We start from the raw sequence: 70622 nt of genomic DNA on the forward strand, positions 1-70622 counted from the left end.
GTTCACATACCTCTTCTGGGCTCCCCTGCTCGTGCCAGCCATGTGCGGTCCTCCAGAGATGGTGGATATCTCTCCCTCGACCACGGGAGGAGGGACGTTCTGATCTACCCGAGGCCCGGGCTGACTGGCTGGGACTTCTGGAGCGGGTCGACCCGCTGGGACCCTGTTTCGTGAATATTGCGCCAAGGGGCCTGCTCGGATGAGAGTCTCTATCTCATCTTTTAGGTGCCTGCAATCGTCGGTATTGTGGCCGACGTCGTTATGAAAACGGCAGAATTTTGAAGTGTCTCTCTTTCCTTTGTGGTGTTTCAATGGCTCCGGCCTCTTCCAGGGGACCCGAGCAGCGTTGGCCAGGAAGATACTTTCCCTGGACTGGGTGAGCTCGGTATATGTTGTGAACACGGGCTTGAATTTATCCACAAACTTATTCTTCTTTTGACCGTGCTGGCTATTTTCACCATTTCCCTTCCTTTTGCCACCACCGGGCTGGTTATTCTGCGCGATCTCGGGGATCGCCACCACGATCTCTGTCCCCGTTCCAGCGGGCTTCTCGGGAACCTGGTTGGTCCCCGCGGCTGAAGCTTCAGCTTCTTCTAAGTTTATCCACTCTTGGGCTCTGTTAAGGAATTCGTTAACCGAGCTGACTCCTTTCCTTTGGATGTCTTTCCACAGGTCTCCCCCGACCAGGATTCCGGTTCTCATGGCCATGAGCTTGGAGCTATCATCTGCGTCCCTGGCTCGAGCAGCGACATTCGCGAATCTTCTCAAGTAGGCTTTCAGCGTCTCACCGGGCTGCTGTCTCACGTTAGCTAGGGAATCGGCTTGGACTCGGGCGGCCTGGGAGGCGCGGAACGCCCTTTTGAAGTCAGCTGAGAAAGTCTTCCAGGAGCTGATTGACTGCCTTTTACTCTGCTTGAACCACTGCCTGGCAGGTCCGATCAGTGTGGAAGGGAAGATCAAGCAACGCAGCTCCGGGCCAATGTTATGGGCCATCATTAGGGTGTTGAACATCCCTAAATGGTCCGACGGGTCCCCGTCCCCGTTGAACTTTGACAAGTGGGGCATACGGAAACCAGATGGGTATGCCGTCGCTGCTATATTGGGGGCGAAGAGTTCCATTTCGTCACCCGAATCATATTCGTCTTTTTCTTTTTCTGATAGGAGCTTTCTCATCAGTTCCTCCATCTGAGTTAGGCGCTCGAGGGTTTGGTCCTGAGATCCTGGGTTATTCCGGGGCTGTTCAACAGCTCCGGACCCATTGTACATATTAGGTGGGTTGTTGCCCCTCCTATCTTGAGATAGGTTATTTGGGGCATTCCCTCCGTTACGTACTTCGGATCGGACTCCCGCCGAGCGGGCCGGGCTACCATCTCTAACTCGATCCTCTCTGTGAGAGTTGAGGCGATCTCGAAGGTCGCCTCCCTGGGTGGTCTGGTGGCTCTGTGTCGAACTCAGTCGCTGACGTAGGTCTCCTCCGGAGAGATCACTCCGGCGGCTGTCGGTCCAATGACTCCTGTCGGACAGGCTTGGAGTCCGCCTTTGGTGGTGAGGACCTGAGCTTTCTTCAGGCGCCCTGCTACGCCGAGAAGGTCCCGCTGATGATGGGTCTCTCCTACTACTCCCGTAAGCCGGGATGTCTCGGAAGGGCCGAGGAGACGGATATCTGATTGGAGAAGGAGGATGCCTGACTGGGGAGGCGATCCTAGTTCCGTCTGGACGGATCAAATTTGGTGGGGGCCTTTCGGCCCTGCCAGCTTGCTGGTCCCGCCCTGGGCGAGCTGGATGAGGCGCAGGACGGTCTTCTGGGACGGGCTGACGTCGCTGGCCCTCCCCGGATCTCCTTCGGGAATTTCCTCGAGCTCTCCTGGGCGTTCTCGAGGAAGGTTGAGAACTAGGAGTTGACGTCCTGACCGAACGACTGTATTGCTGTTGTCCGACCCCAGGCATTTCCCTGAAGTTTGCCTCTTGATGGTGCGATGAAGGGGTGGAGTTGGCTGCATGAGGCCTATCCGACCGACTATGCCTGGGCCGATTACCCCGGTGAGACTTAGGAGCCTCACCTTGCCTCTCTCCAACGTTAACGTTGGTTGTGAGAGGGGGTAGTCGGGCCAGAATATCCTGGATTTGCCGACCGGCTGCTGCTAATTGGCTCCTCAGTTGAGCATTCTCCATCTCCACCGCAGTATAATAACACGGGTTCGGATTAGGTGGCCGGGGCGCTGAGCTACCAGTGTCGTCTTGGCCCGCCGGCTGCTTTCCTGGCCTCTGTTGGACTTCAGGAATTTGTTCATCAGGGATGGCAATATGGTGGGCCTCCTGCCCCTCCTGCTGCTCTGTTTCGTTGCCATGCCTGGATCGAGTGGTCACCATAGTTGGATGTTTGGGGCAGCACTAATTGAACTTGCTCTCAACGAAAGCACCAAACTGTTGACGCGGTTCTTCGCCAACAGGTAATTAAGAGAAGAAGAGAAAGGGATTAGTGCTGAAAGTAGAACCGTCACAGATATGAAATCTTAGAGGATGAACTTGGTGACTCAAGACACGTTTTTAAGTGGTTCAAAGGTTAAAATCCTTCTACTCCACTAGTCAATATTATTGATATATTCTGAGTATTTGGTTACAAAGTATATCTCTCCAGAGACTATTTGCTCCAACCCTTATCAACTCCCAGGGTCTCCATATTTATAGGAGAAGGCACCTGGAAGTTGGTAAGGAGGTCATCCCGTGACCTTCTTATTTGTCATATCAACTATGTGACATTCATGATTAATTCCTAAACCTGACACATAAGTATGGTCAAATCGATAGGTAAAAAGATAATGGGCCGCACGGCCCAACCCAGCCGTGGGTGTCTGAATGCGCACGTTCCTGCTGCGTGTCCGAAAAGTCAGGGAGATATCGGTCACGTGATGTCAGATATAGGCACGTTTATCTTGCATGTGTTGACTTTACAAAGGGTCAGAGATCCAGGAGTAGCTCGTATCACGAGCTTCTCCCCTGACCCGACCTTCGACCTTCAGACTCCTTCCCCCAGTCTTGGGCAACCTTGGCGAGTCCTTGAGGATACCTCGAGCTAATAGAGTACGACCTCGAAAACAGGAGCTCCGGCCTGGGGAAATTTACGGACTAACCATGATTAGTCCGAGACTCGACCTGCTAATCAGCCCGTGGGAAAACCAGGGCGTACATAGACCTTTAAATTATATTTTTGGGATCCCAATGTATACAGTAAACGTTCTAATGAAACGTTATATCTTAACCAAAAATTTTAATCCCTAAACCGCTAATCATACTTAGTTACACGATTTTGGCCAAATGACACGATTAGAGAGTTTAGCACTATTTATAAGGCACACCATAACGGTCTCTAGAGTTTAGGGTGTTACAAAATCTCTCTAAATCGTAGTTAGCAAAAACCAAGGCATCAACAATACTAATTTGTATCTTAAAATACTATTGTGCATTGGAGCACAATTATTCCCTTTTTGTGTCAAATTTAGCACTATATTTTGATTATAAGTTGAAGATAATCTTATTCATAACTGATAATAACTATTAATATTATTGTAGCTTGTGAATTTTACAATTAGAGAGAATCGAGATAGTAGGTATTGACAATGGAAATAATAAGGGAAAAAGAATTAGAAGAGATAATTTCACCAATTGAATCAGTAAATAATAGAATGATAAGTAATAGAATGAAAAACAAAGTAGTAAATGCCATCTATTTATTGTAGAGCGATAATGTGTGACTAATTTAGGATAACGGTTGAAGGATAGAGAAATAAGTAAGAGAGTGATAGATTATATTATATAGTAATGCTAGATATACACAAAAGTCATAATAAATATGAGTAATTGGTAAAAATGAACTATTATTTTAAGTTATGTTGCATTCTTGCCTAGTTTTGATAATTTTTTTGTAAAATGACATTTGTCTAAAATTTCGACCAGCTGTCTGAATTTTTTGACCAATTGTCTAATAAATTTTGACTAGTAGTTTGAGGTGTTAGAGGTTATTTTGTAAAAAAATTATCAAAAACTATGTGAAAGTACAAAATGACTTCAAAAAAAATAAGTAAAGGTCCCTAATAATATAGATTTTAGTCAACTATTTTTTAGTGGCATGGGACCCCATTACTTCTCTAATTACGTAGATCAAATTAATCACACATTATAGGGGGTGGCATATTTTTTTAATTATGAGTATCCACTAAAACTCAAATTTCCTTATTAAGTAAAAGCATTGTTCATATCCATTCAATTAATAATATATTATAGGTGGTTGGCCAGTGGTAGAACTAGAAGGATCCAAAACTAGAGATGACTTTTGAGACCTATTACCAACTCATAAATGGAAGTTTAATTTGTGCACGTACTTGGTTTATTTGCCTATAAATATATCCCACAATATATCTCTTACTATAACCAAGAGAGTGAGAGTGAGAAAGAGAGGTATATCATCATCAAATAAATTGTTAATTATTAGTATGGAGCACTTGGTATTGGTCTCCCTATTGCAAGGATTCATGGCATTAGTTTTCATGGCCATGTTTGTATTATTCTACAAGCACACATCTCCCTTCGTCGGCAACCTGCCGCCAGGCAAAATTGGATACCCAATATTCGGTGAGACCATGGAGTTCCTCTCCACCGGATGGAAAGGCCATCCTGAAAAGTTCATCTTCGACCGCATGGCCAACTTCTGCTCCAACATCTTCAAGACCTCACTCCTCGGAGAGCCGGTTGCTGTTTTCTGTGGCCCCACAGGCAATAAGTTCCTATTCTCTAATGAGAACAAGCTTGTCACTGCTTGGTGGCCAAGCTCCATCGAGAAACTCTTCCCCAGTACCACTGAGCAGGCCACCGCATCTCAGGAGGCCAAGAAGGTCCGCAAGATCGTCCATCCGTTCATGATGCCCGACGCTCTCCGAGGCTACATCGGCATCATGGACACCGTAGTCCAGCGCCACTTCGCCGACAACTTGGAAAGTAGCGGTGGCGAAGTTGTTGCCTTCTCTCTGGCCAAACAATTAACCTTCTGGATAGCTGCCAGGGTGTTCCTCAGCCTCGACGACCCCAAGGAGATACGTAAGTTTGAGGAGCCCCTCAAGCTATTGTCCTCCGGATTGTTCTCCATCCCCATCAACCTCCCAGGGACCACCTTCCACCGCGCCCTTAAGGCGTCTTCTTACCTCAGGAAAGAGCTTGTTAAGATAATCAAGCAGAGAAAGGTTGAGTTGGCGGAGGGCAAGGCCAACCCCTCGCAGGACATCTTGTCCCACATGCTTGTCACCTGCACCGACGATGGCCAATGCATGACCGACCTGGACATTGCTAGCAAGATTATCGGACTCATCATCGGCGGCTACGAAACCACCAGTTCCGTCTGTACCATTATTGTCAAGTATTTGGCCGAGCTTCCCCATGTGTACGAGGCCGTCTACACAGGTTAATTAATATAGTGTAATATAATCAAACAGTATTACTTATATATATATATATGTGTGTGTTATGATGATATTAATTGGTGATCCAACAGAACAAATGGAGATAAAAAAGGCAAAGAGGAGAGGCGCAGGAGAGCTGTTGAACTGGGATGAGTTGCAGAAGATGAAGTACTCATGGAATGTGGCACAGGAAGTGCTCCGAGTGGCTCCTACGTTGCCGGGGACTTTCCGTGAAGCCCTGGACGACTTCGTGTTCAACGGCTACACCATTCCAAAGGGGTGGAAGCTGTACTGGAGCGCCAGCTCCACCCACAAGAACCCTGACTACTTCCCCCAACCGGACAAGTTTGACCCCACCCGGTTCGAGGGGAATGGCCCTGCACCGTATACGTTCGTGCCGTTCGGAGGTGGACCCAGGATTTGCCCGGGGAAAGAGTATGCGCGGCTAGTGATCCTGGTGTTCATACACCACTTGGTCACGCGCTACAGGTGGGAGAAGATCGTTCCCGACGAGGACACCGTCGTCGATACCTTGCCCATCCCCGCCAATGGCCTTCCCATCCGCCTCATTCCCCACCACCATGCACTGATCGATTAATCACATCATCTTCCATCCATCCATGCATGGACACCACTACCTTTCACTTTGCTATGCCTTTTTTCCCTTAATAAATATCATGAGCATGGCTAACTAAGCAAGTAGTATTCGACAACTTAAGTTGCTAAATAACAACACTCGTATATTATTATCTTTGTAATTTGTACCTGACTTTACCTCATGTAATGTGTATTTGTCTTTGTAATTTTACTATAATGGCACCGTGGCTTTCCTTATTTTGGGTGGCTTGTATGGAAGTACCCATTTTTACTTGAGAAAGTTTACTAAGATATTATAGTTGTTATTGACAATTTAGTCATATTTTGGAGCTTTATTTCCTCTTCATTGTGCATTTTTGCAGTCATGAAATATCAGTTTCCCAAGGTCTCATATCTAATTTTGTCTCTTAGTCATAAATGAGTTGTTATCATTAATTTGACTTGTGGAGCTATATGAATGTGTTATTATTAACTTGGTACATTTAGATGCAACTTGATCAATGTGATTTTTTTTTATCTTTTTGATTCAACTCTTCTTGTGTGAGCTTGTTTATTACAACAACAGCCAGATATGATATAGAAACGTACTCTCATAACTTTTGCTATTATACATTACTTGAAGACAAAATCCAGATGAAAATGGTGGACCAAATGGCGAGTGCTGGAGCTGCTACCAAGTAGGTCCATAGGAAGAGCACTGAGCATTCTTCTTGCCCAACGTTGAACAGTTGTGTCATAGTACCTGCACTTGTACTTGTCAGCACACACACACACACACACTACCATACCATGATTCTTTCTCTTAAGAAAATGACACTTACTTACCAATATTCATGGCCGGAGGAAGTGTGAATTGGAGCATTAAGAGGTAGAGGAACAAGGGCTCTGATGGCAGAAATCCAAGATGGTTTGCTCCTCTAACTATCAAAATCCCAATGCCAGGAAGTAGTATGTAGCGGCAGAAAATCACTCCTCCCAGTAGGGATGGTTTGATATTTGAGGAGCGTAGGCCTGTTGACATGTTGTTTTGTTCATCTTTCTATTGCTTCAAATTCACTTATGAGTGATACAAATTCAGCTATGGTTAATCGTGTTACCTTGAGTGAGGTTCCCTCCTAGTAAAAGGGTGATGCACGGTAGTGTTCCACCACTGCACACACACATCCAACTAGGTCAGACTAGCATAACAGAACAGAGTTAGAGTTAGAACTTAGAAGAGAAGACACCTCCGTACGTACCCCACCAATTGAGCCGAGTCTTGGATCACACGCAGTGGTGCACTCGGACCAATTATCAGATTTTTGAGCCACTTGGTCGCCCCAAACACTAGTCCCACAAACTACTGACCACCATTTGAACAAGAATAAACAAATGACTTAAAGCAACAACTCTGCTGCGTACATGGCAAAATGGCTTGAAAAATGACTCACCACAGCTATGGTTGGGGGAGCCAATAGCTCCTCTCTTATCTTGTGAAGAAGTTGACTAACTCTACTCCATAATGATGTGTGTTCCAATTCCTGTAGCGAATGTCAGGACTTTTGACTAATTGTGTTTACAGTAAAAAAGAAGATAAGAGTCACTTACAGCAGCTTGGTTTTGCTGAGTGGTACTAGTAGTAGTGAATTTGTGTTCAACAGAGTTGATTTCTGATACTACAAGATCAAGATGGTCGTACTCATGATGATGATCATCATCATCACATTGAGCCTTATCCTTGGTAAGAAGGCAGGTTTGGGAATCCCCTTCTAGATCTTTGTTTGGTGTCTTTGTAATCTCCTGCTGAGCTTGAGCTTGAGCTTGAGCTTGAGCTTGGGCTACTTCGAGTGCTTTAAATTTCATAGATGATGTTCGAACAAGGTGATAAGTGTAAGTCCATATGAAAAAACCACCTAGCTGCAATGCAAAGCAAACCCCATATAGAATAACAATAACAGTTATATGTCTAGGTACTTACTAGTGCTAGGTAGGAAGGAAGGAGTTGAAATTACATACTGCCATAGAGAGTGATGCATAGGAGAGCGCAGCAGAGCGACATGCCTTGGTGTCACCAAATGGGGTTCCACTTTCGTTGCAGATAGCAGGAACAATTATGATGACCAGGTTACCCAAGTTACCTATTATGATGATACATATAAGAGTATTGAGAAGGCAATGCAGCCAAGTAGGTAAGGGGTTTGGTTTGGTTTGGTTAGTACCTGAGGAGCAAGTGGCTATGATGAGGCCTTCGAGATGAGGTTTAGGCCTTAAAATCTTCACCACCAACCATCCAAGTAACCCTCCCACTACAAAGGTGAGCAAGATATTGAGAGGCATAAACCACCTGCAACAGCCACAGCATAAGACTTTCTCTTACAAATACTTAGAATTGACTGAGTAAAATATGTTATGTTATGTTATGTTATGTTATGCATACCATGAAATAAGATCCTCAAGTGTGAGGGTCTGAACTAGACTGGCAAAAATGTAACAAGGAGAGAAAACCACAAACACAAGCTGTACGCACACACATCATAAATTGGTTATAGTTTGGTTTGGTTGGTTCAAAGAAATGAAAATGAAAGAAAGAAAGAAAAACAGAGATTTGGGTATTTTTGTTTTACCTTGTTCAAGGCAGCTAGTGTATCCAGGGGAAGAAGATTAGAGTAGTTAGAAGCCAAGAAGGCTCCCATCAAACTCACAATGAGAACTTGTAAAATGGGCATGGATGCCACTTCTAAGAGTGTCCAGAACCCCATTTTCACTACCCACTTCTGAGCTCTGAGCTCTGTGGTTTTAGATTTGTTGTTGATTTTCTTCCTTCTTCAATGCTAAGGAGATCTCCAACCAAGCTGTGTTTTTGTCTTCATTATAAAGATATGTATGCAATCTCTATTATTGAAGGCCTAAACCACTCTTAATAATTTTGTTTAAATACATTTATATCCTTTTATATTATTTATTTTTATAATTATATTTCTGTTTTATTTTTTATTTTTAGAGTTGTGTCGTACTAATAAATTAAATAAATAAAAATAATAAATAACAAAAATAAAAAAACAATAACATATCAAATTTAAAGTTACAAAAATTAAAATACGAAATGAAATTAAACATAATTAAACACCACCAACAACAACAAAAAATTTAAAAGAAAAACAACAATAATAACAACAAAATAGTTCTAATACCAACGTAAACTAGAAACATCACTTAATAATCTCGAAGATCATTATTAGATCCTCCAATACTATTAGAAGTATGTTGAGATGTTTGGCTTTGTTGAGATCTTTTCAACAAAATCTTGATCGGTTCATTTTGAAAATGGTCACGTAGGATCAGATTACTAATCAAATGTAATATTTTGGAATGACCTTGTTGTAGTTTTCGCTTTTTTATATTAGATGTAATGCTTAAAAAGAAATTTTAAAAATGTAATATTTTATTTTCATAATGTAGCAATTTAAGTTAACTCTATTAATATTGTTTTTACTTGATATAAAATTTATTATCACTTAATTATATATTAGTGTTAATGTATAAATTATTTATTGATGATTAAAATGAATAAAAAAAATGAAGTAAAATTTGAAATAATAATTGGAGATGAAGTATTAATTTAAAGTGAAAATGGTAAAAAATAAAAATAAAATAAATTTATGGTTGAAGCAAAAGATAAAACAAAGGTATGAGGATGCATAGGAAATAACCATGAAACTAGTGCCCTTTTGTCGTCATCTCATGTACCTTATGTTGTGTGTTTTTTCTTTTTAAGATTTTTGTTGCTTAGTAATCTGTACTTTTGAGTTTTTTTTTCCTTTTGTATAATTAAAATAGCAATTAAGTTTGAATCTTTCCATACATTATAATTTCTAAAATTTAAGAATGTATATACATACTATAATAAGTAAATACAGATTTTGCTCCTCTGTCTTAGTACATACTATAATAGTTTTTTTAGAGTGTACAATTTTGTCTATTTGTTCTTTTGGAAACTTAGGCCAAATAAAATATATAAATTGTCTATATGTTGAGAAACCATAAAATAATAAGTTCCACGTGCTATTTTTCTTCACTTTATTTTGTAATATTTACATTTTTCTTCCCTATCAAATATTAGGGTCAGAACTATCTCAACATAGATGTTAGGCAAACTTATAAATTTTAATTCTAAATTAAAAATTTAGATTAGTTATTTATTAAAATAGTAATTTCGGGATTATAATCTCATAAATACTTTTATATTAATTATACTATTTTAATTGTGTATTAAATTATTCTTTAACTTTTTTGGTGCCCATAGAGAATTGCTAAGGGTCGCTATCGGTGCCTAACACTACAAGTAGGTGGCATACCGTTATTAGTGCAATCTAATATCGAGTCTCACTTATTTAAATTTAATAAGTATTATGGGGTATCGTTAATCAATCATAGAGTGTCACCTCATGTAGTGTTGAACACTTTGAGGTGTCAAATAGCAACACTCAATTAATTAAGAGTAATGATATGTGCACTCAAAATATGCATTCAAACATTACACACAGTGATGTGTCACAGTTTTTTAAAACAGTGGGTCCCAACTTTAATAAATGTGATTGGTTAGGCTAAACTATCACATCACTGTGTGTAATGTTTTGGTGTATATTTTGAGTGCACATATCATTACTCATTAATTAATAAGAGGAGTTAAGCAATTGGGATCTAATTACCACTATAAGGATCTAAATGCAAAAAAAAATAATCTCAAGGACTAAAGTGACAATTCATATATAACTCAGGGATCAATAATGCTAAAACCCATTCTTTGAATTGTACTGGTTTCCTTTCATATTGAAAAAGCTAGAGAAGCCTATTCTAATCGAGACCCATAAAAAGTAATCAGTAATTATGAAGAAAATTAAATTTTAATATAATATATATATTTTTTTAAATAAGGTTCAATCTTGACCAAGATTCTTCTTAAAAAAAATAATATAATTTAATTCAATTCAATACCATATCAACGGGTAAATATCAGATTATCTACCATTAATTTAAGGCCTATTAAATTATTTTGGCAATTATCAAATTAATCAATATTTAATGATTATAGTTAATGTATAAATATTGATATAATTATTGAGTTTATAGAAACGAGAATAAACAGGTGCATGTGATCTTCTTTTTTTTTTTTGGTTTTATTCCTTGTGTCATCTCTAATTGACACCTTAATTTTAAAGCCACTTGATTATTTTTATTACTTAACTTTTCATTTAATTTTGACTTTTTTTTAGACTTATCTGGCGATGGATAAGCTAGTGGTTTTGTCTTTTTGTATACATATAAATAATTAATTTTTGGGTTTCCCTTAGTTACAAGTTGACACATGTGCCTAACTACTTTAACAATATATTTGAAGTGAATTACTTTTCTACCACTTTTAATCATTATGAATTTTTGCGTATGTATGTGCGAATTGGATTGGATTAAAAATAATTAATCAAATTGGCATTTTATTTATATAAATAATTTTTTTAAAATGTATATGTGTATAATAATAATATTAATTTTTTTATATAGTTGATATAAGCATCAATAGTGATATAACAACAATTAGGATAAATAGGAAATTTTTGCCCCCTTAACCTTTTTTTATGGCAAAAATTCTTTGTCAACTATAGTGATTATTGTAAATTTGTCACTTCTGATATGATATATTTTTATGTAGCATTGTTTTGCACTAATATGGTAGAATTTGAGAGTTCAAACATGAAATACATACATAAATAGTAATATAATAACAAATTTTAAGAAAATATATTTGCATTCTTAAAACTAATTTTTGTATGTTTACCGTTAATAAACTAAAATTAGACTACTTTAAGTATATAACTAAACAAACCTCAACCTAATGAGCTTTCAATATATTTTTCATTTAAAAACAAAGCCAAAACTACCTAGTACATACATTGTTATTCAAATTTAAACTTTAAATGTGAAAAGAAATTAAAAAAAACACACAAAAATATGGATAACAGCCGCCGTCTGTGGGAATCGAACCCACGACCACGTGGTTAAAAGCCACGCGCTCTACCGGCTGAGCTAAGACGGCTCATGTGTATACCTATTATGTTTATAACATTTATTCCCTTGTAAAATTGTACAACAATTTCATCTCAGTCCAAATGCAAGGACATGACTAAATAAATTTTGGATGGAGGGTATGATTTGCTTTAACAGGATTTATTCTTTTTCAAAGGAAAAAAAGCACACCAAAAAAAGTACCATTGCAATTATCCGGTTTGGTATAGATGAATACTATAAAGAAAAAAGGTGAGATATTCAAACACTAACTAGTAAGAAAAGAAGCTTAGGTTGCAGAAGAAAAATAAATCCAAGTAATAGTAGATTCAAATTCCCTTTCCAATTCCAATTCCAATTCCAATACATTATGAGTGTAAAGTAAGCTAAAATTTGCTTCTAGTGGAGGAGAAGCTCTTCTTGGATAGCATAGGCATAGGCATAGGCACCTCCATAGGTAGTACTACTAGTCAGTCTTGGGATCCAATCTCTTGCAAGTAATGCTCTGCTTCCAGCGCTGCCATGCACCCTGCAATGCCAAACTCCAATCTCATTACATTATCTAAACTCCATTTGCTTAACTTAAATAGACTTTGTTTGCTATCCTCCTAATCCTATTATTCTTAATCTCCATAGCAAATTGAATAAGAAAGTTGTGTTTTTTGTTGTTTGTTGTTAGTAAAATATGTTCACAAAACTTAAATAAACATATTAAACAAGTTTGGCCAAGTAATTACCAGTTCCGGCAGCTGTAACAGCCTGCCTGTACTTCTTGTCCTGGACATCCCCGGCGGCGAAAACTCCACGCACACTGGTCACCGTGCTCCCTGCCTTGGTCGCAACGTACCCATCTGAGTCCAGCTCCAGCTGCCCATCCAGAAACTTGGTGGCCGGCTCGTGCCCAATCGCGAAGAACAGCCCAGACACCTTCAAATCACTCACTTCACCCGTCACTGAGTTCTTGATCTTCAGCCCTCCCAGAGACTTCTTCCCTCCCTCTCCGTACGCCTCCACCACCGCCGAGTTCCACACCACTCGGATCTTCGGGTTGCTCAGAGCCCGATTCTGCATAATCTTCGAAGCCCTGAAGCTGTCCCTCCTGTGGATTATGTACACCTCCGATCCGTACTTGGTCAAGAAGTTCGCTTCCTCCATCGCCGAGTCTCCCCCGCCTATCACCGCCAGCGGCTTGTTACGGAAGATTGGGGCGGCACCGTCGCACACAGCGCAAGCCGAAATCCCACGGTTCCAGAACCCGCCTGCCCCGTCGTCCGATCCGGGGAACGAGAGGCGCTTTGCGACCGCGCCGGTGGCGACGATGACGGAGTCGGCGATAACGGTTCTGGAATCGGTGAAGATCTTAAAGGGAGAGGTGGAGAAGTCTACGCGAGAGACGGTTTCGGAGAAGATTTGGGTGCCGAATCGGAGGGATTGGCTCCTGCAGCGATCCATGAGTTCGATTCCAAGGATGCCATCTGGAAAGCCTGGGAAGTTCTCGACGTCGGTGGTGGTGGTGAGCTGGCCACCGGCGGCGATGTCGTTAGCCATCCAACCCTCGAAAAGAATCGGCTTGAGCTCGGCACGAGCAGCATAGATGGCGGCAGTGTGGGCGGCGGGGCCACTTCCGATGATGCAAACCTTAGTCTGGAGAGTGGTGGGAGCATCCATGGCGGAGGAGGAAGAAGTAGCAGCGACGGTGGCGGTGGCGGCGGCGGTTGAGGTTGAAGCGAGTCCAACAAAGGAGCGAGCTTTTTTGAGGAGAGTAAAGAGAGTGTTTTGATTTGGGCGGAAACTCATACCTAAGCTCCTCTGGCTCTGATATTGCCCTTCACAATAATATTTTTATTTTTATTTTTATTTTTAAATAAAATGAAAGAAAAATAGAATTTGGAAACGACCCTTTTCTTTTTTTTTTTTCTTGATTCTATATTATGTTTCACATTTCAGGTTTCATTTTCATAATTTATATCCTAAACTTTTTTTTGGAGTTATTATATCCTAACAATATTACCACATACATACCAATAGTAACAGTACAAGTTTGTATTTTATTTTGTTGTAATATAAAAAAATGGCGCCAAAGATGAAAACAAATTTGGTAGAATCGTAGTAGTGTTAGTGTGTGTACCAAATCAAACCAAATCAATTGAAATGTGAACAAAACCAAAAACATACTTACTGTTGTTGTTGTTGTGTTTGGAGGAAGAACCGGTTCTTTTAGTTGGCTTTGGGCCATGATTGAGGCCCATACTAGAGGAGGATTGTTCCATTGTTTTTTGTTGTTGTAGTCTTAGAAGAAAGACAATGAGTTGTGTTAGTTAGAATAGGGTTTGGTTTGGTTTGGTTTGGCTTGGTGTTCCTGTTTCAGAGATTATGAATTTGGGGTCTAAGGAAGGAGAAGAAGGAGAATGGATGAAGATTAAGATGAGGCATTCACAAGTTAATGTTATTCCATGATTGGCTAAGCTAAAGACTTGTAACAAAGTATCTCTACTACTCTCATTGCTCCTATCCTTAACTTCACCTTCTTCTTCCTTGGTTCACCACACAACACACATTCTCAAGCCCAGCCCAGCCCAGCCCAGCCCAGCCCATTTCCTTTTCCTTCTTTGCAAATAGGGGTTTACAATTTGTGAAAATTATATATTATATGGGAATTTTAATAGATTGTGCAAAAATATGACTTTTTTTCAAGAAAAGTTAATCTATGGCTTTTTTGTTTTAATTTCACTTTTATGGGTTTAGTTTCCCATATTTTTGCAATAAAAGTTTGTTTATGCCATATTTTCACTCTTAATCAAGTTTTATGAATTCGGAAGGGTATGTTTGTAATTTGATTATTTTTTTTAGCTTATTTGATTATTTTTTTATATTAATTTTATATAACTATTTTTATATTAAATTTTTTCATGGTTGTTTTGCAAATTTTTTTTTTTTTTTTTTGTAATATGAATTGTGTTTATTATTATTTTTGTTTATTGTAAATATTTTTTTTCCTTTTTTTTAGGTTGTACATTTTTTTTTTCAAATTCTGGGTAGGGTAACCAGTTACTTGATTGATCTTAAAAAAAAATCTTAGAGCTAGGTTAAATAACATGCACTAAGAGGGGTAACCAGTTATTCTGAGATGGGTAACTTTCTGCCATAAGAGAGGTAACCAGTTACCTAAGAGGGGTGACGAGTTACTTATATTAAATATGAAAAGAAACATCAAATTTGAAGGAAAAAAAATGAAAGAACACTTCATTAAAAAATGAAGAATAAATAACTATGATTTTAGTAACATAAGTAACTAGATACCATAAAGAAACCATAAATATACACACACAAGAACGTGAAAGTAACCAGTTACCCTCATAACTATACACACAAAGAATGTGAAGGTAACCAGTTACTCATTCACGTTTTCAGATTTTTATTAGTTTTCTTTCCAAATTTTGGTATTCCTATAAGTGTTACAGTAAAAAGAAAATGCTGAAAAAATTGATTTGAATTTTTTTTTACATATAGTGGAAAAACTATAAAAAAAAAATTACAATAATAAAAGATAATAAATAAAAAAAATAGTAGAATAATTATGTAATGTTAAATAATGTGTGTGAAAAAAAAGAAAAAAAAAAAGAAATAGAATGAGAAAAGAATAAGTACAAAAATGAAAAAAAAATATGAAAAAAAACAAAAGAAATGATGAATGAAAAAAAATAGATGAATAAATAAGAATGAAAAGAAGAAGAAGAAAAATAATGGAAAAATGAAAAGAAAAAAAATATGAATGAAAAAATTAGTAGAAAAAAATGAAAAAAAATGGAAGAAGAAAAAAAAGCTAATGTGTGTGAAAAAAGAAAAAAAAATTAAAGGAGAAAATAATAAATACAAAAATGAAGAAAAAATAAAATAAAATAAAAAAACTGAAAAAATATGAAAAAAAAAACAAAACAATACAAATGAAAGAAAAAAATAGTACCCCTCCTTTTGCTCATTTGTTTTGATTAATTTTGATTTCTAATATGGGATTAGTTTTCCCATAAACTAAGTTTTCTTAATTAAATTTTCCCATACAAATTAAAGAAAGTTAAACTCCCATATTTTTGCACATTGATAGCTAAAAAACCATATTTTTGAAAAATCCCCTTACAATTTTGTTAAGTCTTCTAAACAAATGGTCCTAAACTTGCCACGTAGCCTGTAATATTTTAGTATAGATTGTGTATGCAAATAATATTACTCTTAGTACAAAGGGTTTATACATTTTTTGACCCTATGTTTTGTCTCATTACCTATTTGGACCCTGTATTTTGACAAATTATTTTTTGGACCCTATGTTATATAAAATGATTAAAATAGAACCCTAAACTCAATTTTGATGAAGAAAAAATTAAATATAATAATACAGTTTTTAAGCAGAATGATTTTATTTTTGTTCTGAATTATTAGTTTGGTAAATTATTTGTGATTTTAGTTGAAAAAACATTGACCAAAATCGGGTTTAGGGTTCTATTTTAACTATTTTATAAAATACAAGGTCCAAAAAATAATTTATCAAAACACAGGGTCCAAATAGGTAATGGGAAAAAACACAGGGTCTAAAAAAGAATAAATGCTATTTAATAGATAATTTTTTTTGGCAATAAAATCTTTGAGTAAAAATATAATAGCACTCAAATTTTTTCAATTAAATTTGAATAGATGATTTTGGTACTTTTTTTTATATATTATAAACCTCCAAATTTTTTACATATCTCCTAACTAGATTTTTCGTCAACTAATATAATAATAATAATAATAAGTGTTGAGTGTTTTGTGGGTACATCTCAAAGTGGAGTGTGAAATTAAATGAAGATGTAAAGTAATAAAGGCGGTAATAAATAAAAGAGACACAAATTTATAGTGGTTCAGTCATTCATGAAACTTACGTCTACTTAGTCAATATTATTGAGATTTTATTCGGAACCACAAGAACAATTATACTTAGTGAATTCTTTGTTCTTGAGATAGTTGGAAGTTTAATTACAGAGTAAATGCTTTGAAGATGATTAACAGTCTCTAACCCTTTCCATCAATTACATTATGATATTTATAGTTAAAAATGTGGGTGGAAATGACAATAGAAAGTAATAACTTGATCTGGCTAATTCCCAAAAGTTTCAGAGACGCTTCGGGCCTCTGTATCCTCTAAATGAGGTAATGGAGATCGTCTGCGTTTATTTCAACCAAGTGTACCAAAAGTGGCAACCCTGCTGAAGCTTCAAGCTAGCAACGATCCTCATCTTGTGAGTCTCAACTTGGCGAGGGCTACCTTGAACGAGGTAGGCGAGGGCATCTCTTGAACAAGGTGGGTGAGGGCCACCATTGTTGGATCTGGCGATGACCCCATTTGATGAATGTCTCATCTTGGTGACGACTCTATTTGGTGAGTGGTGGCTTTTAGTGGAGGCGTGCACGAATTAGGTGAGGGTCATAAGAGGAGAGAACGACGAGTTATCACCCAAGATGGGCTAGGGCTCTTCATTGTCGTGATGGGCAGGGGACCCCCTAGCCGAAATGGGCAAGGATCCAGTCGCCAAAGTGGGCGAGGCCCCCTTTTTGGGGGTCGATGACGTCCACCAATAAAAACAAGCTTCGTCTGTTTTGACCCATACTGTACATTTTTCACCATGTGCTCGCCACATTATCATGCTAAAATTTGGTATAACATTTGCTCCCTAAGTCAAGCTTATTAGGAGCACAAGACTAACTTACAATAAACCTCACCTAATAAAGGATATTTAGAAATTTTTTGAATGAAACATTTGGTTCTTCCCTAAGAACCAACACTTAGAATTTTGTGAATGAAACATTTTGACCTTCCCCAAGAACCAACACTTGAAATTTTTTGAAATATTTGGACCTATTAGAATTTTTTGAAATATTTGGACCTACTTTCTCTTTGGCTCCACTTAATGAGTTGTGGAAGGTTGCTCCCATAAAACCCTAGCTGGCGCCTCCTTCTTCTTGGGTTACATTCGACCGTGCCACATTATCATGTTCGTGCGTGGTACACCAAAATCGGCACCATACTCTAATCTCGACTATTCTTCTTTCGACCCGATATAATATCCACTCTCTTCATTTTTTATTATTTTAAGTGATTATTAATTAATATCACACATTTGAATTGCTCTCACAAATATGCTCATGAATATTTTTTAGGTGTTTGAGGAGAAAAAAGTCAACAATATCATATTATATAAAAATAAAATAATTTTCCACACTAAAAATAATTGTGAAGAAAAAAAAAACTTTATTGTTACTATTTATAGAACCTAAGGATTTAATCATCAATTCTTATTTGTTAAAGACTAAATTTTCAAGCAGTAAAAAAGCTCAAATAGTATTCATCTAAAATCTTCAAAAATATTGACAATATAAAAACATTTATTTATATTCCCGCGTTTTCATATTTCAATGGAAAAGACAGCCAATCCGTTTTTATGAGGTCATACAAGAAATTTAGTTGATAAAGTGTTGGCTAATATTCAACAGCCATTTTTCTTTTTTAAAATTTTCTGTGATTGATGTTTAATTAGTCAAAGTATTAAAAGCGTGTTAGGTTGTTAATAATATTATTAATAAGAACAGTAACAATAGATTATTCAACTCTCATCCCAATGTTCACACCTACTACGAACCTTCCCTTTCCCCCAAAGTCTCTAATTGTGATAATATAACAAAACCAAACCATTTCATTTCATTTAATACTAAAATAAACAAAATCAACTCATTGTCATTCTCCAAAATTGCATTCATCAAATTTAAAAATGAGAAACAAGATAATGTACAAAAATTAGAACCACTGACTCAAGTGATGATGACCTGAGGACTTAGTGTTTGATTATACACAAAGAGAGAAGAATAAGAGGCTAAACAATATATGAATATCTGTGATTAAGATGAAGAATCAACAGAAATGGAAGAACGCTTGATGAACTCCAAGCAATCAGCAATGGCTTCGGCATAGAATGAGTTAGAGCGCCCCAGGCCTTGGTGTTTTCTGTAGTTGTAGCTGTAGTTGACATGGTTATGGAGGTCCTCAGATGAAGATGAATGAGAGGTCTTGCTATGACTGTTATTACTTCTCTTCTTCTTCTTTTTGTTGAGAGAAAGAGAAAGAGAGAGCGATGACCAGCGCCACTTGCTCAGCAACCTGAAGAAGCACATGAATCTGGCTCCCAGTCTTGACACTGTTAATCTCTTCATGTGTAGCCTGAACCCTCTGCCACTGCAACATCTCATTCTCATCTTCCCATTCCCCACTACTCTATTGTACCTCATCTTCTCCACCACACAACAGATATACAAACAAAACCAATAATAATATCTCTTTCTTTCTTTCTTTCTTAACTTTCTCTTCTCTTCTCCTCTCTTCTCCTCTCTTCTCTTCTTATATATATATATATATATATGTGTGTGTGTGTGAATGAATAATACAATGAGAGGTGAGGACTGAAGACCTGTGTTTTGGGATGTTACTAATACTATGGAATTGGTGGTGTGGTGGGCCCCACCCCACATTTCAAATTAGGTGACTTTCCAAAGCAGCCTATTTTTTTAGACCAACTTGATTATATATATATATTTATATATGCTCATGCTGTGTGGTGTGAGACAGCACAACACATACATACCTACATACATACCTACATACATAAACACAGACAATTAGCATTATATATGGATTGGTGATTGCATGCATTGCCTTTGCCAATCTTGATTTTAACCAACCAACATAGATATTCTGTTGGTCCAACAAAGATTGACTTTTTTTTTATGTCTTCTTTTTGGTAGAGTGGCTAACCTTCCACCTTCCAAACACTATTAACACCTCACTCACTTGCTCACTCACTCACTCACTCACTAAACTTCTTGTGATGTGTTGTGTTGTATTCCAATATACATATTATAAGTATAAAATATGGGAACAACAACAACACTAGAAGCCTATTTTGGCAAAAAAACTAAACCCAATGTGAGCCTATCAAAACCCAATTCTCAGTCACCATCTATTCCATTTCGTAACATACACACAAACAATAACTAAATATAAGATTGAAACGACATGTGTGGTCTGTTTTACTGCTCTTGAGATAAGAGCAAGACAAACGTGTCGTTAGTCAAAGACCTCCAAGTGGCTCTTTTGAATTCATAATTCGTTCGTTTGAAAAGATGTGGCACGTAATTTAATTACCTAAACTTTTGGTAGTTGACCACAGTGCCATTCTCGTTTGCTGAAAAATCGTCCAAAATTAACATCTTCAACACAATGGACACAATCCCATATCATCAAATAGTGTTCCAGAAGAAAGGCATTTTCTCACTTGTAAACATCTATACGAATCTAGTGAAAAACAAAATAATGTACAAGTTTCAAAAACTAAGTTAAAATGTGAACAAGTACATGATTGAAGTTGAACTACATAGTACAGTTAAGGCCTACACTAAACTACACCTGGGTCGAGGTTTAGGTTTACTACAGCAACATGCTCAACCTCCTCCTGTTTCTACTTTAGACTTTGGTATTAGCGGCGGAGAGAAGGAACAAAAAAATGGAGAGCAGTGAGAAGGCACTGGTGAGGAACAATCCATTCTTGTACATTGTTACTCTGACAGCTCAAACGGAACGCGAACAAACAACTGCCCGTGCAGAGTGACCACTGCTGATGTTTGGTGCGGGTCGATTCTTGATGGCAGGCTCACAACCTGACAGCACAAAACAAAACCATGTTTCTCGAATAAAAATTCATAATTATTCGAAACCAATCGTTCTATTTTAGCAATAAAGTTTCCGAAGCCTCAGCCTCAGCCTCAGCCATCCATTTGGCCCTCTCAAACAAATAAAAATGAAACACGTCAAAGCAAAAGAGAAGACAAACATTATACCTTCTTGAAAGGTGTCACACCCCACGGATTGTCAGGATGCTCGGGTTCACCGCTTATAACCAATCGTCCAGCAGGATCAGATTGGACTCGCACCTGAGGTTGAGTAGCGAACAGATAAGTTAAGAAAATTGATCGCTGACTAGATGTGTGACATCTCACAAGCAAGATGACATATTATGGTGTACTGGTATCAATTTTGGAAGACGAGGTTATCATTGCTCCATATCATTCATTAAAAACCTTATGTGAAAAAAGTCAAACTTTAAAGAAGAAAAGTGCAATTGCAAGTCTCAATTAAATTTAAAACCATATGGAAACACATTAACAGGCTTCTTAGTAAACTGCTTTTTGGCTTCCACATTTCCAATCCTCCCAAAAGAGTCCAACAATTTGAAGCAAAGAAATTTAAAGACAATCACCCAATGCAAAAGTCAAAACTATGTTCAAGGTGCACAAGTAACTGCCTAGAAAAAGTTGTATGCCTAAAGCGAAAGGAAGGGGAAGTTTGCCACGTAAGGCAACTTGCTGACATTGCATTTAACAGAATACAATCAAATATCAAACAAAATCTGTTAGGAGAAGAACTGGAAATTTATTAAAATGTAAACTTACCTCCTCACGTAGAAGTCCTGGAACTAATGCATACACCTCGTAGCAATCTTTCTGTATACATCACAAATCCCATTCTAATCAGCTCTTAGTTGTCGGAAAAATAATAATTTCATCCATAAAAAAAGTATTTGGAACTTACAGTTCTTTGCACATTGATCTTCACCCATTCAGCTGGAGGTCCAACATCAACCACTGCAATGTCCAACCTAATCATACAGAATCACAAAAACAATAAATTCAATGCAACCCTGCCATAATTGTCAACACAGCAAATTCTTGATTTACTTAGTGAAATGTAACATGAATCTTAACTGTGACTTTGATGCTTTAGTGCGCGCTGCTTTTACCACATCGGTGTAAGGAGGTTTCTTACGTTTAAGTAAACCTGGTGCCAATGTACAAATGATTTCAATTATTGAGAAATCATTATCAGTCATAATATAAACACTGTTTTAGGTAGGCAGTTCTGTTGAGTGGTCATACCTATATTTTTAAGTTGTTTTTCACGCTTCTGCATGGACATAGAACTTTTATCCTACATAAAGTTGCAAATGTGCCATTATGTCATTGAAAACTTATGAAGGAAAAAAAGAAGTTAAAGAAAATAAGCACAATAACTCAAATATTCACCATACTTTAATAATGGGGTCACTGACTTCACCATTACCAAGAAGACGCTGTGAGTGCCAACCTTGCATAGCACGGGCCGCAGCATCCCTTCGTGCTCTACCTGAACCTGAAGCCTAATAGCAAGGGAGTAAGACACACGCACGCACAAAGATATATATATACATATAAATAGAGAGAGAGAGAGAGTTTAATTCAACTAAAGTATTAGAGGTTAGTAACAGATGTAGACCGGGAAATCTTTAGCGGGAAAACATCACTAAGAATCTTAGTACTAGAAAATCAGAAGTCAAAATTAGAACTTACCTGAGTATCAACAATGATAGGCTCTGTGTGGGAAGAAACAGGTACACTAAGCTCACCTCCACGTGTTTTATGCCTTTCATAATCCAGAAGTGCCTGAAAAAACACAAATAGCAACATATCGAACAAATAAATATAAACTCAAATAGGTACTAAACTATTTTTTAGAAGATCAAAGATAAGCGAGGGTTCACAAAATAGAGTAATAATAAATGACTAAATAAAAGTCAAAAACAAGGGTTCAAGGTTTTAAGTGTACTTATGAACATGTTCCAATACATATATGTCAAGCACCAAAAAATGGCAGTATGACAATCTTCAGGAATTCGGGCATCAGATTTCTGCAATATGTTCTTTGATACAATAGCAATTATAGGTTCATTGAACACATCGAAGAAAACAACTAATATTAGTTTCTCTTCATCAGTTTGTGTCCATATTTGTCCCATTAAGAAAGAACCCTTGACGACTAACACTGATAAAGAAGAATGATCACCATGGATTTTATTTTTGCTTTCTAAGAAACAGTTAGCCTAGCAAGAGTTTAAACCCCAAACCTCTTACACACAATACACACACCCAACCACATGGAAACAAAAATATGCCGGATAAAGTATAGTAATGTTACATTTATTCTTCCTTCTACTTTTTTCAATAAGTTCACGTATGGGAAATATCATTAACATGGACTTGACATTGTTGAAGACAATGTAAAAGATGTGAAATTTCTAGTGAATACCATGTTTCAAGTCTTTTGACCAACACACCATTTAGGTGGAGTAGACTAAATGCAAGCACTTCCAAAGTTCCAATAAGTAACATAAATGTATCTGCATGTCTGTTAGGCATGCAGTAACATGCATCAGACCAATATTTTTAATCCGATAAAAATAAAATAACAAAGTAATCCCTCCAAACCGAGTTCAACCAATCTAAACTCACCTTTTCATAAAAACCTCGAAATGTCCAAGAAACTGTTGTGCATGTCCTGCAGAAAGAGAGATTATCTAATTAAAAAGAGCAAGTAGGAATTTAATTACATATTACAAACAAGAATATACATTCTTTCTTACTTTGGGGGTTTAAAGGACTCCCCCACTTGCCGCCACAACTTACATGTAGTCACCTATCAATATTTAGAAACCAAATATATTATCCGGGGGAAAAAGAGACTAAAGTAAGTACAGAGGTTAAATACTTCTATTGATAAAGCCAAATTAATTTATTAATTCAAATGTAATTCCGATATGATCCATACAACATTATCATAATATGATCCATAAGTTTAAAGTTCCAAAACTCTCCACCACATACTCACATGTAATCCTAATGAATTATTTAATGTTCATAAAAGAGTGATTGTGAAAAAATTGGAAATAGATCAAACATTTTAAAATTTTAAGAAGAAAACTAATAAGCAGAGAATTGTGACATACCTTGTCATAACCACCCAATCTAGTCACAGCTCTCCAAAGCCTATCTCGATAAGAAATAAATGCGCATTTAGAAAGGAAAAAAAAACACAATTAAGAGATGCATAATCACAGAAAAGGACGAGCACAGACTCACTTGAGGCAGTTTAGACCCTCTCCATAGAACTTGGGAGGTTTGAATTCCATGGCCCTCTCTCTAAAGAAATTTTCTAGCTCCTTCATAAAATTTGACTGGTCCTCTTCTGTCCCTGATTCGTTTCCTTCATACATGTGGTCGTCTAAAAGAAAAGAGTGTTTTGAGGTTGGGTTTCCATTATCAGTGGCTTCAGCTATAATATCCTTTTCATCGACATTAGTCTTCTTCTCTTCTCCATCTCCACCATTTCCACCTTCAAGTTTCATATCTCCAGAAAGAGAAAAGACAGGCTCATCCTGAATTGCAGTTCCAGGTTGGTGAAAGACATCAGTGGTTTCAGTATGAGGCACTTCAGAAGCTTCAGTTTTGGGTGGAAGTGGAACATGGGAGTGAGTGATTGGGAGAGTGTTTTCTTCATCCTGTGGTTGCTTATTGGGTTGGGTACGTTGGTTTTGATCTCTGGTTGAAGTTGGATTGAGCAAAATGAAGTCTGGGTTGGTTGTAACATTGTTAACAGTATCAGTCTGAGTTTCATTTTCCAAAACTTCTTGTCCAGCGTCGTCTTTCTCCTTGGAATCAGTCATTTTTACTTTTGGGACAATACATAAAATAAATTAACAAGGTTGAACTGAAATTTCATCTCAGAACAAAGGGAAACTGAAATTGAAAATTCACCACACTTAAACCTCAGCACTCATCTAAGCCTGTAAACCCTAGCGACTGCCCATTTTTTTTAATCAGAGTAGCTTCATGTGCAGGTGGGTGCTTAGTTCCCTCTCTTATTAAATTGTTAAGGAAAATTGGAATTTGAAAGAGGGAGTAACGTACCTGGTTGAGGTTAATTTTCGGAGGAGAATCACAAGCATAAACCAGAAGCAGAGCCGGTGAGGTAGTTGATAGTATAAACCCTAATTTTCTTTTTTGGTTGTAAATTACAAATTAAAGAAGAAGAAGAAGAAGAAAAATTGTGTGATTGTATGGAAATTGTGTTTGAATTTAGAATTTTGTGCAGGTGTGGTGTTCATACATAATCATCAGAAATAGTGATTTTTTTTTTGGATTTACATAACAAATTATTAATTACAACATCGCCACATGACGACGACGTCGGCATCTCTATCTCTCTCTCTCCCTCCCCCATACCCACAAGATATTAAGCAAAATATGCATTTTACCTTCTAACCCCTCAACTTATAATTTGTTTGCAAGTAGGTGCTTATACTACAAAAAGTTTCAATAAAGTCCTCCAGTCACATTACATGAGACAACACCAAGTCCATCTACTCTGTATGGTCATTTGTTCTATATAGAATTATAGGTGACTCATGCATTGTATTATTATTATTATTATTATTATTATTATTATTATTATTATTATTATAGGAAAGCCTACAACGTATTACATTTTTTTGCAATATCTGTGCATTTTTTTTCTATTTTCGGCACCTAAATAGATATAATCTCAAATTTTTTTATATGACGATGTACATTGTAGATATTTAGAATATCCTACAAATTTTTAAAAAATTCTGAATAGTTTACGAAGCCAAAAACAGAGTTATTATTTTGAATAGTATTGTATTATTATTATTATTATTATTATTATAGGGAAAGCCTACAACGTATTACATTTTTTTGCAATATCTGTGCATTTTTTTTCTATTTTCGATACCTGAATAGATATAATCTCAAATTTTTTTATATGACGGTGTACATTATAGATATTTAGAATATACTACAAATTTTTTAAAAATTCTGAATAATTTACAAAGCCAAAAACAGAGTTCAAACTGTTAAATTTTACACGAGTATACAAAAAAACAGACGCGCGTGCAACAGATAGTTTAGACTCTGTTTCAGTACTATAATTTATTCAGAATTTCTTGAAAATTTGTAGAATGTTCTAGATAGCTATAATGCACACCATCATATAATTTTTTTTGGGATTATAACTATTCAGGTGCCGAAATAAAAAGAAGATGCACCGATATTGCAAAAAAAAGATGCGTTCCTTGAATTAGAAATCCAAGTTAAGACTTTGGCTCGGTCCCTACTACCCTATTGCTAAATGTTAACAACACCATTATCAACACCTTACCTAATAGTATTTTGCTATGACTTTGTATCATCACACTTTGTATTTTGCTGTGCTGTGAGGACTAAGGAGACCTATACAATGGCTATGCATTGATTTGTACACTGTTTTCTTGCAGACCAACTGGCAACTATATTTGAGAATGAAGATTATAATAATACATTATCTAATCTAGTCTAGATCAGGAGCTTTGACTTTAATTAGTTAATACCTGTACCAACTACCAAATACAAGCACCAGCCAGTGTGACTCTGTGTGTGAGCTTTCATGTCCTTTTTCTCTCCTACATTTCCAACCTTGCTATTACTATCAAAGAAACTTAGAAATTTAAGCCATTCCAAAGACAAAAACAACTCTTGATGCAAAACAAAATGCAACAGTTGAGAAAGTGTATACTTCATTTTTTTTTTCTTTCAATTCATCGGTTGAGTTTTATACAACTTCTTAAACGACTTGAACAGATGAAACTAATAAATATGTAAGTGGGGCATTTTCCACAATCAGATTCAAATAAAGCCAGCAGCAATGGCTTGTGAGCTTTTTTATTCCTTTCTTTGTATTTCCATGTTCACGAAAACAGCATCTTGATTCTTGCCATGTGTTGTTAACTTTAACCAACAAAACACAGACACAAACTTTCCCGTGAAACTGACTTTAGAACAAATGAAAAGTTTAGCAGAGCAACAATAAATTATGATGGAATCAAAGGACTTTCAACTCGAGGTCTGGATGCCCAACCCGACTTTTGTGCCTTTCAAAGAGCTGTTGGAGTTGTTCAACGAACTGGGCATGCACTTCAGAGACCTGAAAATTTAGAAAGCCAAAGAAAAAAGAACACCTTTAGCTTTAGCTTTCATGTAGGGCTATAATATAATAAATAGCATTCATACTTCTTCCATGGTCGGTTGTGGAGTTTTCTTCAGTTCAATTGGTTTGCCCACAACCACATGCATTGGCTGTCTGAAGGGTAAAGGAGATCTGCAAAAGAATAACCAGGATATGGTGGAGCTTATAAATTTAACTTTCGAAAACCGCCTTTTAATAATTTTATGAATCATACACATTGAAACACATTCTTTGATACCAAAAGTAAGCTTGAATTATGCATAAACAGCTTTCTAACTAACTTGCCATTTCCTACTGAAGATTACCATACTAATCTCACCAAGAATATATTTCTGGGGAACATTGTGAACAAACTACAGATTCTAAATTCAGACAAATATCCCAAGACCCAAAGGAATCTGTGTATCTCTTTGCATATTGCATCAAAAGTTCAAGTGAATGGCTCAACTTCCAAAAAGTGATACTTCAATTGATGTTGAATGCATAGACAGATTTAGTTACCAAATTAATACACTAAATGAGAATGAGACTGAAAATGGAGAAAACTTTTGGGGAAAGCAAGGAATGGAAAAAGTAAACAAAAGGAGAATAACACACACAATTATGCAATAGCAAGTTGAAACACATGAATGTTGATGATACATACCCGAAAATTCCCCAGAAGAAAATAGGGGTGAACTTGATAGCTCTAGAAAACTTCAGAAATAACTTCCCACCAGGCTTCCACCACTTGTAGACATTTGACTGAACCACATTTTGGAAAATTCAGAAAAGAAAAAAAAAAAGCTTGACGAACATGAACTGAAGCCAAATCATCCCTCTGGTCCTTGATATATGTCTAAGACAATTTACCTGGCCAAAACAGAAAACCGGAACCAGGGGTAGCCCCATCTCCATTGCTATGCGAACAAATCCTCTTCTAGACTTCAAGAAGGCGATCTACACATTAAGAAACTCACTATATTGGCAATGGAACCACAAAACAAAAGGGAAGACATTTTTAATTAGAAAGGGCAAAAAAATTGTTCATTTTAATAAGATCTAAAGAGGCAGTTGATTACATTACCTCAGAACCATGTTCCATGTGAAATGTCTCTTGCACTCCACCAGGGACTAAGATGCAACTATAACCAGCAGCTAAGAGTGATATAAAGTTTTTCCTTGTCGCTGGAGTTAGACCCAACCATGTCCAGATATGTCTCAAGAACGGTGTGTAGAACACCTAAGCATGAATACGAATATGAATATGAATTGGTCAGTGCAGATAGCAATACCAATAAGTTATAATAGTAATAAGGGTCTCTTAGAAAGGGAATGAATGAATTTCACAAACTCTTACAGCACTGCTTGCGAGGACCTTTATTTTTGGGAGAGGCATGAAGCCGGTAAGGTCAGCAAGTGCAACCACACCAATGGGCAAAACTGAATGCGGTTCATAACCAAACACTGAAACAAGGCAGCTCAAGTCAATCAAACACTTGAATGAATTTTACTTTACTTAGAAAAGAAAAGAAAAGAAAAGAGACTTAATTGGAGTGAGTGAGTTACTACTTACCATAAGCACGGTTGGGATCAAAGGCGTGTATGTCCTCTACGTGAAGATTTAGGGGAAAGTAATCGCAAGCGTGTTTACAAATGAATCTGCCAATTTTGAATTTTGATTATTGAAACAGTAGCAAAAACCATATGAAGAAGAGAAGAGAAAATAGAGCGTTGCCTTGAGAGTTTTCGGCCATATTTGCTTCTATCATCGATGGGAATGATGATGAAGAGAAGGAGCAAAGCCAAGACCCTGAAAAGGAACAGAAAGCACAATGAATGCAATGCAAATATAAACATGAATAGAATAGAACAGAATAGAAATAGAGATTAAAGGAGAACGAACAAACGAACAGGAGAGAGTAGGAAAGAGGAAGGAAGAAGAAGGAGAAGAGGATGAGAGCCACGTTGAAATGAATGGCGCCAAGCCACAGAGCCATGGCTACCACTGTTTTCAATTCACTGAAGAACGACACTCCAGCTCCCTTCTCACCACACAACCCTCCAAAAATCGTAACTTGTTCCCTTTCCTCCTTACCATTCTGATACCCAACTCCATCACCATCACCATCACCATCAACCTCCTTCCTCTTCTCCAACATCATCATCTACTACTATTTGTTTCTACTGCTATGTCTATCTATGTTTGATTTGATTAAATCTTTTACAACAAAAACTCAAAATTTGGTTTAGATTATCGGAATTGGACTCTCCGTCCTCTGGTGCTCTCTCTCTCTCTCTGAGCTATAACTCTTCTTCTTGTTTGGTTTGGTTTGGTTTGGTTTGTTTTGTTTTGTCCCAAAATGCCCTTTTCTTTTCTGCAAAAACTAACGTGTGATTTAATTATATTATTTATTAAATGAATAAATAAATACACACCTGTCAATCAATCACGATGAATTCTAGTTCTACTTTTTTTATTATTATTATCAGAAAAAAAGAAAACCACAAATTAATAAAATATTTCCATTGTAGTGAATTTTACGAAACACTCCATCAATTAAATTAATCAACTGCTTGGTGCTTACACTACTTAATTCGAAAATAAATAAGTAATTTATTTTTGTGAGCCAAATGAAATAATTTCAATTAAATTAAATTAGACAATTAATCAAGTAGTGTAATTAAAATTTGATAAGAAAATTGATTTAATACATCAACATCACACATCTCGAATTGGGAAATAATAGTAATGAAATTGATAAGGTTGACCAACCAACCATACATGACATGTACGTCTTTTTACTTCATCACGTGACGGCACGTGTGCAGTGTGCTGTGCTATCTTAGCCTTAGCTGTTGTAATATTTAATAATTAATTAATGATAATAATAAATACAGGATGGGCTTCATTCAAGTTCAAGCATTCAACCATGACACACTTCACTTGTCTCATAAAATCATGATGAAAGAAGGTAAACATTTGGTAATTGTAATTTAAGATTGGATATATTTTATCTGGTATCTGTAATTTAAAATTGTATATATTTGGTATCATGGATTCTAATTGGATCGATAAAATTTTTTTAATATGACAAAACTGTCATTAGTTATATATAATTAAGTAATTAAATTTGAATTTAAAACACGTATAATGAATGATAATTTGGTCATATTGATAAAATTTTATCGAACAAATTTGGGTCAAAACACTAAATATATATTGTTTACCGAGTTTTTTGGAAACTAGAATTATAAAAGATAAGCTTAGAAATAAAGGATTAGAAATAATCACACAATGAATTTTGTGTGGTTGGGGCGTTAAAGAGTCTTAGTCTACGAGTCGGTTGTATTAGAGCTCGATAAGGGTATAAATATTATTTGTTCACTGATGGAGGCTTAATACAAAAAAGTTAAATAAATAAAATGTACTAACCAAGGCCCATTGGCCCGGTCGAAGCGTAACCACGCTATAAGACTGGCAACAGTACGCAGCGTCAGTATGGCTCGCGTGGGCTTCTAAGGAGATCCAGAGGACAGGATTCGTCAAAGTGGTGGCATTACGGTTCTGAAATAACGACGTGCATTCCGTATGTAACCTCTTATGCAGGTTAGTTATGGGGACAAAACTCCGTGTTTCTCAAGGTGATGTCAGTATCGGGGACAACTTATCATGCCCAACCTGGTCTCTTGGTCCGGGTTCGTTTACTAACATCCATCTTCATTTACCAAGACCCTAGTTCGTTTACTAGGATCCAGGTTCGTCTGCTGTCGTCCCGGTCCATTTTTAGATTTGAGGAAACAATATCCTTATTGCACCCCGGACAACACCATACGAGGGGTCTAGGAAGATGAAACATGCCAACCTCACGGTCCCGGCTTTCATTCCGGGATAACGCTTGGGCTTTACCGATATTTGGGTCGTCAGGACTCACTCATTTCTCGTCTATTGGGCCTGATCTGGGCCTTAACTCCCTTCAGGGTGGCCCACAAACTAAATGTGCGGATCTGCGAATGGAGGGAGGAAACAAGGATACATATACAATTTTAAATTACATGATACTAAATAAACATTATTAAATAACTAAGATACCAAGTTTGTATTTTGAGAAAACATAGAATACGAAATGAGTATTATCACTTAAAAAAAGAATGGAATCTATAATGAGCTCTTTCTTATATTTCTGGCCCATTCATAAAACAATTGTGAGACCCTTCCCAAGGTGGGATCCGCAGACAAATACCACTTTTAACTAAATGAGGAATTTTCAAGCTTTTTTTATATAAAAATAAAACTTTTTAATATCATGTTTTTCTTAGTACCAGAAACAGGATAGATAACACTATATTGACACTTTAACGCATTTGAAAATTATAGCTTTTTTAAAAAAAAAATAGTGCTTACAAAATCATTATAATAAGCACAAATTACTATTTCCAATTATAGTTGATATTTGTGGTAATTTTAATCGTTTTTATTAAAAAAGTCTCACTTACTAACAATTACATTAAGAGCTAATTTTTTTAATTGTAGTATTTTTTATTGGTTAGTTAATTAATTTTATAAGATTTTCTTCTAAGCTAGAGAATTAATAAGAAAAAAAATCTACAATAGATTACTGGTAAAAATGATTAGAAAAATTGTTAAAATCAAATTTTCAAGTTTAAGAAATTGATAGATTTCAAAAAAGTAAGAATTGGGGGCCGTACTAGTTGAACTTAGGCCAGCCCAGGCCAGCCCAGCCCAGCCCAGTCTCTAATTGAATATCCACGTGTCAGGATACGAAGACAAGCAGAAAATGGTCTAAAAATGGCATTTTTCCAAATTTATCTACTCTATAACTTTTATTTGAGTTTTAATTATGGTTGTTTTGGTGGATTAATTGTAAAATATAATATTTGTAGTAGTCTTAACATTATCTTTACTATTTAAATATGTTATTTACTAAAGAAATTTTTTAAAAAAACTTTGATCTTCCATTTTATATCTCATATCATATAAAAATTGATCATGAAGAAATTTGCTCATTCTTTCTTTCTATGAATGTGTAAAATTTGATTAAGAAGAGCAAACTAAACAATATTAGAAAATTATATTTGTTTACACATGCACCGAAATTCATCTAAAGAAATATCAAATTTTGAAGTAGGAGTGAACATTTGACCCGAAAAACCTGCAAACCCACCCGACCCACAACTCGAAAACACGTTTTTTGGGAAAACTCGTCGGATTCGGGTTAAATCCAACCCGAACCTAACAAAAGTCGGGTCGTTATCGGGTTTGAAATTTGTTAAACTCGGGTTTGGGTTCAAACCCGAAATCCAAAAAATGGTATTTTTGAAAAAAAAGTGTAAAAATGGTATTTTTGCAAAATTTGTCTTTCGGCCCAAAACCCAATTGGCCCAGCCCAACCCAAAATCCGAAAAAATAGTATTTTTGAAAAAAAATGGTATTTTTGCAAAATTTGGCTTTTCAGCCCAGAACAAAAATGGCCCAACCCAACCCGAAACCCGAAAATTTCGGATCAGTTTTGGTACCATTTTTCTTAACCCGAAACTCATAAAACCCGAACCCGAAACCGAAACCCGAAAATCCGACCCATGTACACCCCTATTTTGAAGATTACTAAATATGCATTAATTGTCAACTTTTTTTTTCTTTTATTGAAAGGACAATATAACACAACAATAATTATTTGAATGTATTAGTTTCGTTTAGGGTTGAACATTTGACTCGAAAAACTCGCAAACTTGACCAAATCTGACCCGACCAAACCCGAAATTTTGCAAATCCATCAAATCCGGATGAAACCCGATCTGAACCCGACATGGTTTGGGTCGAGTTCGGATTTTGAAATTAAGGGTACATGTAACCCGAACCCGAACATAAATAAAAAAATTACCATGACCCAATTTATAAAAAATCAACATTACAAAACTAACAACAAAGTTAAAAAAAACATATGAAAAGAAAAAAAAAATTCAAAAAGTATAAAAAAAAATAGTAATTTTGAAATTTTGTTACCAATGCTCATTTTTGGCTCAAAGCCCATTTTCAGACCAATCCTAACCGAAACCCGAAATCTTCTCAAAATCCAAAAAATTTGCACCAGATTCGGAACCCAAAATCCCAATCAGCGTGCACCGCTAGTTTCGTTACACTACCACTATGAAGTGTTATACATGTAATTTAATATAGACTGCATATTTTAATTTTAATATTATAAAAAATTATTAATCACTGTGAGGCGCGCCACCTCATGAGCATTTATTAAATTATAAGTTGGAATTAATGCAAAATTTGCTTGTTTATGCAAAGTGGACATCGCAACGATTAAATTTCATAATAAAAAAACAAAACAAACATCTCATAGTTTATTTATTTAACATAAGATAAAGTAGTTACGACCGTACACATATTGTGCAAGTTTCGAAACATAGAAAAGAAAAAAGAGCCGGATTCGAAGGGTATGCGTAATAGACCACCGCCCACGTATGGCAAGCAATCGATCGTACCCATTATTATACCAAAAACAGAAACACAAAACTCATAACTCAAAACTCAAAACACCGTTCCCGTCGACAGAGAAAGAGAGAGAGCCATAGATATTATCTCAATGATGAGGTCCATCGACATGGCAACACTTGTAACTGGCGTAGGTCTCCATAACCCGAGGGCACTCCGGGCATTTCATGGTATCCGGCGCTTTTCCGGCGACCGTAGGGACATCAAGGCGGCTACAGTGGCGAACAGTTTCAGTAACCTTAGCGTAATACTCTTTGAAAGCCACCTCGAAGCCCTTCACCTTAATGGCTGCCTTCCACGAGTCAAACTCCTCAACCACCTTCAGGAGGGCCGAGCCATGGCCGGTGGTCACCACCGAAGACCCTTTGCTCAGAACAGCCCAAGCACTCTCGTTCTTGTAAGAAAGAAGCTTCTGGATCTCCAGTCTTACCGGGTCAGCAACGTCCTTGTGAGCCTTGGAGAAGAACAGGCTCTCTATTCCAGTCCAGAACCGCCTTAGAATGCCGTGGTCCTCTCCTCCTTCGGCATTCTTTCCCACACAGAACAGCTCGATCTTGACCTTTGCTTCCTTGATAAAGGGGTCGTTCACAAGAGCAGTGACTTTCTTGGTGAACGTTTGGATCAATTCGTTGTCGTTTCCTCCATAGAAGAAGATATACTTCTCCTCTTTGACCCAAGTCTCGATGGTCGGGTGGATGTTGTTGACGACGGAGCCAATCCAGTGATGCTCTCTGTCTATCTTTTCCTCGACTTGCTTGTTGAAAGGAAAGGCCTTGAGACCCCAAACGCGAATGAGATGAAAGGCATTGAGGTTCTCCACCTTTCCTTGTGGGTTGATCACCACCAGAATAGGCTTGCCCTGGAATCGCCACTCTTCCTTGACGAACTTGATCCCTGCAATCGGAGTAAACAGCTGCAGACTGTGCCATGACATCTTTTTCCTCAGAGTCTCGTACTTGTTCTTCAGCTCCTCTGTCCACTGCTCCACTATGGGAATCCAAACGATTGCGTAGTTTGTTTCTTTCTTTTTAGAAATTATGTCGTCGTGAATCGGTTTCAGGAGTGTGATGTCGTCGTCTGTGATGTCAAGGCTTGAGAACAGCATATACACTGTCCTCCCCTTTAGTACTTCCAGAGTCACCTGTTGTAATACAAGAAAAATAATAAACAAAGTGAAAGATGCTATTTCTACAAATATATATCTACGAGTAGGTATATATAGGAAATTTTTGGTTTTAAATTAAAACCAAATTTCTACAAAGTATATATAGGAAATTTTTTATTTTTTAATATTAACTTTAACTAAATATTTTTATATGTAATAGCAGTCCCTAATCACCACTTAAACTTGAATAAAATAAATTATCTCAAAAATTAAATATTTTATAATAATACATAATTAAATAAATTAAAATATGATATTTTTGAGATATTTTACAATAATAATTATTTAAAAATAATAAATAATTAAACAAATTAAAATATGATATTTTTTAAATATTTTACAATGATAATTATTTAAAAATAATAAAATCATACATTTTATAACTTAAATAAAATTTAATTAAACTTAAATTCACTTATTAGAATAATATCATATTAAATATATAATATAATCTATTGTCAATTAGCAACAAATTATTTAAAAAAAAACTAACAAGAAACTTTAATTTAAAATCCACATATAATATTTAATATTACATTAAACATATAATATATTCCAAAATTTAAAAACTAGAACAAAAATAAATTTAAACAAAAATAAATAAATTATTTAATTAAAATAGAATATTTATTTAAAATTTATACAACATTAATATAAATTTAATAAAAATAATTAATAAATTTTATAAATAAAACCGTTCCAACGAAAAAGAAATAATGAATTACCGTTTTGTTTGTGGAGCCATCGATAAGTGGCAGCACAACATTGTCGTTGCTGAAGATCAAGGCCTTGAAGATCTCAACGATTCCAGTTGGGGTTCTCATGACTTTTTTTATTTTTCTGTAAGCCTCAGCCTCCTCTGTTTCAAAGTTTTATTAGTGAAAAAACTATAATATATAAGTTTAAAGAGCAAACTATGAATACTTACCTAGTTGTCTTCTGCAGATAGTGAGCTGCATAACAAGCTGGTTGAGAATGTAGTGGATTTTTTGAGCATATGGGGCCAAATCATGAGGCCTATCCGGTCTGCTCAAACACATAATTATAATAATAAGCAAAAAAGGGTTTAACTTAGACGATAAGTAGAATTAGATAGTAGTATGTTGAGGTTTTGAGCTAGCTACTTACTCCTCACTGATGAGAATGGAAACCTTAGTAGCACAAGCTGTAATAGTAAGAATAGACCAGTAAACATCGACAGGCAAATGGTCGAAGACAGTGGTCAAGCAAGGAATGTCTTTATGGTCATAAACAGAGAGCTTCTCAAACTCATTGAACATTGCTATGACTCGCATGGTGGTTTTGATCAGATTGCTCACCTCGAGAATGGCTTGGCGGCGTTTTGGAAGCTCAGAAGGGTTGATGAGAGTGGGCACTCTTTTGAGAATGGCCAACTGTTTGGCCAGTGGATCCGACTGGTAAAGCTGAGCCAGAAGCCAGAAATCTCCGAACTCTAAGGCGAGAGCCGCCAGTGCCAGCACTGCCTTCGCTTCCCATGAATAGTTCGATAGCTTGTTCAGAATCGCCAGTGTTGTTTTGTGAGCCGTTTCCTCTCCCGGAGCGTTGCAGCATATCTCGCTGTTGATCGACTTGAGGGTGCACAAGGGCACATTGAAGTTGGCTTTTGCATGGGTTCCTTCTTCTACGTTCTCCACATGAACTTGGCTTCCCTGCAAAACCAAACCAGAACGTGGGATTGAGTTGATTATGTTATTTTCAATTTACGTATACATGACATGATATTGATCGTACCTGAACAAGCTTTTCGATGGACTGAGTTGCACGAGAAAGAATGTTTTGGACGATGAGGAAAAGTGAGTCTTCGTCGAAGTTGTCATCGGCGTGGACATGAGTAGCGTAGATGAGGTCAGTGATCTTCTTATCGGACATGGTGAACAAGCTGACCTCATCACCTTCGCCACTGGAAACGACAGCAATAGTAGTCTGCACTTTCGAGACCGCATTCTGAGCTAGGCTCGACATTTTTCGAAGAGTTTATTAGTGATTTGAGTTTGAGAAGAGAACATGTGTGCATGCATATTTATAGCCTCTTCAATTTGCCTTTGCTCTGCTCTTTAAAATCAAATGAACGGTTTACAAAACTCATATACAGTTACAGTATATGTGAGTGTGATGTTTAATTTCAGCAAGTTATTATTGTAGTTTTTGCAGTAATTGTCTCAGTTGTAGGGTAATATTAATGTACTTTTTGTTTTTATTGCCCAAGACAATATATATAGGACGATTCTGGCGTCCCAGAGGTTTAAGTCCTTTATGTGGCCACATAAATATAAGTAAGAGTGACGACTTATTTATAATCGTAGACACGTAATTATTTGAGTGGTACTAAGTAACTATTATAATTAATTTAGACAAATATATAATAAAATAACGTAACAAAAATTGAAGTTGTTATATTTTTTTTATGTTGTATAAGAAATGAATATAATGTGGTGGTAAATTTTTAATATAAATAATTTTTTTTAAATGTATTAATTATTGAATGACACACCGCATTACCATTTAGTAGTTAATTTTTGCATGGGTTTTTTATTTTGCATGAATATTGGGCATATTAGTATATGTATTGGCCAAGACAACTCACCGGTCGACATAGGCAAGCATCTCTCATCGGCATAGGCAAAACACACCTCTGGTCGGTATAGGCAAAGCACTCTTCTAGCACACCTCTGCTCTACCATGGCACATCTTTGGTCAGTAAATGACACATATCTCGTCTAGCATGACATATCTCTGGTGTAGCGAAACACTTTATTGGTCGGGCAAAACAAATTACTACTCGGTCAAAATACTCCACTGGTTGGTCAAAATACTCCACTGGTCGGCCATAACATTTTACTGGTCAGTCAAAAATCTTCACCGGTAGGACAAAAATTACGCATTACACTAACACTGTTGGATTTACTGCGTCGTTACACACATCGTTGAAGTCTGATGTGTTTACATTTTCAGAGAACGAAAGAACTACGGTACATATGAAAATCATAAACACACACGATCGATGACAAAAACTGGAAAATAATGGTGTTTTGATTCTCTCGATTTAGTCTGAGTATATTACGCAATATGTTATCACAATTATAAGGGGTTCACTCTCTCCCATTGATTATTTTTTAAAACGAAATTCATCAATTTCATGATCTTTAGTATACATCTTACGAAATTAGTGGCTGATTTTGAAATTAATGAAAAATAATGGAAATCTTTAATTTGTTTTAAGCATATATGGAAAAATAAAAGTTTCTATGTCTAAACCTTTTCTTTAGTTGCAGTAAATAAATAGAAATTTTTTATATGAATACATAACAACACTCATATTTACGATAATTAACCGATTAGCACAATTTTCTGTTTTACATTTAAAGATGTAGGGTAATTTGCCATAAAAAAAATTCAATTGTCACCACCCTTTTAATATATACTTTATTGGTTTTCCTATGAGCAAAAATTTTCCTTGTTATGCATAATTTTCCTTAAATCTTCTTATTTGTGGTGTATTAAAAATGGAAGACTCAAATCTAAATTCACATGAATTGGATAATTTTTTTTATTACGATTTAGAAGCCCGAAATGGTTATTCAAACGTGGGACCCGAACCCATTGTAGTGGACCTCATACAAAAAAGTAATTGAGTGGGAATATACAAGGCATTTGCACTATATTTTTTTTTTTTAAATTCAGAAAAAAGTGTGAGGACAAATTTAGCAAATTATTGTCAAGGTACAGTGTAATGTAAATATATTTTAGAATATAATAACCAAACCAAAGAAAAGATGGAGAGGAACGGTTGTCGGTTATAGAAAAAAAATTAAGGGTATTTTTGTATTTTACACCACTTAAGCTTCAACTTAAATCCTACCATTCAATCCAATAAACCACCCCATCGACCAAAAATGACCATCCTGGAAAACAAAGTAAGGACTCCAGAAGCTCCCATATATATATATATATATATATATATATATATATATAGCTGGTTTTATCAAAGAAATGTTAAAAGAAAAGGAAAAACAGTGACCACCTTATCAACTATTCTTGTTTCATTCTCTTTAACCACTGTACACTTTAATGGGAAAAACCCATTTTTGAGGCAAAAGTTCAGTCAGCCACACGATTGGTGTACATTTTTCCATAGTTATCCATTAAAATAATTGATGCTATTTATAGGTGAGGTGGAATGATTACTGATACTCTATATATTTATTAAATTAGTAGGACTCCATATTATATTGTACCAATAGCAATATTCACTTATTTGTAGTGTTTAGTCCTCTTCGTAATTCTCTATTAAAATAGGGATTTAGTATGAATGTTAGAGACTTTGGCCACCAAACAAAAGAAAATTAGTAACTTAAATGCTACAATTTTTGTTATATTATTTATATATAATATAATGTTTTAGAATAAATAATGTGACAAAGTATTTGTCATACATTGTAACATAAAATACATGAGAATTATAATTTGAATAATATGTAACATATTTTGGAGTTACAAAACCAGTTATAAATTTGTAACTCCCAAATATTGCATAATAATATGTAAATTGTAAATTTTCACTCTACAAATTCTATTTTCAAATATCACTTATGGTTTTGCTTTTTTATATTTGGCAGCAAAACAAAAGTCTTTAACATTTATGTTGAGTCCCCATTTTGACAGATAGTTAACGGTTGAGGAAAATATGTATCAATTGTATAACAGAAGAGACTTTTGCCACACAAAAAAAATATCAGACTTAAATACTACTATTGTAAAAGAAAATGGATTTTAGCCGCTATCTCCCTTATTTTTAATTATAGAATATTTGCGGTGAAAGTACCAAACTTATTTTTTTGGCGGCAAAAATACATTTCGTCTATGTTTTGGTGCAGTTTTGTACAACCATCAATTATCACCGTTAAGTTCGATTGTGATACGTAGGTGAAAGTACAAAATTAAATAGATATTTGCGACGAAAGTAACTAATTTAATAAATATTTGTAACAAAAATACTCAAGTTATAAGTAAATTTCATGACATGTAGGTAAACTTAACAACGAAATAAATAGCTCATTAAACTGCACTAAAATATGAATAAAATGTACTTAAAATAATAATTTAGTTATTTAAGTGTTATAGACACACTAATTTAAGTAATTTTGCTCCAAATATGTCTTTAACTATCCGTGCTTTTCATGGTGTTTTGTACGGTCTTTTTTCAAGAATTCAGATTTTTTTTATTGGATTTATGCGTGCCTTTTTGTTTTTTGTTTTTTGTTTTTTGTTTTTTTTGGTAGATGTGAAAAAGTTCTAGAAATCGAATGCACAGTTATAATACAAACGAATATTTATTTATACTATTCTTTATCTTTATTAAAATAAAAATCATTATAGATTGTTTATAATTTCAAGACATGTGAAAGGAATAGATAAAGATTAAAAAAATAAGGAGTAATAATTATATTCGGACAAATAATTGTGATCAATAGTAATTACCCAAATAAAAATATATCTATCACAATCACAACTTTTTTTATTTTGCTTTAATCACAGCCACAACTTTTATTTGTCGTACTTAACATCTGTGCACTTAACCACCGAACACGTGGCCTAACGACAAAGGTGTTATCAGGACATCTCTTTGTATGTAACGTTCTACTAAATTTAGGCATATGTGCACGATAGGGTGGCTTGTGCGACATATGTACTGCGGGATGATGTCCGGACGTGGTGAGAAGTAGTATCCCAAACACCAGACACAGTTATCATGGATTGGAAAAAATTTAGGTAGCTGTTCAATAAAAAGTATTACTGTGATGTAGCCAAGACCGCTAAGTTGAATGAGTTTCTGATTCTCGTTAAGGGTAAGGCAACAGTAGCCGAGTATGTTAATAGATTTGATGGGTTGGTCAAGTTTGCTTTAGACATGGTGTAACGCCCCAACTCCTGGAACCATTACGGTGTGCCTTGTAAACAGTGCTAAACTCGCTAATCGAATTATTTGGCCAAAATCGTGAACTAAGTGTGATTAGCGATTTAGGGATTAAACATTTTGGTTAAGATATAACGTTTCACAGTTTCACTAGAACGTTTAATATATACATTGAGATCCCGAAAATATAAATTTCAGAGTTTATTACATAAAATATTTACAACAGGCCGTTCTAAGCGGCAAAACAGGGTTCAACCCTAGTTCCACTTTAAACCTCGACCGTGACGGACGAGCAGCTGCATATGTACACGTCACCACCTAAGCTCTCCAACTCAAGGATGGTCCAGCTTCCTCTTGCCTTTACCTGCACCACACAGCACCCGTGAGCCGAAGCCCAGCAAGAAAACATAACACTATACATAAGCATTATCAAATGATTATCATTATAATTACACGGAGCATAAAGCTTCCAAACCATTGAGTGAACATCATATGATTCAAGAGGGAGAGTGGCTGCTAGGTAAGCCACTAGCCTCCAAGTGCTTATCTCAATCATCGACCCCCGAGGTCGGTCTTGCATTAATGCTCTTTGAGTCATTCAATGCTAATAGTCGATTAGATCTAATCTCCGTTGGCTTGCGTGAACCACGCTAAAACCGTTCTGACTAATCAGTCAGCGCTATTTGACCAGTGCCCAGTATCACTGCCGAACTTGACTAGTAAGTCACAGCTTCACAGCTGATACTAACACCTTTGCCAATTCTGACTGGCGAGTCAGTGCAACGTGACCAGTGCCCAGTACCACTGCCGAACCTGACTAGTGAGTCACAGCTTCACAGTTGATACTAGCCCCTTTGCCAAATCTGACTAATTAGTCAGTACCATGCACAAATAAGCAATGCTATCAATATGTATCATATGCCAGTTATCCAAGAATAGGGCATTCAACATGCTTACTAAACAGTTGCTAGCATAATCATGATCATGCACAAACTTAGAGACTCAAGCTCTGGCCAATCTCATATTCATCACTCATGGCATGCCCCAATCATATGTTTCTCGTGCACCACATGCATCACACTTAATCATCCAGCATGCCTCAATAATAATCACATGCAAATGGGAAAGCTTGCCAAGCATTCATTATGCTATCAATGTTTACATTTAAACATCCAACATGCATCAATCACAGCCATGCATGTCATACTCAATAGCCAACCAACATACATCATAATAGCCATGCATGTCATGCTCAATAATCAACCAACATGCATCCATAATAGCCATGCATGTCACATATACACAGGGTGCAGTTTTCTTATCTTGGGTTCGAGCGAGAATTAATAAAAGAAACGACTTTTGAGAACGATCGGTCCTTTGGTCCTTTAACGGTCACCTAGTCATAACCAAACATAAGGTAACATCAATAAAAATGATCAACTTAAGTTCCCAAATCAATATCTAGCCTCCGGGACATCAATCTCCACTTAACCGGGTACTAGGCACAACCCCGAGGCTTAAGGCTTGAATCCCCAAGCTAAAAACCCCTTCTTTGGCAAAAATGACCTTAAGGGCCGCGGCCCTCCTTGGCCATGCCACGGCCCGCCCCTCAAACAGAGGCGCCCAAACCCAGCTTGCTCCAAGGGCCGCGGCTCTCCCTGGCCATGCCGCGGTGCAACCCCCAGTTCAGCCAAAATGACAACTCGCACACTAGATTTCTCCCCTGCGTTTTCCCTTAGAACCAGCCCCTCAAACCTGTCTCAAATCACCTCCAAACACACAATTAAACCTCTAAACATCACCCATAACTTCCCCTCATCAAAACCCAACCTAAGCTTCACTTAAAACCTCCTCAAATCCATACCTCCATCAAGAAACCAAAAGTTGAAAACTAGAACTTAAAAACAGAGCACACTAGTAAATTCACAACTGGAACTCACCTCAAACACGGTTTTGAATCCCCTTTAATGATTGAAACAAGTCCCCTAGCTGCCACCTTTGATTTCCTAGCTCAAAACCTCATGATGGCCTCAAGAACACCAAAGAAGGATGAAGGGAAGGTAGTGTACGGGAAGGGAAGAGGATAACCTCTGTTTTATCTCTGTTTTAATCTACCACTTTCCACAGCCAGCAGCCTTTAAATCATATATATCCAAAACCCAAAATGACCAAAATACCCTTAAGCCAATAAAAGCCTCTAAACCATTTCAAGGGTAAAATTGGTACTTTCCACCTATCCCGTTAATCATAATTAACGCTTCTCAATTCCCACTAATCTCCATATTTTCAATTACCACTAATTCATATCCCGTTACCCTAAAATCCTCGGTAACGTTATAATCATCAATATCATCCCGAGACTCACCCCGAGCCCCGAACTTAATCCCGTTATGACTAGACCGAAAACTTGCTTTCCCATGATTGTCTCACGTCGAAAGGCTCGAACCAAACCACATATAATGTGGTAAAATTATAATTCACCCATATGCATAAAATTACACAATCACGCCCCCAACGGCCAAATTACCAGAATGCCCTTGCATTTAAAATATGAGCCCATATGCATGCATTCACTATCATATAATAATATAATTCACATAAACATACATATACTCATTAAATATCATAATAAATCAATTATGGCCCTCCCGGCCTCCTAATCAAGGTCCTAAACCTTATTAGGAAATTTGAGGCATTACACATGGTACCCACAAATGTAGCTCGGAAGGAAATATTTGTTCAGGGATTGAATCCTGGAATAGCTCGGGGCATTAGAGTCGCCCCAGTGTATGAAATCTCTACCTATGCTCAAGTGGTAGAGAAGGCTCTTGCTGTTGAGAGCATAAAAGATGAGAAGAAGAGTGTTAGGGAGCACGGAGCTCAAATAGTGGTATCTCCACATATTAGAGCAAGCAAAAAGAAGAGCTGGAAGACTTACCCAGAATGCGCTCGGTGCAGGAGGCATCATTTGGGAGAATGCCGAGCAAGGGCATGTTTCTTATGTGACATGGTTGGGCACTTCAAGAAGGATTGCCCAAGGCTAAGAGAGGAAGAGCGAAAGGGGATGAACAGCTCGACTCCAGCTCAAGTGTTTATTCCTAGGCAGTCAGAGTCCAAGTCTGAGACTAGTTCCTCGGGGGTGGCAGGTAGCTTTTGGTCCTGATCTCTATTTTGTGCTGAATGACTTGGTGCCATGCTGTTCTTTATTTGTTGCATATAGAAAATCATAAAGTTGCTGCACAGACCATATGGTTGTGTTATGATGAAAATGTGATACTGTATTGGTGATTTAAGAGATGAGGTGAATTAAGGTAAAAAGAACTCATCAGTTGATATGATAAAGTTGGTTATGACCAACTTCAGTTTAATCCAGGATATGGATTGGTTAAGTGATTATGAGGCAATGTTAAATTGCAAGGAAAAGAATGGTACCTCTTGGGCTTGAGAGTGGAAAGCCCTGTGGCAATTGACGCTGTGCATAGATTTGGTATGCCGATGACATTTGTATTGAGAGCTAGAATTCTATTGCAGGGGGATGCATAGAACTCTTAGCTAGTGTAGTGGATACCACTTAGATCATGCCAGTGGGATCAGGACAGACTGGATTAGTCTGTGAGATTCTGGATGTGCTTCCAGGGGATCTGCCAAGGTTTCTTTTATATGAAAAGGTGAAATGGTGATTGGATTAGTGCCAAGAATAGATTCAGGTTTTAAGGCACTGTGTTGAATGGCTCAGCAGAGTTGTAGGAATTAAAGGTTCAATTATTGAGTAAGATGGAATTCTTTAAGGTGGATCTTGGATCTGGTTAGGACCAGTTAGAGATCAAGGAGAAAGTTATATAAAAGACTGTGTTTGTATCAAATAAGAGAACTGGAAGTACTGAGTATGTCTTAAGAATTTGTCTAATGCCAAGTGTTTATGAATCAGATGAATAGAGCATTCAAAGGATTATTTGAATGGGATCTGTGATCGTCTTGGATGATGGTTGTAGTGGACAAAATCTGTATACTTGATAAATAATAGTCCAACAAGCAGTCAGTCAGCCCAATAAGCTATCTAACTAGCCAATAAGGCCCAAGCCCATGTAAAATAGGCTCGCATATACAAAGTACCATCCAAATACCCAAAACCATACCCGGACCCGAATTCGGATACACTCAGTCATCCAGGGACCTTGAAACAGTCAAGGCTCCCATCACGTTCACCAAGAATCTCGGAACGAAACCACTTGGAGCGAGTCAAACGAATCAGAAAGACAGAGGAGGACGGAACGAAAAGGAGGACAATAAATAAGACCATCCGAGGTTGAGAAAAGGCATCAGATAATCACTGAAATTTCTTTACTCTCTAATTGAAACGAAGGCTACTCTATTTCTGAGCAATCCAGTCAAGCAAGACTAATTAGCTAGTCTGATTGGACCTGACCTAGTCGCTTGACCCCTCCGTCATCGCCACTGTCACTCTGACCATTTTACGACTCCTCCATCCATCATTATTTCGATTATTTATATCTTAATTTTATTGCTTTCTATTAGCTCTCATTACAACCTGATTGACTTGAGCGTCGGAGTCCCTTTGGCTGACACCCCACCAATGCTCACAATTGAACTCTTGTCTCTCTTCTCTTTGTTCTTGACAGGTTGCTGGTGCCCATCTAATCAATTGTAGGAAATCACCTCTACAATGGTATTGTGGTATTTTCTTTGCGGAGATTTTCCAAGGTCAAGGAACGCCTCAGAAGGCAAGAGTTTCCTTGGGTGGTAAGGATATCACAGGTGCCTTGGGAAGAGTTTTGAGTCTTCTTGCAGATCAGAATCAGTTTGTGGATTGTTATGACATCTCAGTGGCAGAGAAAAGTAATTGCCTATGCAATATGTTGATTAAAGGATCTGACCAGAACTGGAGTAGAGTGTCTGGTGGGCCAAGTGGCCAGTTTTATGTTTAAGATTATCATTTCGGAAAGGATCAAAAGGAAAGATGACTAAGTAAACCACAGATAAGAAAGATTGAGTGAAAAGTCTTAGTTGGATTAGCTAAGAGTTGTACAGTGTCAGGTATGAATTTATTGTGGTATAGGGTCGGATTTGGAATCCGATGGATACTGAGATTAATTGGAAGATTCTGGATGAATCTCATGTTATTCTTCTATTCTCTTCATTCAGGCATCAAGGAAATGTAACAGGATATGAAAGCTTTATAGTGATGACCTGAGATGAAGAAGGATGTAATGGAATGTGTGGTAGAGTTCTAAACCTGTTAGCAGGTCAAGATAGAGTATCCGGAATCAGTGGGGCTATTGCAGCCTTTGAGTATTTCATAATGGAAATAAGAGAACATCGCAATGGGCTTCGCGGTGGGATTGCCTAGGTTAGTGGGTCAGCGTGAATTGGTATTGGGTCATTGTGGACCAGTAGTCCAAGTGAGTTCACTTTTACTAGCAAGGATGAATAATGCAGCTGATCAATATTCAAATCTCTTTGTGAGAGGGATAGAGCGCCTTCACGAAACTCAAGGTCTATCTTATCAGACGAGACCCTATTGTTACTTCCAGGGCATGGAAGGGTTAAGGAAGGCGATGAGTATATAGATGGATTTCAGTATAGTTCATTGTTCTCAGACCGATGGTAAATCAGAGAGAGAAAGAGAGTTATCAAGTGTTGGAAGGTATCTTATGAGATGAGGTATGGTTGAGCATGCTTGCCACCCATTCATTGGAATGATATGGGTGAGGTGTTGATTCTGGATCATGTGATGGTTCAGGGGACCATTGAGATTATTAGAGGTTGAAGCTTGGATGCTCACTTCTCAGAATAAATGGAAAAGTGTCACTGAATTGAAAAGTAGGAACATGAAGTTCCAAGTAGGAGATTGTATCTTGCTTAAAAGTATCACCATGGAAATGGGTGAGGAGATAAGGGCAAGTTGAGCCCTAGAGTAGTATAATAGTTTGAGTTCTGGATAGGACTGGTCAGGTTGACCTTAGATCATCCTTATCTTTGACACTGTCAGTTGTATGCAGTGTATTATGTACTTCCATGCAGTGGACATGGGTTAAAAGAACTCATGAGTTGAGTTATATGAATCTGGGAATTAGGGCTAAGTTATCATGTAAGGAATGGCCAATCCAGATGTGAGACAGAAAGAATAAGGTTCTGAGGAGCAAAGTGTACCTTGGGTTAAGGTATGTTGCAGAAATAGTGAGGTCGAAGGAATGACCTGGGAAGCTGGGATCAGTCGTGTGGAATTGATATTCCGGCAGTTCAGATAAATTTCGAGGACAAAATTTCTATAAGGAGGGGATAGTTGTAATGCCTCAAATTTCCTAATAAGGTTTAGGACCTTGATTAGGAGGCCAGGAGGGTCATAATTGATTTATTATGCTATTTAATGATTATATGCATGTTTATGTGAATTATATTATTATATGATGGTAAATGCATGCATATGGGTCTACATTTTATTATAAGGGCATTTTGGTAATTTGGCCCGTTAAGGGCGTGATTGTGTATTTTCATGCATGTGGGTGAATTATAAATAATACCACATGATATGTGGATTTGTTCGAGCCATTCGGCATGAGACGATCATGGAATGCAAGTTTTCGGTCTAGTCATAACGGGATTAAGTTCGGGGCTCGGAGTGAGTCTCGGGGTAATTTGGTGATTAGAACATTGCCGGGAATTAAAGGGTAACGGGATAAGAATTATTGGTATTTGAGAATATTGAGAATAATGGGAATTGGAGGGTGTTAATTATAATTAACGAGATAGGTGGGAAATGACGTTTTTACCCTTGGGGGTCTTTAGAAGCTTTTATTTGACCTAGGGGCAAAATGGTCTTTTCACCCCTAAGATATATATCAGCCCTTTGAGTTTAGAAGGCTGTGGAATTGTAAAAAAAAGAGCATCATTATCCTTCTTTCTCTCCCTCCCGTACATGTTCTTCCCTCCTTCTTCCTTTCAATTTTTGAGAGCCAATTTGAGGTAGCAAGCTAAGAGAGCAAGGCTAGAGGGCTTAAGACCTTAGTTCATTCATTGAAGGATATCTAAACCAGCTTGAGGTAGGATTTCATCCAAGAATTTTAAGCTATACTTTGTTTTTCTTTATAGTTTTCAGCTTATAATTTTGATGTGGATAATTGGGAATTAAGGGATGTTTTTGTGTAAAATTGATTGGGTTTTGATGAGAGTGTGATGTAGATGAAGTTTAGGGGTTGAATTGGATGTTTGGGATTGGTTTGGAGGGTTGGTTTCAAGAGAAATCGCAAGGAGGGAAAACCAGAAAGTTTCTGGTCTGTGGTTGGCGCAGCAGCGCCATTTCAGGGCGCAGCAGCGCTAGGCAGGGCAGAGAGCTGGGCCTCTCTGACTTGGAAATAGCGCCTTAGCGCCATTTAATAGGGCTGCAGCGCTGGTCCATTTTCCAGCAAGCCTATTTTAGGGCTCGAGATGACTTCTAAGGCTCGGGGGTTGGTTCTTTTACCCCGTTTGGGTAGATTAAGAGTCCTAAGAGTGCGGGATGGATCCCGGGAGTGAGGTTTTAGATTATAAACATTTTTATGATTTATTTTATTGATGGGATTCCATATTTGGTTATGACTAGGTGACCGCTAAAGGATCAAATGACTGATCGTTCTCAATGGTTGTTCTTTTACTAATTCTTGCTCGAACCCGAGGTAAGAAAACTGCACCATGTGTATATGTGACATGCATGGTTATTCTTGATGCATGTTGGATGTCCAAATGTGATGCATGTAATGCATGAGAAACATGTGATTAGGGCATGCTATGAATATTGTGTATGAAATTGTTCAGAGCTTGAGCCTCTGTGTTTATGCATGATCCTAATTGTGCTAGTAATTATTGAGTAAGCATGTTGAATGCCCTTTATTTGGATATTTGACATATGATATATGGTTGGTGGCATTGCTTACTTGTATATGGTACTGACTAGTCAGGGATACTGACCTAAGAGTCAGAAATGGCATAAGCATCCTGAACGCAGAGCCAAATGAAGATTAGATTTAATCGATATCAGTGTTGAATGACTCTAGGAGCATTAACATTGGACCGATCCTAAGGTCGATGAATCCTATAAGCGCTTGCCTAGTCTAAGACTAGTTACTAGAGCCAGGGCCTAAGGCCTAGGTGACTGCTTGTCACATGGCTAGGGAACAGAGTTCCATGGTTATAACTCTATGGTCATGAGGAAGGTTATGTTGGTGACTAGTCATCATGCACCTATCCTGTTTAAGCCAGTAAAAGGCTCACTTGTCTATAAAGCCCCGGTGACCCTACCGTCACATGGCTATTGGGAATAAACCCACCTTAGTGACTATTACAACTATCACTCTTCTATTTGGGGCTAAAAGCCCTAGATGATTATTATGATCATTGGTTGATGTGTTATACTCAACAATACGTGAATTCAGTTGCCTGCTTGAATAGGGCTATATATGTTAGGCGTGTGCCTTATGATTTGATGACATGTTATTACTGTTCATGAGCATATTAAGTTTTCTTGCTGGGTTTTGGCTCACAGGTGCTATGTGGTGCAGGTAAAGGCAAAAGAAAGCTGGACCATCCTTGAGTTGGAGAGCTTAGGTGATGATGTGTACATATGCAGCTGCTCGACCACCACGGCCAAGGTTTGAAGGGGAACTAGGGTTAAACCCCCATTTTGCTGCTTAGACCAGCTGGTTGTAAATATTTTCTTGTAATAGACCTTTAAATTATATTTTTGGGATCCCAATGTATATAATAAACGTTCTAATGAAACGCTCCATCTTAACCAAAAATTTTAATCCCTAAACCGCTAATCATACTTAGATACACGATTTGGCCAAATGACTCAATTAACGAGTTTAGCACTGTTTACAAGGCACACTGTAACGGTCCCTGGAGTTAGGGCGTTACATATTCATACTCAAACAAACATTTCAAAACAGAGTTATAGCCAGTTCAATCACGGAGGCTCAAGCCCTAATTTCAACAAAGGTGCAGTTTTCTTACCTCGAGTTCCGTGCGAATGACGATACGGCCTCAAGTACGATCCTGATCCTGATCCTGAGCCTTGTGGAAATCTAGTCACAACGTAAACATACTCTTATTAAGGATTGAATCAAAATCTCGAGGCTCACTCCGAACCCCAGCTTATAGAGTTGTTATTCCATGCTGTCGGGATGTTATAAACGTCCCCTAAGCCCCCCAAGTAGGCCCTCAAATGGGTTGTCGAACCTCCCGAGATCGCTCCAATAAAATTTAATAAATAAAGACTTATATTTATAATACATCATATATAGCATTAGAAAAGACAAAAAGTTAATTAAACCTTTAATACTCGATTCTCAATCTCAAGCATGGTGAGTTGGTACATGAGTGTGTCTTTCTTTGTGATGAACTTCCTCCATTGCAGAGGACAGGGACTTAATAATATTGAACTAGATTTTTTGTGCTTTAGTTCAATAGGCATGGAAAAATGAGGCTTTGGAGCGGAACGAGGCGAGGCAGGGCCCCAACCCATCGGGGTGTCTTTGCCCAAGCAAAATCAGGGTACTATTCAGGGCGAGACGCTGATCCGACCAGACCTGACCCAACCCACTATTTATTCAAACGGGTCAAGTACTGACCCACCCCCATTACTTACTATTACAATTTAAAAAAAAAAAAAAACAAATACAGTGCGTGTAATCAAGGTATACACAGAGCCAAAATATTCTTTCTCACAGCCATCCCCAAAGAAAAATCCTTGTCCTCCTGATTCCCCAAGCAAAACGAAGACGAAGAAGAAAAGGTTGCACAAGGCTGGTTTTCGTCAAATGCTTCGCTTCCTTCCATGGCCGCTTAATGCAAGAGGAAAAAAAACTATTTGTCAACACTTGTCTCTTCTTTTTTAAAACTAATGTGCAATGTGCACCCCAATATAGAGGAGTTTGCTTCATTATTATTTGTTTTTGTTTGTTGCAAGCAAGATGAGCAACATCATTGCTTCTGTCTTTTGAAACAAAATAAGATCATGCTAGTCCAATCTCCAATGTCCTACAGAAGAAAGTAGCTTCTTTGTTTTTAAACAAAAATACTCAAGTCATTTGTGTATGCACCAATTCAAAGGGTGGAGTGAAGCTTATATATACACGCAATATACATCTTATATAAGCAAGAAGGAAAACAAACAAACAAACAATAGTCAAATATTATGAAATGCTGGCTATCTGCTCTATCCTTCATTGCCATATACCTACCTAATAACCGCTCTCCATCCAAAAACACTGCCAAGCAAGCAATTTCCTTGGTAAACTTGTACAATGTTTGTGCCATTAATTTGATACAAAAAGAATTACATAGAATGTCGGCCATCCGCCCTATCTTTCGCTGGTCGTTCTTCTTGAATTTCTTCCAACTCTTCGTCATCCCCCCTTTTACCTGCTTGTTCTTTCCAGTATCCGACCAACTTTTTCAACCGGGCTACCTCTTTTGATGAGACATTTTTGCTTGGGTCGTTTACTATTGACCTCACTCTCGAAGCATACCTGTTAATGCAGACAAAAAATGTCCCCAGCCAACATATATCAATATCAAAATACAAAATAACATGTATCATAAAGAATTTATCTAAAAAGACTCTTTTCAAATAGCAAACTTCAATTCAACTATAGGAAAAGCATAACATACATGAGCGAGTTGTATGTCTCATCCAAATTTGATTCAGCGGGAGATACGTTAACGAACATAAGCGTTTTAGCATTACCACCAAGTGAGTCACTCATCAGCATGGTTAATTTGTGGTTTCGGTAAGGTATGTGCTGACCACCAGTTGACAAAGCACTTATGACATCTCCCAATGCCGAAAGTGACTTGTTGATGCTTTGGGCTTCTTTGAGTTGACTACCTGATGATCCTGACTTTTTCACCCTTTCTGAGCCAGCAAGATCCACAAAACTCAACTAAACAAGAAAACATTAATTTAAATGTTTATACAATTCCATGAGATAATTAGAAGGCCTAAAATAACACAATTTTTTACGACAATTCATAAATGGCATACCTTTCCTCTTGCCATAGACTGAGTTTGAAGGTTAGTACTTTCAATAACAATTGAAAGTATAAGGTGAGATCTTGAACTTTCCTCGTTCATTTGAGTTCCAGATGTGTGTCGTCGTTCAGAGCCTTTATGAATGATGGTATTTAATTCATCATAATTTGAAATTGACAAAACTGTCACATTTTCAATGGACACCATTCCCTAGTATAACCATGAATCAATTAAACATTGAGTTGATTAATAAAAGTTCCAAAGCTAAAAGTCACAAATAATACATTTGTATTTTGCACAATATTGTAACAGAATGTCAACAAAAATAAAGAAAAAACCTTTGAATCTTTCTTGATTTCCAATTTTGAGCGTTTCGCATTTTTAGGCAATAATAGATCTACAAGTGTATCTTGATACAACTCAACCACATAAGCCTGCATAAAAATTAGGAATGATGTTAAATTCAAGATATTCAAAAATAAAAATTTAGTAACCAAATTTAGTTTTAAAATAACCTTCAATGAAAAGGAGAATTTATTGCCATCTCGCTTTAAGATTTTAAACAATTCTGCTATAGCTCGTGGAGTAAGTCCAGAATTTGTCTCTGATCCATATATTGTAAATGTCTTCCCAGACCCAGTTTGACCATAAGCAAATATGCACACATTGTATCCATCCACTGCAGATTGCACCAAGTACTATAACAATAAACCAAAATAGAAACAAGTTAAAATAAAAACAAATTAGAAGCGAATTTGAAAGAGTAAAATCTCTTTTTGTAGATGATTTAAAATGAATCACACTTACCCTTGTATCTTCAAACACATCTTCTTGGGTAGCACTGCCATCAAAAATGCGATCATAAGTATGCTGCTTCAGTTTATCATCCTTCCATGGATGCTCAACTGTAAACTCATCCAAGGCCATAATCACATTTCTTTCTTTCTCAACCATCTCCTTTTCACTAAGAGGTCTTAATCGACAAAAAACTCTAATCTTCCCTTTCATATCTGAGATGCATTGATGAGGAAAGAATTCAGTTTTTTCAAATGAAAATACAATTTTTTACTTTTAAAAGAAATATTTGAAGAAAATCCAATCCAACCTTCGATAGTATTAAAGTAACGCTTCCTTAAAAGTTGTTCTTCCTTGTATAAAACTTCAAGCTCAGCGAGTTGAGCCCCTTGCATTCTCAAGATTGAAGCAGTTTGCTCATTCTTTCTATCAATGTCCTAAATTTGATTAAGAAGGAGAAACTAAATAATATCAGGAAAATATATATGTTTATAGTTACACTTGCACCGAAATTCATCTAAAGAATACCAAATAATGAAGATTACTGATTCAGTACAAGTACTTACCTCTTTCATTTCTCTCAATTCATCTAGCTCTTTTAAATTATTTTGTATTGTAGCCAAATCAGAGTTCCTGACTGCAAGAGTTGATTTGGAAATAGCTAACTCTTGTGTGACTCCGTCAAGCTTTTTTTCAAGCTCAAATACTTGAGATTCTAACAATTTGCGTCGTTGTTCAAATTTTTTCTCAAGCAACTGCATCTGTATTTAACAGCTATCATCAACCTTAATTGCAAATAAAATTAAAAGTGGAGAAAAGAAGTTCCACTTTTGTGGAAAGGTTACCTCATCAACTTTCTTCTTTTCAAGTACAAACATCCTTTGCTCCAACAACAGCTTTTCATCTTTCAATCTCTTTATAGTTTCTTCTGCAACATGCAACTCCTCACTTCGAAGTTTTAACTCATCTTGAAGCTTGTATAATGCCTACATAGATATAATTCAACAAGCCATGATTAACCAGAAGTATTTTGTCCAACTAAAAAGAATATCCACCAAATTTTACCTGGCTATTTGCACCAGCCACATCCTTTTTTGTACTGTTCTCCAGCATTGCATCACTCAACTTTGCCAACCTCGCTTCCATGTTTCTTTTCTCTAACAACATAGCCTAATAAATGCAATAATAATTATCAGAATCTTGTTTAAAGAGTTCAGTTAGCCAAGGGATTTCATTAAAATTTTAGGTTTTCATGCATGTGGTTGTTGACCTATTTTTGTCCCTCCATAAGTATTATTTTAGAGTAAAATCATGCGTGAGGGTCAAATTTACAATCTTAATTTCACTTACTTGGAGAGCCATGTCTTTTTCCTCATACAGTGATGAAAGTCTATTGCGGTCAGATGTAACTTCTGCCAAGGTTTGCTTCTCAGATCTCAAGGATACTTCCAAATCCCCCAAATCTTCTCTTAACTTAGCTGCCTCACTTTCCTTTTCAAGTAATTCTTGTTGCAACTGCATAAATATGATAATTTATTATTATTGCAAATCCTTCATCTTGAAATAGTTAAGATAGGAAACAGAACAAGGTTACTCTACACATAAAAAAATTCTTTTTAAATCTACATGAATCAGCCTTAGGGACTGAGAAGCTGCGTAGCAACTTTATAAAGTATACATATTATCATGAACTATTGTCTGTGGCATGTTATCTTAGCGAAGAGTGAAGTTGTTACGTGCTAAATTTCCATTCTTCAACTTAAGACATTTAACCCATCAAGTAAAAGAAAAAGTCAATAAAGTGCAATTTCAAGAATACGAAAAGCGCAATGTCACTGATTGTGGCCTTAATCGATAACAATTTAAACAACCAACACTTGAGCTTCTTTGAGAGCACACCTGATCAACATTCTTTTGGGATTCTTCAACAGATTTTGATAAATCCTGAACCCGTTTCTCGTACACTTCCACACTAGAACTAGATGGTTTAAAATTGTTCGAAATTTCGCCATTTGTCGAACCACTGGCAGCAGACCTGGCTTTAGAGTAGCGACGTAACATGACATCATTTATATGTGTTTGAAGAGCAACACAAATTTCTTCTCCCTACATGGTGCAGAAAAATTAAAACTGACATCAAATTAACAAGAAAAAAAAGTACTAAAAACAACAACCAATATACAGTTAGAGATGTGTTTAGACCTGCTTTGTCTCGAACTGAAATATATGAAGAACGCCTGCAACTCTCATTTTAAAGAAAACAGCAGTATTGCTACTTCCAAATTGCATTATGTCTCTCAACTCTGCTGAATGTAAATATTCCTTGGGAACTGGACGAAAAAAATGAACCTGCAAAAGGATACATAAATGATGCTCAATAATGTAGTAATGTTATGTTTTCATACAAGCAACACACATTTGATACTTACACCCCTCTTATTGATGCCCAAAATTATCCGACCCGGCAAAAGTCCGATAGGATCATCAATCTTTCGAACACTGAAGAAAACTGAATTTCCATAAGGAAGTGTTTTCAATATTCGCAAAAATTGCTGTCTTGCATCATCTTTTGTCAAGTGTTCCTATGGAATAACAAATAACATGTATGAGATGCAAACTTACACTCATTGCATAAGCTGCAATGTTGACATCAATATACTCTAGTTTAGAGATAAGTAAAAAAATATGACTTGAAAGTAAGTACCACTAGTGCTAGTCAATGATCCATTCACAAAGAATATCAAAATTGTCTTACCATTGAATGGTAACGAGAAAGAATATCCAATTCCCACTCTCGCTTTGCTCGTGTTATTGCAATTTGTCTTGGTAGAAACCGTTCTAAAAGCGAATTCCAATCACTAGAAAAAATAAAAGCATGTCCTATTTATTTGTTCTGATGGAAGAGTTAATTAAACAAAAAGAAAAGAAAAGCAGTATACAAATTAAACTGGAGAAAGACACAACAAATACTGACGTGCATGATTCAGGAGTACCAATAAATCCAATTTCAACCAAAATTTGCAGTGCAGACAACTGTGCTGCGTCATCTCTTCCTACAGGATAGTTGCCTGATATATAGTCATGTTGCAACTGTAGAAAACAAAAACAAAAATAAATTTAAAGGTCAGTGTCAATGCCAAAATGAAAATAAATGAATTATTTTATTCACATATTTTACATTTAAAGTTTCTTTATTTATTGCACCTTGAATCACATTAACAGTGATTCTTTCTTACATTTGTTTACAAAAATAAAACACACACGGTTTTATGGGTTGAAGCAGAAAAATAATAATTCTTTTTGCTGAAACAACATACTTGTACATATGACAGCTGTATAAACATTGGATCTGTTACAGCTTCGTCCGATTCTCTAAACAGCTTTTTCTTAAATGTCAGCTTGCAATGCAGTATTTCTCCTTTACTTCGATCCTTTGCAACTTTGAATTCTGCCAATAGGTCCCCAATATATTTGTTGTCATCTAACCCTATATATTCCTCTGCATGGGAGCAAATTATATATAAGATGAATAATTGTATGAATATGAATTGTTGAAAAGAAACAAGTCAAGTGGATAAAGAAATACCATTTCCAGAATCAGGTGATTTGGAGCCTGTTACAACTTTACGGCATTCAAATAGACTAAAGCTGGAGAATGCTGACAATTTGATTATCCCAGCAAGTTCCTAAATTATATATGAATATAGTTAGTCATTATTAAGAGGAACTAGCAAAAAGAAAAGAACAAAAGAACCATTAACTGAAAACAACAAGAGCAGGATTAGAAACTGATAATTTAATTGATGAAATTTAAATTGCACCAATTTCATCAGGCAGCTTGCAAAACATTCCGTACACATGAAACTTGATGCAAACTTGAGTTACAAAGAAAGCTAAGCCTAAACATACACATACACAGCGTATGCCATAGCTAGCAATTTGATCACAAATGTAGTTGATGTGGCGAATGAGCTACACACCAAAAGATGTGACAATTCAGAAACTACAATGTTCTGAGGAGTTTATTGAAATATCTTTTACACTTTTCATGTATTTATCTAATTGGGGGTTTTGACTCTTGATCTAAAAGTCTAGTGTTCATTCTATTGGTAGGACAAATAATCTTGCGTATGCCTAATATTCTATTTCTATTTGCATAATTTGATTATTTTCTCACTACTTTGTCAAAGCAATGTACTAATAAGTACAAATTCTATGCAAGTAAAAGTATTACCTCAACAGCATCAACTACTGTTGTTGCCATGTCGTAAGTGATTTCTTCAAAAGTTTCATCCAAAAAAAACACAATAGTTGTAAGCTTTCGACCAGTTAATAGAGCTTCAATCTCCTCGCGTCCTGGTATAGCTTGCCTAGGACCAGCCTTAACAGAACGCTTCAAAGCATTCAAAGAGTTTAAAGCTAGAACTCGAACTTCGGAGTCAGTATTTACACCATGTGCTACATTATGAACATACTCTGATAAATAAGCACCAATGTCCTTGCTAGGGGGCATTGAGGAGGCACACAAATACATCAGCTCCCATGCTTTAATCAAGTATTGCCTGGTAACCAAATCAATTAGAACAAAATTGAAGAATGCAAATATTAATCTACAGCTAGCATTGTTCAAAACACTAAACCATGAAAGCATATACCAAAAACTTAAAAACATATAAATAAGCTGATACGCATACAAATATTTCTCTCTACATAGACATGCATACCTCTCAGGATTATTCCTAGTTTGTTTTGATAGCTGAACAAATAACTCATCTCGAAGCTCTATTCGCTTTAATGTTTGCTTGTAAAGTTTTCCCACAAGCTCTATCCGTTCATCTAGGGTTGTTGGAGTAACTCGGTCGGATGGATCAGCTCCCATGTACTTCAAAATAATTTGGAACAGCTTAGTTGCCTTGCTGACCAGGTCAGTATTTATTTTAAGCATAGACGTTGGTATAGAATCCTGTAAAAAAAAAAGAAGTGGGATTTACATTTTTATGATGTTTAAATACATAAATGTGAATAATTGCACCCAACATCACCACGTCTAGTGTAAATCACCTTTTGAAAACATAGCATATCCTCAAATGTAAACTTCTCCCGAGTTTGAGGTCCAACAGATTTTTTAGAGAAAAATCCACGTTTTCCAGCAGAATGAATTTGTTTCTGCATTAACCTTAAAAAACCTTCTACCTGAAAAGCATAGGCATAAAAAGATTATATTTTTTTTTATCAACCCTCATTAGACAAAGATTATTGAGATGATGTAAGAAACCATAAAGAGGGTCTACTAATGTACCACAGTAGAAAAAAACAAACTTTATGTTAGTTGTCACCTGAAATCTATCGATTAATGGTATGGCACCAGCAAGTTCTGGGGGAATTGCCATTGATAGAGATGTTGGTGTACTAACATGAAGAGAAGAATGACAATGAAGGTCAGTGGCCACAATATTTCGAATTTGTTACAAAGTCAATGGATGAATGATTGTTAAGAAGAAGAGGAAGAGGAAGAAAGTAGACTCACGGGGGTGCTGTCAAATTGGAACTATCACTATCATATTCATCTCCATTTGAAAGGGTGGGAGTATCCTCATTGCCATTTGTAGAGCTAAAGGAGGGCCTACTGGTTCTTACACTTTGCGCCATAGATGGTTGTAGATCAATTGTCATTTCAATCAGGGGCTGGGGCTTCGGCTTTGGCTTACTTCACCAAATCCTTTCCTTTTTACATAAGAAAAGTCCAACAACAACAACCATCAACATCCTTATAATAAACAGATAATCTAAATTGATTGATTGATTGTTAAATCTGCTTGCTTTTAAAGAAAAATAAAATAAAATAGCTTTACACAAACCCAGCAAATCTGTAGAGAATATTAGAGAAAACAGTAAAGAAAAAACAGAAGCAAAGGGTGATGCGGAGGATAGATCGAGCTAGCTCAAAAGCATTTTAAAATTTAAATAAATATTCCAAGCTAAAAAATAAAAAAGAAAAGAAAAAGAGAGAGAGAGAGAGAAATACCTTTTGGATTTTGAAATGAAAATGAGAAAAATGAGAGATCTGAGCGCTATACATCAAAAATGGAGAAGAGAAACCAGACGAAGAAGAAGAAGAAGAAGAAGAGGTGTGGTGTGGTGTGGTCTCCTTCGGCTTCTGCAACAGCGGGAGTCACGAGTGTGTTGTAAATGCAATTCAATTTTCTTTTCTTTTCTTTTTTTTGAGTTCAAATTATTGTTATTAAAATTTAAACATATCTCTCTCTCTCTCTCTCTCTCTCTCTCTCTCTCTCTCTCTCTCGTAATAATCTCATTCACCCACACTCACCCAATCCTCATTTTATTTTCTTTATTTTTAAGCTTCCTCTCCCCACCAACCCAATCACATCCTTTTTCTTTTTCTTTTTCTTTAAATAAATACATAAATTTATTTCTTATTTTTATTTTAAAATTAAATTTTTTTACTTTATCTTTTTTAAATATATAAAATTTAATTTAATTTTACGTAAATATTCCACATGTTGTCCTCTTCTCGTCGTGCTCATCATGTTTTATTCATTCGTATATGATTTATATATTTGTCTTCTCATCATTACACCATAACACAAAACACCGTAACACAAAACGACAAATTACTAATCTTCTACCATATATATAAATATAATATAATATGTTTTAGTTTAGTTTGGGTTGGCTGGGTCAATACCAGATGGGCCGAAGCCCAAATCTTCATTTGCCGCCCTCGCCGGTTTTTCTTCCCTTCAAACTTTTTTTTTTCATTTGGCAATGAAAAATTTGATTGAAAAAAATAAGTTAAATACTATTTTTTATTTTGTGTTTTGCAAAAATTATTGATAGGACACTCTATTTTTTTTAAATTATAATTTAGATCTTGTATTTTTTAAAATGAAATAAAATAATGTCCTCAACCCAAATTTTGTCAGACTAATTTTCAAAATGACCAAATGCTTTCATATTTTTTAATTATTAAATAATTAAAATTAGATTTTAAATATAAATAAAATTAAATTGATTTTAAAATAAAAAAATATATTTTTAAATTATAAAAATTAAATCTTAAATCTTAAATTATAAAACAAAATACCAAAAATAAATACAAAATTTTAAAAAATAAATAAATTTCCTCCACGTTCATTCCAAAATTTATCCAGAAACTTGTTCATTTATAATCATAAAATATAAAAATAAAAAATTAGAAATAAAAAATCCAAAATTCATGAACAGAAAAACCAAAATCTCAAAACATCAACAACGATCAAAATTAAAATCACATATATATATCTATGAACTAAAAACCAACATCAACGTGACCTAGAAATGCAACCTAGAAAACCAAATCCAAATTTCAAAATCAAAATCACACTATAAAATTAAAACCTAGATTTATCGTCGTATTTCAAAATCAAACCTAAATTTCACATCACACTTCAAAATTACAATCAAAACTCAATTCTTTGTTTGTTCTTCGTCCTTGAGTGTCGAAATATATGTATTAAAAACAAAAATCAATGGAAGAAAAAAAAATATTCAAGCCTTTATTGAACTAAGATCACGTTAAGAGGCCCAATCTGTCATTTCCCATCATCGACCTAGCACCACCAGTCTTCCTACTCATCTTTTGTTCTAGTCTCATCCAAGCTCTGTCTAGGACATCTCCTAAGCCTCATCAAAGCTCCGGCCACAAATCTGAGAACTTCAACCAATATCTTCCTCCGTCAGACCTCTCTTGCTGTCGTCATCTCTTGTCATCATCCTTTGTAGATCTATGACTTACATAGCACCGACCGATCCCTTCGCCTACTCGCAACCTCACCCAACCTAGCCCAGATCTCGCCCAAAGCAAGGAAAACTTCACTCGTGATCCAAGATTCCTTCTGTTATCCCTGTTTTCCCCCGGGACGCGTGGCGTGACACGATGGGTGCATGGGCTCCCTCAAAGAGATCTAGGCCCATCCTGAGCCCAATGAACAGGGGGAGAAGAAAGTCCTGATAGGCCTTGTCCAGAATGAACCGGGCCATCAGTAAATGAACCCGGACAAGGTGTCCAAATATGGAAAGTTTGGTCTTCCCTGAAGTTGACAGGTCCCCGAGAAACACAGAAGTTGGTCTCCTCAACTATGAACAAGAAGTTACGCATGGAGCGTACACTATTCCTGGGAAACAGTGCCGCCACTACACTGACAGATCTTGTCCCCCGAATCTTCCTCGTAGACCGTAACACCCAGACTGAAGCAACTGTTTGTCGCGAGTCTTATAATGTGATCATGTTTGGGCTGGCCCAATGGGCCTTGGTTAATATATGTTGTATATTTCAATCCTTTGTATTATGGCTCCATTAGCGAGCAAACTATGATTACATCTCTATTGGGCCAGGATTAGTCCAGCCCAAGCCCATTGCACAAGACTGCCTATAAATAGTGCCAGTTGTGCACAGTAGGGGGGATCCCAGGTTTTGCTTGTAAGCGATTACTCTGCTCAAACTTGCAGATAACTCCATTGTCAAAAGCTCTCTAAGCTCTAATACAACTGACTCGTGGACTAAGGCTCATTAACGCCCCAACCACGTAAAAACGTTGCTTGCATTTTCTAAATCCTTTCTCTTTAAGCTCTCTTATCTTTCATAATTATAGTTGTCAAAAAACTCGGGAAACAGTTTGGTGCTTTCATTGAGAGCTGAAGAAAGCTTGAGTTGATCTCGAACATCTGCAACAATGGTGAACACAAGGCATGTTGTATTTGATCTTGCTCACCGACAACAGCAAGGCAATGAAGAACCATTGCCCAATCAACCATTCCTTCAAGACCAACCTGAGGATACACCTTTATTAGGGCCCTTTGCCTGACAATTCCCATTACTTTGGAAATGGGACGCAAGGCCCAAGCCTAGTCCCATCCCGGACACCAAATGGTCCGGGAAGGTACAAACCCAAATGGGACGCGAGGCACAAAACCCAGTCTCATCCCCGACATGAATGGTCTGGGGGGTTTAAAACCAAATAGGACGCAAGGCCCAAAGCCTAGTCCCATCCCGGACACCAAATGGTCCGGGAAGGTACAAACCCAAATGGGACGCGAGGCACAAAGCCCAGTCCCATCCTCGACATGAATGGTCTGGGGGGTTTAAACCGAAATGGGACGCGAGGCACAAAGCCCAATCCCATCCCCAACATGAATAGTCTGGGGGGTTTAAAACCAAATGGGATGCAAGGCCCAAGCCTAGTCCCATCCCGGACACAAAATGGTCCGGGACGGGTACAAACCCAAATGGGACGCGAGGCACAAAGCTCAGTCCCATCCCCGACATGAATGGTCTGGGGGGTTTAAAACCAAATGGGACACAAGGCCCAAGCCTAGTCCTATCCCAGACACCAAATGGTCCGGGAAGGTACAAACCCAAATGGGACGCGAGGCACAAAGCCCAGTCCCATCCCCGACATGAATGGTCTGGGGGGTTTAAACCCAAATGGGATGCAAGGCCCAAGCCTAGTCCCATCCCGGACACAAAATGGTCCGGGAGGGGGGGTACAAACCCAAGTGGGACGCAAGGCACAAAGCCTAGTCTCATCTCGGACACAAAATGGTCCGGGAGGGGTACACCCAAATGGGACGCAAGGCCCAAGCCTAGTCCCATCCCGGACACAAAATGGTCCGGGAAGGTACAAACCCAAATGGGACGCGAGGCATAAAGCCCAGTCCCATCCCCGACATGAATGGTTTGGGGGTTTAAAACCCAAGTGGGACGCAAGGCCCAAGCCTAGTCCCATCCCGGACACAAAAATGGTCCGGGAGGGGCACACCCAAATGGGACGCAATGCCCAAGCCTAGTCCCATCCTGGACACCAAATGGTCCGGGAAGGTACAAACCCAAATGGGACGCGAGGCACAAAGCCCAGTCCCATCCCCGACATTAATGGTTTGGGGGGTTTAAAACCAAATGGGACGCAAGGCCCAAGCCTAGTCCCATCCCGAACACAAAATGGTCCGGGAGGGGGAGTACAAACCCAAGTGGGACGCAAGGCACAAAGCCTAGTCCCATCCCGGACACAAAATGGTCTGGGAGGGGTACACCCAAATGGGACGCAATGCCCAAGCCTAGTCCCATCCCGGACACAAAATGGTCTGGGAGGGGTACAAACCCAAGTAGGACGCAAGGCACAAAGCCTAGTCCCATCCCGGACACAAAATGGTCCGGGAGGGGTACACCCAAGTGGGACGCAAGGCACAAAAGCCTACTCCCATCCTGGACACAAAATGGTCCGGGAGGGGGTACACCCAAGTGGGACGCAAGGCATAAGCCTAGTCCCATCCCGAACACAAAATGGTCCGGGAGGGGGTACATGATGGACCCAAAACGGGTATGTTTTAAATATTTATACTCGCAAGCGCACGAATCGTATTTATAGAATAATTTTCGTGTAAGCACGAGGTCGAACCCAAAGGAGTTGTCTAAAATCGAAAATGAAACTATTTTAAATCAAAATTAATAAATTCTAACCTAGCTCCAAATATTGATGCAAATTTGTAACAATAAAAATAAAATAAAAGACAATAGTATAGAAATTAAAGACAATAAATATAAATAAATAAAAGACAATATATATAAATAAAAATTAATAATAGAAATGAAGATGGTAAAATAAGATTATTAAGGATTAGAATCCACAAAATATAAGTTCAATAATATTTATAAGTACATTGATTCCCAAGTTTTAGTGATAGTTAAAATAAATCAAACTATCATTTTCAAAATAGATTTATAATTTTAAGCACAAATTAATTCTAAAAAGATAGGATTTTTCTTCACTTTTCAAAGTTATAATTTCAAAGCATTTAGTGTAAATCAATCTAATGAAATAACAAATAAATCAATGAACATTATTTATAAGGCAAAACATAATATTTTTGTTCTAAGCATGGATGTGTACAATTTAATGACACATCTTACACAAAGAATATTATGTTTATGCACTAATGAAGAACAAAGTTTAAATATGTGCTAACAATCCAAAATACATGATATTTAAGATGAAAGAAGATATTTGAAGAAGAAAATTCCATAAACTTTATTGCACAAAATGGGAAATCAACATAAAAAATAAATACTATCTAGTTACATAATGTTTCATCATCACTTTAATAATCTTAAAAAGATTAGAAGCACATAACTAGAGTAGAAAATACAAACTAAAAATTACAAACATAAATAGGAAAATTTGGAGGAAAAACCCCCAAAATTTCCTCTAAAAATACATAGAAAATAACCAAAAAGAAGAAGAAGAAGAAGAGAATAGAGAGGTTTTGAAATGTGTAGAATTTGGTATAGTAACCTCCCTCCAAAAAAATGACACCCTAAATGGTCTTCAAAACTCCCTATTTATAGCCAAAAATGAGGTATTAAAATAATCAATTCAAATTAATTAAATTGATTAAATTAATTTAATTAATTATAATATGGTAAATAGGGGTAAATTATAGGGTGTAATAATTATGTTTTGGGGTAAAATGTGTATAAAGTGGGGTAAAACGTGGTATTTTTAAATAAAGAGAAGAGTACAAAAGCATTTTTGTTGGGCTCAATAAGTGGCATGCATGGGTTTGGTGGCTTTGGGGCTGCTTTATGTTGGCAGATGGCTGGGTGCATGCCCAGGCGTGGAGACGATTTGGTGTGGCAGGGGCTGGAGGATGGAGCAGCATGCAAATTGAAGAGGAATTTGGCTTGCACTGGGAAGGAGGCAACGCCTGGGAGGAGATGGGCATATGTGATTGGCATATGTGCATATGCTGGGAATTGGCAGCAATTGGGCCTTGGTGTGGGCCTTGGGCCTTGTGGCTGAAAGTTTTCAAGAATGCCAATAAAATACCACTTTTCTCTCATTATTCTTGCTTTTCAAGAGCAAAAATTCCCTACAAAATAAATATAAAATAAATCATAATACAATATTTTCAATTATAAAATAAATCAATTTAATTCTTTGAAAATATTAATTATAACTTAATTATATTTTACATTTAAGTTCAATAATACAACATTTTTTTACCACTAACTTAACAATAATAATTCAAATAATTAACTACAACATTTTACAACAAAATAATTATAAAAACACACAAAAGTATATAAAATCATGATAAGACTAATAAATTCAAAATTACTTAAAAACTTAATAAATTATTTAAAAACTCAAGAATTAAGCAACAATTAGCACATAAAAAGTGGTAAAATAACTCTATTTTGTAAAGTTATCAGTACACCCAAATGGGACGCAAGGCCCAAGCCTAGTCCCATCCCGGACACAAAATGGTCCGGGAGGGGGTACAAACCCAAGTGGGACGCAAGGCCCAAGCCTAGTCCCATCCCGAACACCTAATGTGGTCCCGGATACCCAAATTCCTACCCGGGGTATTTGGATTTGATCCAGGAGAGTAAGGCAAGTCTCCACCATGCAAACATGGATGAAGACTTGGGGGGTAAATGTTATCCCTGTTTTCCCCCGGGACGCGTGGCGTGACACAATGGGTGCATGGGCTCCCTCAAAGAGATCCAGGCCCCTCCTGAGCCCAATGAACAGGGGGAGAAGAAAGTCCTGATAGGCCTTGTCCAGAATGAACCGGGCCATCAGTAAATGAACCCGGACAAGGTGTCCGAATAGGGAAAGTTTGGTCTTCCCTGAAGCTGACAGGTCCTCGAGAAACACAGAAGTTGGTCTCCACAACTATGAACAAGAAGTTACGCATGGAGCATACACTATTCCTGGGAAACAGTGCCGCCACTACACTGACAGATCTTGTCCCCCGAATCTTCCTCGTAGACCGTAACACCCAGACTGAAGCAACTGTTTGTCGCGAGTCTTATAATGCGATCATGTTTGGGCTGGCCCAATGGGCCTTGGTTAATATATGTTGTATATTTCAATCATTTGTATTATGGCTCCATTAGCGAGCAAACTATGATTACATCTCTATTGGGCCAGGATTAGTCTAGCCCAAGCCCATTGCACAAGACTGCCTATAAATAGTGCCAGTTGTGCATAGTAAGGGGGATCCCAGGTTTTGCTTGTAAGCGATTACTCTGCTCAAACTTGCAGAAAACTCCATTGTCAAAAGCTCTCTAAGCTCTAATACAACTGACTTGTGGACTAAGGCTCATTAACGCCCCAACCACGTAAAAACGTTGCTTGCATTTTCTAAATCCTTTATCTTTAAGCTCTCTTATCTTTCATAATTATAGTTGTCGAAAAACTCGGTAAACACCTTCCATCGGCGACCTCACTACAAGTTTCAACTTTGACATTTGGTGAACGATGGGATGAGGCCACGGTGAAGGAAAAAAGTGATGCTTAGTTCTAGTTGCAAAAGAAGAAGAAGAAGAGGGGGAAAGTGATGCCCATATCTAGTTTCGACTTTGGTTTTCAATTTTAGAAGTTTGATGTTTTATTTTGGGGTTGTCAAGTTTAGGTTGTAAATTTAATTTTGATTTTAGGTTTAATTTAAAATTTATTTAGAATTATAAAAATATATATGTTTAATTAAAAATAGTTTTATTGAAAAATTATTTTAAAATTAATTTAATTTCTTTTTTTAAATCTAATTTTAATTATTTTATTTATTCAATATTTAAAAAAATACGAGGGTTGTAACGCCCTACTAACCAGGACCGTTACACTGTGTATTTTATATGATCCTTAACTCGCTAAATGAATAATTTGGACTAAAATTGTGTAATTAAAACTAACCCAAGGATTAAGTATTAAAAAATTTGGTCAACAACAACCATTTCATTAAAAGGTTTAGGTTCGTACACGGGATCCTAAAATGGTTTATAAACTGACACATAACCAACATAAACACCAAAATTCGGCCTAGGCGGCAAAATTTCAAGTTCAACCCTAGTTCCAGCAAGTAATCTTGGCCGTGGCAGTCGAGCATACCGCATATGTACACTCCGCTCCTGAAGCTCTCCAACTTAGAGCTGGTCCAGCTATTCCTTGCCCTTACCTGCACCATAGACCATCCATGAGCTGATGCCCAGCAAGAAAACCTCATGAGGCATAACAATATCCAAATATTCAAAAGCACTAAACACATGCTTCACAATTATCCAATACATTTAAATTTGTAGACATGTTCTACAATTTACAAAGATGTTCATATAATCAATTACACAACTCAGGAAGACAGTCTTGCCAAACGGCCCGACTGAGTTAAATGCGTACACAAGCATTCCGCTCACGGTTCATGCCAGAAAAGTGAGGACTGCACCTCCAAACTAAACTTGCCATCATGGCCTATGTTCCACTCGCTTTGCCGGTTAGCCCCACGCTCAATGCGATGGTCATTCAACCCCATGTTCAACACGTTGGTCGAATATCAGTTATATCATGCATTCACCGATAGTTCAAGGCTAATAAGCATACCAAATCTAATGTAAATAAGCAGCCATAGAGCCACACAGGGGCCTCTTGCCCTATTCCCTTTCTAACTAGCCTTATAGCTAACCAAGCATACCCCGCGTTTTATATTTCAGGCGGTCATGGGGTCGTACAAGCATATATCACACTTCTTGGTTGGCCTAGCCACAATAACCTGCGTTCAGCCCGCTATTGTCATCATCGACTTATAAGTCAAGCTTCTTATTCCACATAAACGACTATAAAGTCACACCGAGGTCCATTGCCTTAGGATATGGGACTATAGAGTCACACCGGGGCCCATTGCCCTATCCTCCGTATAACCAGCCTACCTAGCGCTTTAATTTCCAACAACCATAGGGTCAATCAAGCGTATACCACACTTTTGATTAGGCCTAACCATATCGGCTAGCGCTTAGCGCGCTATTGCCGCCCTTGACTTATAAGTCAACCCTTTCGACCAGCACTCAATGCGTTATTGTCGTCCTTGACTTATAAGTTAAGCCTTTCGACTAGCGCTCCACGCGTTATTGTCATCCTTGACTTATAAGTCAAGCCTTTTGATCAGCGCACAACGCGCTATTGCCGTCCTTGACTTATAAGTCAAGCCTTTCGACCAACGTTCAGCACATTATTGTCGTCATTGACTTATGAGTCAAGCCTTTTCAATCAGATAATACACACAGGCACACATCATTTAGCAATTATCTAGATATAGAGCATTCAAGCATGCTTAATCAAACAATCATAGGCATAACCATAATCATGCTCATCCATAGGGGCTCGAGCCCTAATCATAACCATGTTCAATAACCAGGTCAAGCCTTGATCACATATAACACGTATTGGGTGCAATTTTCTTACCTTAGGTTATGAGTGAATAGCATATGCGACCCCGAGTACTGTCCTTTCCTTCCGAGCCTAATGGTTCACCCTAGTCACAACCATAACAATGAATAACTAACAGGAACAATCTAATAAAGGCTTTCGGATCAAGTCTTAGCCTCCGGGACCTTGCATTCGACTAACCCGGGTAATAGAACCATTCATGACCCTTAGGTTTGGGTTCTCAGCTCCCAAACCTATTTTTTCTCATTTCCCCAATTTGAGCCACGACGCCCCCCACTAAGGGCCGCTACTCAACAAGTCAGAGAGCCTCGAGAATAAAACCACAGGGCAACTTGCTTGTCCCTTTAAGTTCATAAGGGCCGCGGTGCGACCCTGTGAACTAAAAAAACCAGCAATTTCCAGAGTTGCCAATCTTCCAAAAACCATCCCAAACACATGGTTTTCACCTGTTTCGACCATAATAATGGTCTCAGCAGCTCAAAAATACAATAAACAACTCTAAAACTCAATCAAGCATCAAAAATTCAGTAAGCTTCAAAACTTTAAAATGAAACCAAACCAAAACTCATTGAACTAAATTACCTCTAATGAAATCCGATTCCCAGTTGTTTCCCTAAGCTTAACAGCTTCCAAATCCCTTAGCAAGCTTACTACCAAGCTCTAGAATCACAAATCCCTTTTAAAATATCAAAAACTTATAGAGAGAGAAAGAGAAACATGAGGGAGAGATACTATGTTTTGCTTTGCTTCCTGAGTTAACAAACTTAGTTGTTTATAACTTAAGGGTCCAAAAGACCAAAATGCCCCTAAGGCCAAACTTCTCTCTCAAATCCCACTAAGGACAAAACTGTCATTTTACCCTTCAGTCTCAAAATATAAGTTAACAATATTTATTAGAATATTTATTCACAAGTTTTATTGATAGTTGAAATCAATCAAACTATATTTTTCCAAAATATATTTTCCATTTAATCACAAGTTGTTTCCAAAAAGATAGGATTATTCTTCACTTTAAATGTATGATTTCAAATAACTAATTGGGAATCAATTTAATGAAACTACAAAAAATCAAATAACATTATTTGTTAGCCAAAATATAATATTTATGGTCTAAGAATTTGATTTGAACAAATGAATGAACCACACTTAATCAAAGAATACTATACTTTAGCACAATGAAGAACAAAATGAAAATATGTTATAACAATCTAAATACAAGATATTATAGATGAACAAAATATTTGAAGAAGAAAACTTCATAAACTTTATTGCACAAATGAGAAATCCACATAAAATAAACGTTATTTAATTATATCTTGTTTCATCCTCCATCTTAATAATCTCAAGTGGAATAGAAACCATAACTATTAAAAAAAATTACTATATAAGATAGGTTAATTTGGAGGAGAACTCCCAAATTGTTCATATGACATGGAATTTATATTTAGAAAGTTAAGAGAGTAAACTACAATGCTCATTCTTCCCACTTTCGAATAATACGTAGTTTTCATTTTCTAAAAATTACTCGAATTCAAAATATTCAAAGTCAAACTATTATGAAAGGGGAACCACTTTGGAAACTATGGCCTCAACTAATTTTATCATAATTTTTTCTACAAGCATTCATATCATTTGATCTTTGTCACCATTAAATGTCACGAGGGAATGCTTATATTAGAGTAAAAATGGAGCTCGAACTCAACACTTAAAATTTTCCTCTTTCTAAGGCCAATTTTAACAACTTTGGCTTGAAGTCGAAGAATTGTTAGTATTTTAATCGTATCTCCTTCTACACAACTTTAAATTGCATGAAATTTTATATTTAGGAGGTTAAGAGAATGAACCACAACTTTCATGCTTCCTTCTTTCAAAGAATAAGTAGCTTTCATTTTCTAAAAATTGCTCCAATTCAAAATATTCGAAATCAATTTTTTTAATGGGGTACCCCTTTGGAAATTGTGACCTGAACTAATTTCGTCATAATTTTTTCTACATGCATTCAAATTGTTCGATCTTTTTCCTCTTCAAATTTCACAGGGAAATACTTATATTAGAGTGAAAATAGAGCTCTAACTCTACTTCCAGGGCCAATTTTAGCGACTTTTGTTTGAAGTTGAAGATCTGTTAATATTTTGGTCGTATATCCTTATGCACACCTTCAAATTCCATTAAATTTTATATTTAGAGAGTCAAGAGAGTGGGCTACAACTTATTTGCTTTCCACTTTCAAAGAATACATACTTTTATATTCTAAAAATTATTCAAATTCAAAATATTTAAAATCAATTTTTTCTGAAAGGAGTACCCATTTGAAAATTGTGGATTTAACTAATTTCATCATAATTTTTTCTTCAAGCACTCATATTGTTTGTTCTTTTTACCTTTCAAATTTCATAAGGAAATGCTTATATTATAGTGAAATTGGAGCTCTAACTCCATAGTTAAAAAAATTCTTATTTCTAAGGCCAATTTTAACAAGTCTTTGGCTCGGAGTCAAACATCTGTTAGTATTTTTTTCGTATCTCCTTCTACACACTTTCAAATGACATGAATTTTATATTTAAAGAGTTAAGAGATTGAGCTACAACTTTCATGCTACTCACTTTCGAAGACTACATGGTTTTCATTTTCTAAAAATTGCTCGAATTCTAAATATTCAAAATCGAATTTTTTTGGAAGAGGTACCCATTTGGAAATTGTGGCCTATACTAATTTCGTCATAATTTTTTCTATAAGCATTTATATCGTTCAATCATTTTCACCTTCAAATATCACGAGAAAATGCTTATATTAGAGTGAAAATGGAGCTACAAGGCTAGAGTTGTTGCAAAGAGTTTTACACAAATGGAAGGTATAGATTG

At 36.9% G+C, this 70622-nt stretch overlaps 7 protein-coding genes and 1 non-coding gene across 8 annotated transcripts; 1 reads left to right on the top strand and 7 right to left on the bottom strand.

Moving 5' to 3' along the window:
• The first annotated feature begins 4429 nt into the window (after positions 1-4429).
• LOC133812956 (beta-amyrin 28-monooxygenase-like) lies at positions 4430-6367 on the top strand. Its single transcript, XM_062246814.1, has 2 exons — positions 4430-5451; positions 5543-6367. Exons 1-2 carry the CDS (start codon positions 4491-4493, stop codon positions 6046-6048), a joined length of 1467 nt encoding a protein of 488 aa, XP_062102798.1. The 5' UTR covers positions 4430-4490; the 3' UTR covers positions 6049-6367.
• Positions 6368-6426: 59 nt separating this feature from the next.
• On the bottom strand, positions 6427-8839 carry LOC133812957 (protein PIN-LIKES 7-like). The gene is made up of 10 exons (XM_062246815.1): positions 8651-8839; positions 8464-8543; positions 8246-8370; positions 8043-8164; positions 7635-7943; positions 7478-7567; positions 7286-7386; positions 7145-7197; positions 6873-7058; positions 6427-6789 (listed from the first exon to the last, which is right to left on the bottom strand). The coding sequence occupies exons 1-10, from the start codon at positions 8783-8785 to the stop codon at positions 6653-6655; spliced, it is 1338 nt and encodes a 445-aa protein (XP_062102799.1). The 5' UTR covers positions 8786-8839; the 3' UTR covers positions 6427-6652.
• A 3205-nt stretch (positions 8840-12044) lies between these two features.
• Positions 12045-12117, bottom strand: TRNAK-UUU (transfer RNA lysine (anticodon UUU)). Its single transcript has one exon. It is a non-coding gene; the product is annotated as a tRNA-Lys (tRNA).
• A 277-nt stretch (positions 12118-12394) lies between these two features.
• On the bottom strand, positions 12395-14371 carry LOC133812958 (thioredoxin reductase NTRB). Its single transcript, XM_062246816.1, has 3 exons — positions 14266-14371; positions 12824-13912; positions 12395-12615 (listed from the first exon to the last, which is right to left on the bottom strand). Exons 1-3 carry the CDS (start codon positions 14354-14356, stop codon positions 12557-12559), a joined length of 1239 nt encoding a protein of 412 aa, XP_062102800.1. The 5' UTR covers positions 14357-14371; the 3' UTR covers positions 12395-12556.
• Positions 14372-20376: 6005 nt separating this feature from the next.
• Positions 20377-25224, bottom strand: LOC133812959 (AT-rich interactive domain-containing protein 3-like). Its single transcript, XM_062246817.1, has 13 exons — positions 24942-25224; positions 24114-24702; positions 23981-24020; positions 23618-23670; positions 23487-23532; positions 22548-22640; positions 22250-22357; positions 22098-22149; positions 21927-21999; positions 21754-21820; positions 21615-21665; positions 21003-21095; positions 20377-20822 (listed from the first exon to the last, which is right to left on the bottom strand). The coding sequence occupies exons 2-13, from the start codon at positions 24695-24697 to the stop codon at positions 20721-20723; spliced, it is 1362 nt and encodes a 453-aa protein (XP_062102801.1). The 5' UTR covers positions 24698-24702; positions 24942-25224; the 3' UTR covers positions 20377-20720.
• Positions 25225-26588: 1364 nt separating this feature from the next.
• LOC133812960 (diacylglycerol O-acyltransferase 2D) lies at positions 26589-29378 on the bottom strand. The gene is made up of 9 exons (XM_062246818.1): positions 28948-29378; positions 28772-28846; positions 28610-28695; positions 28394-28500; positions 28121-28276; positions 27907-27993; positions 27701-27798; positions 27099-27186; positions 26589-27012 (listed from the first exon to the last, which is right to left on the bottom strand). Exons 1-9 carry the CDS (start codon positions 29199-29201, stop codon positions 26911-26913), a joined length of 1053 nt encoding a protein of 350 aa, XP_062102802.1. The 5' UTR covers positions 29202-29378; the 3' UTR covers positions 26589-26910.
• A 4007-nt stretch (positions 29379-33385) lies between these two features.
• Positions 33386-36759, bottom strand: LOC133812961 (protein SIEVE ELEMENT OCCLUSION B-like). Its single transcript, XM_062246819.1, has 5 exons — positions 36477-36759; positions 35853-36394; positions 35653-35750; positions 35450-35583; positions 33386-34700 (listed from the first exon to the last, which is right to left on the bottom strand). The coding sequence occupies exons 1-5, from the start codon at positions 36705-36707 to the stop codon at positions 33648-33650; spliced, it is 2058 nt and encodes a 685-aa protein (XP_062102803.1). The 5' UTR covers positions 36708-36759; the 3' UTR covers positions 33386-33647.
• A 13936-nt stretch (positions 36760-50695) lies between these two features.
• LOC133812962 (kinesin-like protein KIN-14E) lies at positions 50696-58750 on the bottom strand. Its single transcript, XM_062246820.1, has 24 exons — positions 58509-58750; positions 58011-58207; positions 57820-57892; positions 57545-57676; positions 57208-57446; positions 56718-57045; positions 56070-56169; positions 55801-55982; positions 55458-55573; positions 55239-55341; positions 54913-55065; positions 54686-54832; positions 54383-54589; positions 53834-53998; positions 53549-53653; positions 53329-53469; positions 53050-53244; positions 52794-52920; positions 52496-52698; positions 52204-52386; positions 52027-52122; positions 51701-51898; positions 51328-51599; positions 50696-51185 (listed from the first exon to the last, which is right to left on the bottom strand). Exons 2-24 carry the CDS (start codon positions 58154-58156, stop codon positions 50993-50995), a joined length of 3804 nt encoding a protein of 1267 aa, XP_062102804.1. The 5' UTR covers positions 58157-58207; positions 58509-58750; the 3' UTR covers positions 50696-50992.
• Between the last annotated feature and the right edge of the window lie 11872 nt (positions 58751-70622).

This window comes from Humulus lupulus, chromosome 1 (assembly GCF_963169125.1).
Source record: "Humulus lupulus chromosome 1, drHumLupu1.1, whole genome shotgun sequence".
Taxonomy (NCBI): Eukaryota; Viridiplantae; Streptophyta; class Magnoliopsida; order Rosales; family Cannabaceae; genus Humulus; species Humulus lupulus.

Coding starts and splice junctions, on each gene's coding strand:
- LOC133812956 (XM_062246814.1), top strand. CDS start 4,491: ATGGAGCACTTGGTATTGGTCTCCCTATTGCAAGGATTCATGGCATTA. Junction 5,452..5,542: donor GTACGAGGCCGTCTACACAG/GTTAATTAATAT, acceptor GTGATCCAACAG/AACAAATGGAGATAAAAAAG.
- LOC133812957 (XM_062246815.1), bottom strand. CDS start 8,785: ATGGGGTTCTGGACACTCTTAGAAGTGGCATCCATGCCCATTTTACAA. Junction 8,544..8,650: donor CACTAGCTGCCTTGAACAAG/GTAAAACAAAAA, acceptor GTGTGCGTACAG/CTTGTGTTTGTGGTTTTCTC. Junction 8,165..8,245: donor CATAGCCACTTGCTCCTCAG/GTACTAACCAAA, acceptor TCATCATAATAG/GTAACTTGGGTAACCTGGTC.
- LOC133812958 (XM_062246816.1), bottom strand. CDS start 14,356: ATGGAACAATCCTCCTCTAGTATGGGCCTCAATCATGGCCCAAAGCCA. Junction 13,913..14,265: donor CAAACACAACAACAACAACA/GTAAGTATGTTT, acceptor ATTATTGTGAAG/GGCAATATCAGAGCCAGAGG. Junction 12,616..12,823: donor TGTTACAGCTGCCGGAACTG/GTAATTACTTGG, acceptor TTGGCATTGCAG/GGTGCATGGCAGCGCTGGAA.
- LOC133812959 (XM_062246817.1), bottom strand. CDS start 24,697: ATGACTGATTCCAAGGAGAAAGACGACGCTGGACAAGAAGTTTTGGAA. Junction 23,533..23,617: donor GAGTCCTTTAAACCCCCAAA/GTAAGAAAGAAT, acceptor CTCTTTCTGCAG/GACATGCACAACAGTTTCTT. Junction 22,358..22,547: donor CTATCATTGTTGATACTCAG/GTAAGTTCTAAT, acceptor CCTTGCTATTAG/GCTTCAGGTTCAGGTAGAGC.
- LOC133812960 (XM_062246818.1), bottom strand. CDS start 29,201: ATGATGATGTTGGAGAAGAGGAAGGAGGTTGATGGTGATGGTGATGGT. Junction 28,847..28,947: donor CCTCTTTCCTACTCTCTCCT/GTTCGTTTGTTC, acceptor GTTCCTTTTCAG/GGTCTTGGCTTTGCTCCTTC. Junction 27,013..27,098: donor CACAACCGACCATGGAAGAA/GTATGAATGCTA, acceptor CTAAATTTTCAG/GTCTCTGAAGTGCATGCCCA.
- LOC133812961 (XM_062246819.1), bottom strand. CDS start 36,707: ATGTCGAGCCTAGCTCAGAATGCGGTCTCGAAAGTGCAGACTACTATT. Junction 35,751..35,852: donor TCCATTCTCATCAGTGAGGA/GTAAGTAGCTAG, acceptor GTGTTTGAGCAG/ACCGGATAGGCCTCATGATT. Junction 35,584..35,652: donor TATCTGCAGAAGACAACTAG/GTAAGTATTCAT, acceptor ACTTTGAAACAG/AGGAGGCTGAGGCTTACAGA.
- LOC133812962 (XM_062246820.1), bottom strand. CDS start 58,156: ATGACAATTGATCTACAACCATCTATGGCGCAAAGTGTAAGAACCAGT. Junction 52,699..52,793: donor TTACTTTAATACTATCGAAG/GTTGGATTGGAT, acceptor AATGCATCTCAG/ATATGAAAGGGAAGATTAGA. Junction 52,123..52,203: donor AATTCTCCTTTTCATTGAAG/GTTATTTTAAAA, acceptor ATTTTTATGCAG/GCTTATGTGGTTGAGTTGTA.